We start from the raw sequence: 72,089 nt of genomic DNA on the forward strand, positions 1-72,089 counted from the left end.
TCGAGCTGTACGTGTGCTGAACGCGGAGGTGCCGTCCGTTCGGTACTAGATCGTGGGACTGATCGCGGGATTGTTCGCGGGGCGGATCGAGGGACGTGAGGACGTTCCACTACATCAACCGCGTTCTCTAACGCTTCTGCTGTACGATCTACAAGGGTACGTAGATCACTCATCCCCTCTCGTAGATGGACATCACCATGATAGGTCTTCGTGCGCGTAGGAAAATTTTTGTTTCCCATGCGACGTTCCCCAACAGTGGCATCATGAGCTAGGTTCATGCGTAGATGTCTTCTCGAGTAGAACACAAAAGGTTTTGTGGGCGGTGATGTGCGTTTTGCTGCCCTCCTTAGTCTTTTCTTGATTCCGCGGTATTGTTGGATTGAAGCGGCTTGGACCGACATTACTCGTACGCTTACGAGAGATTGGTTTCATCGTTATGAGTAACCCCCTTTGCTCAAAGATGACTGGCAAGTGACGGTTTCTCCAACTTTAGTTGAATCGGATTTGACCGAGGAGGTCCTTGGATGAGGTTAAATAGCAACTCATATATCTCCGTTGTGGTGTTTGCGTAAGTAAGATGCGATCCTACTAGATACCCTTGGTCACCACGTAAAACATGCAACAACAAAATTAGAGGACGTCTAACTTGTTTTTGCAGGGTATGATTGTGATGTGATATGGCCAACGATGTGATGTGATATATTGGATGTATGAGATGATCATGTTGTAATAGAAATATCGACTTGCACGTCGATGGTACGGCAACCGGCAGGAGCCATAGGGTTGTCTTTATACTAACGTTTGTGCTTGCAGATGCGTTTACTATTTTGCTAGGATGTAGCTTTAGTAGTAATAGCATAAGTAGCACGACAACCCCGATGGCAACACGTTGATGGATGATCATGGTGTGGCGCCGGTGACAAGAAGATCGTGCCGGTGCTTTGGTGATGGAGATCAAGAAGCACGTGATGATGGCCATATCATGTCACTTATGAATTGCATGTGATGTTAATCCTTTTTGCACCTTATTTTGCTTAGAACGACGGTAGCATTATGAGGTGATCTCTCACTAAAATTTCAAGATGAAATTGTGTTCTCCCCGACTGTGCACCGTTGCTACAGTTCGTCGTTTCGAGACACCACGTGATGATCGGGTGTGATAGACTCAACGTTCACATACAACGGGTGCAAAACAGTTGCGCACGCGGAACACTCGGGTTAAGCTTGACGAGCCTAGCATGTGCAGACATGGCCTCAGAACACATGAGACCGAAAGGTCGATCATGAATCATATAGTTGATATGATTAGCATAGGGATGCTTACCACTGAAACTACTCTCGACTCACGTGATGATCGGACTTGGGATAGTGTAAGTGGATCATGAACCACTCAAATGACTAGAGAGATGTACTTTTTGAGTGGGAGTTTAGCATATAATTTGATTAAGTTGAACTCTAATTATCTTGAACATAGTCTAAGTCCACTTTGAAAATATTTGTGTTGTAGATCATGGCTCACGCAAGTGTCATCCTGAATTTTAATACGTTCCTAGAGAAAGCTAAGTTGAAAGATGATGGAAGCAACTTTGTAGACTGGGCTCGTAATCTTAAGCTAATATTACAAGCTGGGAAGAAGGATTATGTCCTTAATGCTGCGCTAGGAGATGAACCACCCGCTACGGCTGATCAGGATGTTAAGAACGCTTGGTTAGCGCGTAAGGAGGACTACTCAATAGTTCAATGTGCAGTCTTGTATGGCTTAGAACCGGGACTTCAACGTCGCTTTGAGCGTCATGGAGCATTTGAGATGTTCCAGGAGTTGAAGTTTATCTTTCAGAAGAACGCCCGGATCGAGAGGTATGAGACCTCCGATAAATTCTATGCTTGCAAGATGGAGGAAAACTCGTCTGTCAGTGAACATGTGCTCAAAATGTCTGGGTACTCAAACCGTCTAGCTGAACTGGGGATTGAACTCCCGCAAGAAGCTATCACTGACAGAATCCTTCAATCACTGCCGCCAAGCTATAAAGGCTTTGTGTTGAACTACAACATGCAAGGGATGAACAAGTCTCCCGGCGAGTTGTTTGCGATGCTGAAAGTCGCAGAGTCTGAACTCCGTAAAGAACATCAAGTGTTGATGGTGAGCAAGACCACTAGTTTCAAGAGAAACGGCAAAGGCAAGAAGGGCAATTCGAAGAAGAGCGGCAAGCCTGTTGCCAATCCGCCGAAGAAACCCAAAGCTGGACCTAAGCCTGAAACAGAGTGCTTCTATTGCAAGGGTATGGGTCACTGGAAGCGCAATTGCCCCAAGTATCTGGCAGATAAGAAGGCGGGCAAAGAAAAATCAGGTATATTTGATATACATGTTATTGATGTGTACTTAACCGGCTCTCGTAGTAGTGCCTGGGTATTTGATACCGGTTCTGTTGCTCACATTTGCAACTCGAAGCAGGAACTGCGGAATAGACGAAGGCTGGCAAAAGACGAAGTGACGATGCGCGTAGGAAACGGTTCCAAGGTTGATGCAATCGCCGTCGGCACAGTGTCACTTCAGCTACCATCGGGATTAGTGATGAACTTAAATCATTGTTATTTAGTGCCTGCGTTGAGCATGAACATTATATCTGGATCTTGTTTATTGCGAGACGGTTACTCTTTTAAGTCTGAGAATAATGGTTGTTCGATTTCTATGAGTAACATCTTTTATGGTCATGCACCGAATGTGAGAGGATTGTTCATATTGAATCTTGATAGCGATACACATATACATAACATTGAGACCAAAAGAGTTAGAGTTAACAATGATAGCACCATATTTTTATGGCACTGCCGTTTAGGTCATATTGGTGTAAAGCGCATGAAGAAACTCCATGCTGATGGACTTTTGGAGTCACTTGACTTTGATTGACTTGACACGTGCGAACCATGCCTCATGGGCAAGATGACTAAGACTCCGTTCTCCGAAACAATGGAGCGTGCAAGTGACTTGTTGGAATCATACATACCGATGTGTGTGGCCCAATGAGCGTGGAGGCACGCGGCGGATATCGTTATTTCCTCACCTTCACTGACGATTTAAGTAGATATGGTTATGTCTACTTGATGAAGCACAAGTCTGAAACATTTGAAAAGTTCAAGCAATTTCAGAGTGAAGTGAAAAATCATCGTAACAAGAAGATCAAGTTCCTACGGTCTGATCGTGGGGGTGAATATCTGAGTTTCGAGTTTGGTGCTCACTTAAGACAATGTGGAATTGTTTCACAGTTAACACCGCCTGGAACACCACAACGTAATGGTGTGTCCGAACGTCGTAATCGTACATTGTTAGAGATGGTGCGATCTATGATGTCTCTTACTGATTTGCCGTTATCGTTTTGGGGTTGTGCATTAGAAACAGCTGCATTCACTTTAAATAGGGCACCATCAAAATCCGTTGAGACGACACCATACGAACTGTGGTATGGCAAAAGGCCAAAGTTGTCGTTTCTTAAAGTTTGGGGATGTGATGCTTATGTCAAAAAGCTTCAGCCTGAAAAGCTGGAACCCAAAGCGGAAAAATGCGTCTTCATAGGTTACCCAAAAGAGACAGTTGGGTACACCTTCTATCTCAAATCCGAGGGCAAAGTGTTTGTTGCTAAGAACGGAACTTTTCTCGAGAAGGAGTTTCTCTCGAGAGAATTGAGTGGGAGGAAGATAGAACTTGACGAGGTTGTCGAACCTCTCATCCCTCTGGATGGTGGCGCAGGGCAAGGGGAAACCTCTGTCATTGCGACGCCGGTTGAGGAGGAAGTTAATGATGATGATCATGAAACTCCAGTTCAAGTTTCTGTTGAACCACGCAGGTCGACGAGATCACGCACTGCTCCAGAGTGGTACGGTAATCCCGTCTTATCAATCATGTTGTTAGACAACAATGAACCTGCATATTATGAAGAAGCTATGGTGGGCCCAGATTCCAACAAATGGCTAGAAGCCATGAAATCCGAGATAGGATCCATGTATGAGAACAAAGTGTGGACTTTGGAGATACTACCTGAGGGCCGCAAGGCTATTCAAAACAAATGGATCTTTAAGAAGAAGACGGACGCTGACGGTAATGTGACCGTTTATAAAGCTCGACTTGTGGCAAAGGGTTTTTCACAAGTTCCAGGAGTTGACTACGATGAGACCTTCTCACCCGTAGCGATGCTTAAGTCCGTCAGAATCATGTTAGCAATAGCTGCATTTTTCGATTATGAAATCTGGCAGATGGATGTCAAAACGGCGTTCCTTAACGGTTTCCTTAAGGAAGAGTTGTATATGATGCAACCCGAAGGTTTTGTCGATCCTAAAAATGCTGACAAGGTGTGCAAGCTCCAGCGATCCATTTATGGACTGGTGCAAGCATCTCGGAGTTGGAACAAACGCTTTGATGAGGTGATCAAAGCATTTGGGTTTATACAAGTGGTTGGAGAATCTTGTATTTACAAGAAAGTGAGTGGGAGCTCTGTGGCGTTTCCAATATTATATGTGGATGACATATTACTGATTGGGAACAACGTAGAGCTTTTGGAGAGCATAAAAGGTTACTTGAATAAAAGTTTCTCTATGAAGGACCTAGGAGAAGCTGCTTACATTCTAGGCATTAAGATCTATAGGGATAGATCAAAACGCCTGATAGGACTTTCACAAAGCACTTACCTTGATAAAGTTTTGAAGAGGTTCAAAATGGAACAGTCCAAGAAAGGGTTCTTGCCAGTTTTACAAGGTACGAGATTGAGTAAGACTCAGTGCCCAACAACTGATGAAGATAGAGAGCATATGCGCTCCGTCCCCTATGCTTCAGCCATAGGTTCTATCATGTATGCGATGCTGTGCACTAGACCGGATGTTAGCCTGGCCATAAGTATGGCAGGTAGGTTCCAGAGCAATCCAGGAGTGGATCACTGGACAGCGGTCAAGAATATCCTGAAGTACCTGAAAAGGACTAAGGAGATGTTTCTCGTATATGGAGGTGACGAAGAGCTCGCCGTAAAAGGTTACGTCGATGCAAGCTTTGACACAGATCCGGACGACTCCAAGTCGCAAACCGGATACATATTTATTCTTAATGGGGGTGCAGTAAGCTGGTGCAGTTCCAAGCAAAGCGTCGTAGCAGATTCTACATGTGAAGCGGAGTACATGGCTGTCTCGGAGGCGGCTAAGGAGGGTGTCTGGATGAAGCAGTTCATGACGGATCTTGGAGTGGTGCCAAGTGCACTGGATCCAATAACCTTGTTCTGTGACAACACTGGTGCCATTGCCTTAGCAAAGGAACCAAGGTTTCACAAGAAGACCAGACACATCAAATGACGCTTCAACCTCATCCGCGACTACGTCGAGGAGGAGGACGTAAATATATGCAAGGTGCACACGGATCTGAATGTAGCAGACCCGCTGACTAAACCTCTTCCACGGCCAAAACATGATCGACACCAGAACTGTATGGGTGTTAGATTTATTACAATGTAATTCACATGGCGATGTGAGGGCTAGATTATTGACTCTAGTGCAAGTGGGAGACTGTTGGAATTATGCCCTAGAGGCAATAATAAATGTATAGTTATTATTATAATTCCTGTATCAAGATAATAGTTTATTATCCATGCTATAATTGTATTGAATGAAGACTCATTTACATGTGTGGATACATAGACAAAACACCGTCCCTAGCATGCCTCTAGTTGGCTAGCCAGTTGATCAATGATAGTCAGTGTCTTCTGATTATGAACAAGGTGTTGTTGTTTGATAACTGGATCACGTCATTGGGAGAATCACATGATGGACTAGACCCAAACTAATAGACGTAGCATGTTGATCGTGTCATTTTGTTGCTACTGTTTTCTACGTGTCAAGTATTTATTCCTCTGACCATGAGATCATATAACTCACTGACACCGGAGGAATGCTTTGTGTGTATCAAACGTCGCAACGTAACTGGGTGACTATAAAGATGCTCTACAGGTATCTCCGAAGGTGTTAGTTGAGTTAGTATGGATCAAGACTGGGATTTGTCACTCCGTGTGACGGAGAGGTATCTCGGGGCCCACTCGGTAATACAACATCACACACAAGCCTTGCAAGCAATGTAACTTAGTGTAAGTTGCGGTATCTTGTATTACGGAACGAGTAAAGAGACTTGCCGGTAAACGAGATTGAGATAGGTATGCGGATACCGACGATCGAATCTCGGGCAAGTAACATACCGAAGGACAAAGGGAATGACATACGGGATTACACGAATCCTTGGCACTGAGGTTCAAACGATAAGATCTTCGTAGAATATGTAGGATCCAATATGGGCATCCAGGTCCCGCTATTGGATATTGACCGAGGAGTCTCTCGGGTCATGTCTACATAGTTCTCGAACCCGCAGGGTCTGCACACTTAAGGTTCGACGTTGTTTTATGTGTATTTGAGTTATATGGTTGGTTACCGAATGTTGTTCGGAGTCCCGGATGAGATCACGGACGTCCCGAGGGTTTCCGAATGGTCCGGAAACGAAGATTGATATATAGGATGACCTCATTTGATTACCGGAAGGTTTTCGGAGTTACCGGAAATGTACCGAGAATGACGAATGGGTTCCGGGAGTTCACCGGGGGGGGGGGGCAACCCACCCCGAGGAAGCCCATAGGCTTTGGGGAGACACACCAGCCCTTAGTGGGCTGGTGGGACAGCCCCAAGGGGGCCTATGCGCCAAGAAAAGGAAATCAAAGGAAAAGAAAAAAAAAGAGGGAGGAAGTGGAAAGGGAGGGGGACTCCTCCCACCAAACCAAGTCCAACTCGGTTTGGGGGGGGGGGAGTCCTCCCCCCCTTGGCTCGGCCGATCCCTTGAGGGTCCCTTGGACCCCAAGGCAAGGTCCCCCTCCCTCCTCCTATATATATGGAGCTTTTAGGGCAGATTTGAGACGACTTTCTCACGGTTGCCCGACCACATATCTCCATAGTTTTTCCTCTAGATCGCGTTTCTGCGGAGCTCGGGCAGAGCCCTGCTGAGACAAGATCATCACCAACCTCCGAGAGCGCCGTCACGCTGCCGGAGAACTCTTCTACCTCTCCGTCTCTCTTGCTGGATCAAGAAGGCCGAGATCATCGTCGAGCTGTACGTGTGCTGAACGCGGAGGTGCCGTCCGTTCGGTACTAGATCGTGGGACTGATCGCGGGATTGTTCGCGGGGCGGATCGAGGGACGTGAGGACGTTCCACTACATCAACCGCGTTCTCTAACGCTTCTGCTGTACGATCTACAAGGGTACGTAGATCACTCATCCCCTCTCGTAGATGGACATCACCATGATAGGTCTTCGTGCGCGTAGGAAATTTTTTGTTTCCCATGCGACGTTCCCCAACAGACTGCCCCAGGTAAACTTTTGAAACCTAAGATACCCTATGTACTACTTTGGTCATCATGGGGGTGAGATTGAAGCTTCATTCTTTTTTTGACGTTTGTATGCATGCCTCGCTGTGAAGATCGGGGAGGAAGAAGATAAGAGGAGAGAAAATACCGCTTCGCTTAATGAGATGGGCCAACGGTTAAGTCACACACATGTGTAGTAAAAGCCCAATTGAATTTGAGCCCATGAGTGCGCCTACACTGTTGAGTCTTGACCTTCCCAATTCCACACATTTTTCATGGACGGACGATCTGAAAAATCGATCACGTGAAAAACTATGTTGATCGTCTTGCTTGAGTGGATACTGCTTGGGCATTTTGTTTTATTTGATTGACCCTGATTTTTGTTTCCATGAAAAGTCCACCCCGGGTAACTTGAAATCCTGGATCCGCCACTGACAACAATAACAACAACAACAACAACAATAACAACAACGAAGCCTTTAGTCCCAAACAAGTTGGGGTAGGCTAGAGGTGAAACCCATAAGATCTCGCGACTAACTCATGGTTCTGGCATATGGATAGGAAGCTTCCACGCACCCCTGTCCATGGCTAGTTCTCTAGTGATACTCCAATCTTTCAAATCTCTCTTTACAGACTCTTTTCATGTCAGATTCGGTCTACCACGATCTCTTCTGACATTATCAGGATGCTTTAGTCGTCCACTATGCACTAGATCTTCTCAAGTCCTGCGCTGGATATGCCTACTTTTGGTACGTGGAAATTCCGTGAGTTAACTATCTTTGCAAAAAAATATAAATCATTTTCCCTAAATTTTCGGTGTGCTCATTACATCTTTTCCTAAAGTTGCCATGTGTTTTAGAGAACAAAACCCTAAATTTGCCATGTGTCCATGGCAACTTGTTTAACATTCGCCATCTTTTCTGTTTAAAGAAGAAATTTCCTAAATTTGCCATGTTCCCAATTACAAATTTTCAAAACTTTTCATCTTTCAGAGAACAAAATTCTCAAACTTGACACGTGTCGATGGCAAGTTCCTAAATTTGCCATGTTTTTAAAGAAAGTAATCCCTATCTTTACCATGTGCCCAATTACGAGTTTTCAAAACCTTTCATCTTTTAGAGTACAAAATTTCTAAGACTTGCCATGTTGGCAAGTTCCTAAATTTTCCATCTTTTAAAAAGAACATAATTCCTATATTTGCCATGTACCCGTTACAAATTACCAAAAGTTGCCATTTGTTTTTGACACAACACTTTTTCTTAAAAAAATTCCATGTGCACATTGCAAATTCCTAATTTTTTTTATCCACATTTGCCATGATCTACAAAGGTGTTTTGTCATGATGTTTTGGACCATTGCATTTTTTTGGGACCATGGTAAATTTTCGTTATGGACCATGGCATTTTTTTGGGATCATAGCAAAATTTACCGGACAATCCATGGTATATTGTCTACCATGGAAAATAATTTTACTATGGCAAAATTTATGGACTATTGCAAAATTATATCGGACCATGAAAATAGAAGTTTTATACTATAGCAAATTTATTTGTTGGACCATGGTCGATATTTTATTAATATTATTTTACACCCTCAACAATTTATTAAGTATATCAAGGTAGTTTTTTGTAGGTAACATTGCACTTATATCATCTAAAACACGGCAATTGTTTTATTTAGATCATGAATATTTTATTTTATTAGATCATTGTAGTTTATTTGTAGGCACCATGGCAATTTCATTATGTACATTATGGCATTTTTATTTTTAAACCATGGTAGTATTATTGTATGTAGTATTGGTAATCTTTCTTGTATTAGACCAATGTCAAACTTAATGATAATTCTGTTTGTCTTAAGTCATGAAAAATAGAAAATCGTTGCAATTTTACTAGGTGCTTGCGTATACTTTTTTTTAACATAGACCATGCAAATTTTGCTAGTTGTACTCAATCATGGCATTTTTCTTTTTGTATGTATGTTTTTGTGTGGTAGTTTAACAAGTAGTATAACATTGCAATTTTATCAGCTAATATATTTTCTTACCTATTTTTAGACATATAGATTCCTAGATTTTGGTGGCAATTTTATTGTAAATATTTTTCTCAGTTTATTAAGTTGGTTTTCTGCATTTGTTTTCTTGGTTTCTACCCGGATGGTCTTTTCCTTTGTCCCTCGTGCTTACATTTTATAAGGGTCGCCTGGTGTTGCTACAAAGGCCCAAAAGGAAAAGCATCCAGGGCTGCTCTTGCCTAGCCCGATTAGGCGAGGGGCCCATTAGGTGAGAGTTCGACAGTCGACACCGCTGCAACGGCGGAACCCTTTGTCGACCCTGCCCCTCTCGCCGAACGGCTCTTCCGCCGACCGATTCTCTCGCGGAGCCCAGGTGCGCCGCCGCCCGCTCCTCCAGGAGGCGGCGCTTGGTGTCTTCCGCCGGTCGATTCTCCCGCGGAGTTCAGGTGCGCCGCCTCCCCATTCCCCTCCTCCGCCCCTTCCCCATCTCCCCCCACCCCCCACCCCGCGCCGCCTCCTCTGCAAAAAATAAATAAATCCCCAATGTCTTTTTATTCACCGGCAAAAAGAATCCCCATCGATGGCGCATTGACCTGGCCAGTCCCCAAAAGTTCTTTGTTTCAAAGGTTGGTTCCGTGTTGCCAGTAGTTCCCGACTCAATCCGTTTTGTTTTTTGTGCATAATCTCAGGTTTTTTCAAGATACGTGGGCTTGGGACGGGCCGGGAACAGCAAGAAATTCAGATTCAGGTAAATACAGCAGTCATTGCCACACCAAAGTTTTCCGGTGGTCAGCATTGGTGGTATTGTTTCATGATGAGATTTATGCGCTGCTCTATGCACATTCCCGTGGTTAAGTCGAGGGCCTTGTTGCATATGTCACATATCATTCAGCAGTATCTGTACTGTAAGGGAAATCCTGTTAAAAGAAGTCCCAATAGATGTCCTTGTTATCGTACATGAAGGGGGCGACGACAGGGGGAGGCCTGGCATCTCTTGATTATGGTGGTTTCAAAGTACATTTCACTGAAACGCGTCTGCTTATAGGATAGCACAAAATCGTGGTAAAGAAGAAGTAAACTTGATAGCCTATGACCCAATCCCATTTTGCAATTCACCTATCAAAGCTCATCTTTCACTAATTTTCCATCTCCACTGAACCTAGGCAAGCTGACAATATTTTCCTGATCAAAATTCCCTAACCCCAATTTGCTTTGGTCTCTCTTGCTAACTAAGCTTTAGGTGACTATTAGGTAAAGATGTAACTAATTGGATGGACATATCATACAATCTATAGATAATAATTAATGGAATGGAGACAAAGTGTAAAAAAAGAACCATAGTCAAAATAATCTGCCTATTTTTACATGATAGACAATTTAGGAACTTAGGATCAACTGTTTGCCCTTGCTTGTAGTATTGCAATCGTAGTAGTAGGATCATGATGCTGCAAATTCCTTTTATGGTCCTCACAGGCCACCCAACGCTTGTGTTTCAATCTTTGTTTTACCTCTGCCTACTTTTTTTGTGAGTACCCTCAATTTGCATCTATCTATATATTAAAGGTATAGAGGGGTTACAACTACAAGAAGATATTCAAAGGTGCCAGATATAGCCACACCACCACCGCAACTAAGGCTAAGGAATGATTCTTGCTTGACTACCATTGCCTACCAACTTTCTCTGTCGGCAGATCTTTGATCTAGTTAATTACATGTGTTGCTGACATGAATTTCTTCTTGAAAACAAATTTCTTTCTTTCTAGTCAAATGGATTGCATGGTGCAGTGGCCGCTTGAAACCACTCCTAATCCCAATGGTTTTTCCAGCCAAATGGATAGCATGATGCAGTGGCCACCAAGTTGAAACCACCCTTAACCTCAATGGGGAGCCAGTATCGGGCTAGGCTCCATGAGGATTGTAACATGTCATGCCTTGTAGGAGCAGACTGTGCAACATCAATCCATCACATGATACAAAACCACACCCTATGAGAGAATACACAAGCGATTAGGAGGTGGTTGATGTCCCGATGACTGCGTGCACAAAGGGTACACATCTTGATGCGGGAAGGGTGGAAGGCCGCATCAACCTGACCTGTCAGAGTCCAACATCGATCCAGCAGTACAGTCCAAGCAAAAAGCATATATTTGAGCGCATCCTAAGGTTTCCACACCAGCCCAATGTACCTAATAGGTAATACCTCAGGCCTACAAGGGAATGTTGCAAGTTCAGTCGTCATTTCTCAACATTGAACTTGATCTGCACTATCACTCTCAACCATATTCACGCGCAAGCCCGAAGCCACAGCGAACACCTCTAGAATGTGTCGAAGGTAGGTAAGATCGGGAACCCTGTCGTAGGCCACAACCCACAAACTTGCCAAATGAGTTTCGTTGGCTATCATCGATGAGGACCTGGGCTAAAGATGCACAATAACAACATAAGTTGCTCCCTCCACCTAGGACCAAAATGAGGACGCGACATCACTTCGAGGAGGAATGACCAAGCCGTCGAATCGAAAGTGCGTGAAATGTCGAGCCTGATGAAAGAGCAGGGAGTTTCTTTATGTGCATCGCCTTGACCTTGTGTTGAACCATGAAAAAGTTTCGGAATGCTATGATCCTTCACAAACGCCCTCTTTTTCGTTACGTGAAGCTCAGGCAAATGAGAAGCAAGCTGTTTCGCCATCATCTTCAATGAGTTAGAGGAGTGAACTGGGCTAACAGGCTGGAAGTCCCTTTGATTTGTCGCCAAATCTTTGGACGTGGCATCAAGGAAGCCTGGATGAGGTGTAATCAGCTCCCTTGAGATGGTACACTTGATCCATAGCCACCAAGAAATCAACTTTGACTGTTACTCAACAATATTGGAAGAACATGTGCAAAAACTTGTCCTGAGTCAGGAGTCTTGTCCTTCTGCAGAGCATGGATCGCGGTTCACACCTCCACAGAGGTAGCTCGAGCTTGGACATGTTTATCACTAGAAGATGCATCTCAGCAGATCAATGCAATTGGCACATTCCACGGGTTCGCCAAGGATGGACGAGAAAAGCGACAAAGCAAGAGCTTCCATCCCTTGCTACGTCGAAGCCACCACACCATCCAATTGAAGCTTAGAAAGGAGTTCACTTAGCAATTGCTACTTGCCAGGATGTGAGAAAACTTCGTGTTAGTGCCCCTGCTTCATCCACAATAGGCGGAATCGCTACCACACGATTGTGCCGTCATGAAAGCCGAGGCCTAGAAACTTGCGTTTGAGCTCATGATGAAGCCGTAACTTTGCGGTCGAAAGCTGATGCCGTTCCAAGTCGGCTCTAGGCGCTAGATCATTGCTTAATGGTTGTCTTTAGATCTTTTTGTGCTACCCTGCATACATTTTGATTATTTGAAACCCTAGTTCATGATAAAAGATGTGACACTTCTAATGTAAGGGTTGGCTATTTAGTTAAATTTGAATGACTGTTTGTCATGCCTATGCGTGTAGTGTCTTGTAATTTGAATCAAGGTGTGCATTGTGTTTCATTTTTGAACTTTTGTTGAAAATTTTGCATGCCAATATATTCATTTCTGTAATTAATTAGTTGATGGACAAATATGCATGTATCTCAAAATTTGAGCTTAGGTGTTGCATCTATCACGTATTGAGGTTTACTTGTTTGCTTGTACTCAAATGAGTTAGTATAGTGCTCCAAAATTTTCCTCGATGTGTACGTTTGTTGTTATACCTAATTTTTGGTATTCCTGTTTTCGTTAAGCAAGATCCAAAAGGAAACTCAATGCTTGAATGCCAAATACCATACTCCCTCCATATGTTCCATATTAGAGGGCGTACCCGTTTTTCCATAGACAAATGGCAGCACTAATTAGTTCTTCTGCTGACTCCCCACGAGCCTCAAGCCACGCGTGTTGTGCCAAAATTAACAGTAGAATATAACATGCATGGTCACCAGCAATTAGCATGCACTTTGTGCAACAATCGGCGGGAATTGCTCGCGTGCATGGCCACCAACAACCAACAGGTCGTGCAACAATTAAGGGGGATTGGTTAATGGTGAAGTTAATGAGGTGCTAATCGAGGGGTGGTGCCAGGGCGAGAACAACTCAAGCACACATGGATAGTGGGGCAGGTCAAGGAAAAGTGGATCAGTGAGATAGTGCAACCTTTTTTAATAGGAAGGGCAACAGCAAAAACAACCCTTTAATATGGGATGGAGGGTAATAATTAGTTAGGCATGTCTAACTGAAATTAAATACCCCATCCATTCCAGAATATAAGGTGCATCGGTTTTCGTTCAAGTCAACCTTACGTGTGTTTGACCAAGATTGTAGAATAGAAATTCAACATCTACTATAGAAAAGAAATAAAATATGAAAATACTTTTCATGTTGGATCTAATGATACAAGTTTGGGATTGTTGATATTGATACTTTTTTCTAATAACTTGGTCGAACATGCACTTGTTTGACTTTTGAAGAAGTTAATACATCTTGTCTTCTGGAATGGAGGGATTATATATTAGTTAGATTGCAGTCTAGGAAAGGCAAAGGCACTGATTTGTATCTAGTTTCTGTTCTAAATTGACCAAATAACACATAACACTTTTACTTGCTTGCATAGGTGTTACATATCTTACAAGATTTCTAGATCATAAATTGTACACTTTCTTCCTTGGATAATTTGGTACTACTTTTGGGAAGATAGAAAAAGAAATGAATTGATGTGTGACTGATTTTAGTTAGGCAAGAACCATGCGTTTGCTAACTGTCTAGGAGACAATGGTAACATATCTTCATCTTTAGCTTCAGGGTGATCCTTGCTTGATTGCTCTGTGAAGGGGCGAGGAGATGAAGCAAACGAGGGAGTTTAGAAAATGTCGTGCAAGATATTTCCTACCCTGGCATCCCTAAAAAACTAATCGTTAGATGTACTTCATGTGGAATTGCCTCGCCATGGTGATGTATCTTTTTTTGACTCTTGTCCCCACCTTTCTTCTGAACATTCCACAATGGAGTGATTGTTTTTCCAGACTTGTAGTAGGCCCTCTTAGTTAGACTCTTCTTGGAGTTGCTTGAGTTCTTGTGGTGTCTTGGCCAAACTTATTATCTCTTCCATCATTGTTTAACATATTGTGAATCTTTCGCTAAGATGTCAACTGGCCTTCATACCATGGGAATCCATTTACGTTTATCATCTTGTCTTAATGCTTGGTATTCGATGCGGAGTTCTTAGTGTGTGATGTTGAGGCCATAAGCTTTTCCATACCTTGCATTGTTAGCTTGTGGGCGATAATTCTCCCAAGCACCTTCATGGGAGTGAACTTGTTGAAGTTGTTGCGATCATGAATGAGCATGCCCAAGTATTGCTCATGATAGAATTATTTATTTATGTAGTTTAGTATTGATGTTGAGTATGCATTTTATTTAACTTTATTGAGTGTGTAATTCTTAATCTTAACACAACTTTTTATTGGTGTAGTTGGGTGGCTCGGAATGGACCTAATACTTCCGTTTAAAGTTGGAGATGCCGTAGAAACAAGATCCTATAATGTTGGTTATAGGGGTGCATGGTTCCGTTGCAAGGTACAATGTGCAATTTCTTAGACCATTGATTGTTCATGTATGTAAATACATCTCTATAGTACGTTTTGTCAAATTACTATGCATACATATTTGTGAAAAATTTGTGAAAAAAGTTTCATACATGACACTTTCCTAAATTATACTACCTATGTTCCATAATGTATTGCATACAAATTTGTGAAAAATTAAGTTTGGTAAACTTTGACAAGTTTATGTATAGTAAAAAGCGTCTAAATTTGTGACACCAAATATATATCATCAGATACATCATGAGACCAACTTTGATATTGTATTTATTTGGTTTTAGTAATGTTGATTTTTCTCAATAAATTTGATCCTATATAAGGTTGGACATATAAAAATAGTAAGCTATATGCTCTATATTATGGAACGGATGAAATATTATTTACTTTTTGTGGTCACTATGACACATTTCATAGTTTAATAACTTAATAATGTACCTATATCTCTGTCTTTTACCTCATCGGAAAAGTACTCCCTCGCTTTGGGTTTATTAGGCCCCTTTCCAAATCTTGTTTTGAGATTACAAGGCCCTTCATCTACCCTCCTCTCTTTGGGTTTATTAGGCCCTTCATCTATCCTCCTCGTAACTGCAGTGGTATTTACTCAGTGTCTCTCAGTTTCCAAATTGACATTAACTCCCTTGCACTCATGCAAGCCATTTTTGCCTCGCTATCAGTGTTTTTGGCATCAAATCACACTAGTCCTCTATCTTCTTGCTTTGCCTTGGTACTAGTGTTCTTTCAAGAAGGGCCTTGTAAACTCGAACGTGAGGAGTATGGTCAAGACTATTGATTCAACTTTGGCATTCTCATATTTTGTTGTGTTTGTTAATTTGCACTATATCTTCAGTATTTTTTTCATGCCACATTTGAGTTTAAAGCTGCAACTCCAAAATCTTTTGTTTGCCACCATCCATTTGTTGATATCTCTTGCTATGCGTGTAATATCTCAAATTCAAACGCCGCTTTTGCCTTTAGCTTATCTTGAAATCATTATTTTCTCTCTTGCTTATGTATTGTAGCTTGTCCACGTGGCAATGGTAGGAGTTCCAAGTAGTAAACCATCATTAATAAGATTAGATAGGAGTAAATAGCATAAAACCACCACAATCAGTGTTAGGGTTCTGGAAAATCACCACATCTCAAATTCGTTTCCAATACCATTGATATTGTGCTATTTTTTTGCAAAAAACACTGATGACACAGTTGGTTAATTACCACGTTTTTGACGGGTTGAGCGTAGTCATTAGGCAACCAATGCATGGGATAACTATTGTTGGGCGATGGACATTACATAGACGTTAGAGGCATTCTCTCAAATACTTGCATGTGTTGACACCGCCAGAGATGGTCGTAGTGTGCGTTGGTCATGGCACTTTCCCCATGGTCAGTTGGGGTCGAGCACCATCCAGGAAATGCTCGACATTTTCGCCACCAGCCAGAAGCGTTGTGTCTTGGCTGAACGACACCAACTCCAAGTGTGCGTTGTGGAAGTCCACTTTTTCTTGTGGTTGCAGCCAATAACCACCCTGAGCCAAACCACCATGTCCATTAGCTTCACCTTGCGTTGTAGAGCCTCCCTCCAAATTAATTGGTTGTATCGGTGTGGTTCGACGGCATGGTCTTCATCTTGTCCGTCACTTGGGACCTCTAGAACCTCCTCCAGTTCACCTGGGCTCTGGTTGTAAGGTTCGCGACCTCCTCCATTCGCGACCTCCTCCAGCCTGTGACAGCCACCTCGTCACACAATCGTGCTTGGAGTTGCGTGCACATGCTAGCCGCTAGCATGTCGCGCCAACTGATGCGGCGACCCCGATGTTCATGAGTGTTTCGCCGAGTTGTCCTACTTTAGATCAACCAGGTATCCGGTGGCTACTAGTTTTCTACATGTGTGAAGCTACCTAGCCTAAAGGATGCATCAACGTTAACTTTACGTGCATGTGTCTTCTAGGTTGTTTGGTCTGTGTGCGCGTGGTGCTGTGGCTGTACCCGACAATATCATGGCGTGCGGCTACGACACATCCTACCTTCGGGGACCGAGGCCAGTGTGTGCGGTCAGCAACACGTCGCAGTCGCCAGGGTTTTGTGAGGGGGAGGTCAAAGACAAGAGGCTGCGACGACGATTTGTGGAGGAAGAGGGAGGCTTTGAAGGATGGGAGCCCTGCCTCACCAAACATCTTGTTGGTGACTTGCTCGGCGGCGACGCCCTTAGCTGTCGTGAGCTCATTGGGGACATTCTTGATGGCATATGCGACGGGATGATCGACATGGTGTGGTCCACCTCGATGGCATAGGAGACGATGATGAGGGACATGCCATCGGCATGTTGGTGGTAGGGAGGAGTAGCTCATGCTCCAGTAGCAATTACATCGACATGCACACAAGCTATTCGAGGAAATGTTGTAGAGAGCAAATGGTTTGAGAGGAGGGTTGATTTTGATGAGTGGGCCCCACACCCAACTTAACGGTCAATACAAACGGAGTTGACATTTTGTGCCATGTTCGTGCTGACATGTGGGCCTGACTTATCATATGCGCAGTCAGAACTAAGCAACTGTGTCATCACTGTATTTTTGTGAAAAATTAGTACAATATCGGCGGTATACGGAACAAAGTCGAAAAACGCTAACCCAAATGTGGTGGTTTTATGCTATTTATTCGATTAGATAGACACGCCTAAAGCTGAGGATTCATATTTTCATGCCATATCTTGGCCATATGTATAACAACATGTTCAACACTTGGTACTTGTAGTGCTTGACAAAGCGTAGTCCATAGTGGCTGCCTTATCAAGATCAGACTAGATCTCAGTAAATAAATATCTCACGAGTTTGGTTGGTACCTTGATGATTGACAATGGACTACCAAACATGAGGATGACACCCTATAGAGCAGAATTCATAAGGTACCATGACTTTCCGTTGGCATAATCTCCACCCTAGAGGACCAAGGCACAACTCATGGTAGCTTTGACGTGGACATCTAGCAGCTGCATTGAGATGCGTTCTTCCGTATGTCATTGACGTGAGCCATCTCTTAGTGGTGTGGTTTAGTTGGGGTGTGTGTGTCTCTACCCGATAGTTAGAACCATGGTGCTCGGGGCTACTTTACAGTCTTCTGTACAACAACAACAACAACAACAACAACAACAATAAATCCTTTAGTCCCAAACAAGTTGGGGTAGGCTAGAGGTGAAACCCATAAGGTCTCGCGACCAACTCATGGTTCTGGCACATGGATAGCAAGCTTCCACGCACCCTTATCCATGGCTAGTTCTCTGGTGATGCTTCAATCCTTTAGATCTCTCTTTACGGACTCTTTCCATGTCAAGTTCGGTCTATCCCGATCTCTCTTGACATTATCAGCATGCTTTAGCCGTCCGCTATGCGCTGGGGCTTCTGGAGGCCTGCGCTGAATATGCCCAAACCACCTCGACGATGTTGGACAAGCTTCTCTTCAATTGGCGCACCCAACTCTATCTCGTATATAATCATTTCGGATTCGATCCTTTCTTATGTGGCCACACATCCATCTCCACATACGCATCTCCGCCACACCTAGCTGTTGCACATGTCGCCTTTTAATCGACCAACACTCAACAACATACAACATTGCGGGTCGAACCACCGTCCTATAGAACTTGCCTTTTAGCTTTTGTGACACCCTCTTGTCACAGAGAATGCCAGAAACTTGGCGCCACTTCATCAATCTGGCTTTAATTCGATGGTTCACATCTTCAACGATATCCCCATCCTTCTGCAACATTGACCCCAAATAACGGAAGTTGTCCTTCTGAGGTACCACCTTCCCATCAAGGCTACAATCCCCTTCCTCCTCGTGTTTAGTAGTACTGAAAGCGCACCTCATGTACTCGGTCTTCGTCCTACTAAGTCTAAAACCTTTGGATTCCAAGGTTTGCCTCCATAACTCCAACTTCCTGTTGACCCCCGTCCGACTATCATCGACTAGCACCACATCGTCCGCAAAGAGCATATACCATGGGATATCTCCTTGTATATCCCTTGTGACCTCATCCATCACTAAGGCAAAAAGATAAGGGCTCAAAGCTGACCCCTGATTCAGTCCTATCTTAATCGGGAAGTGGTCAGTGTCGCCATCACTTGTTCGAACACTTGTCACAACATTATCGTACATGTCCTTGATGAGGGTAATGTACTTTGCTGGGACTTTGTGTTTCTACAAGGCCCACCACATAACATTTCGCAATATCTTATCATAGGCCTTCTCCAAGTCAATGAACACCATATGTAAGTCCTTCTTTTGCTCCCTTTATCTCTCCATAAGTTGTCGTACCAAGAAAATGGCTTCCATGGTCGACCTCCCAGGCATGAAACCAAACTGATTTTTGGTCACGCTTGTCATTCTTCTTAAGCGGTGCTCAATGACTCTCTCCCATAGCTTCATTGTATGGCTCATCAATTTAATTCCACGGTAATTAGTACAACTCTGAACATCCCCTGTTCTTGAAGATTGGTACTAATACACTACACTCTTCTGTAAAAGAATGTAAAAAATGTGCATTTGAAAGAAATGTACCTTAACTGATAGTTTGCTTATGGCTTGTCTCATTTTGTGATTATCCATTTCATACGTTCTACCTCACATATTTCAACTTTTTGGTTTGGACAAAGGCCTATTTTGTTTTGTATTATGAGACTAGATGTTGCTAAATCATCTCAATTTTACTTTCAGATCACGGATATGTGTATTAGGAGCGGTCACATGGAGTGTCAGGTGGAGTATATAGACTATCCAGATGAAAGTAAGGGATGTTTTTTTTTGCCGAGAAACCAAGAATTCAATAATATTGCTCCCTCCGATCCATATTACTTGTCGACCAGGTGAATGTATTTAGACGTATTTCAGTGCTAAATATATTCGTCTGAGAGACAAATAGTATGGATCGGAGAGAGTGGTTTGCTTTTTGAAATTTGTTTATTGTGCTCTAGTTCTGTTCGAGTTTTGTCTATTCAGATAATTCTTTTAACTCTTTGGCCTAATGTTTTGTGGGGAAATTATGCTGACTATTGTAGTCAAGGCTATCTTGAGCTGACGGTGAACTTCACAATTTTTTTTTGTAGCTTAGCTCATTTTCCACTACCTACATTTCTTGTAGCTTACTCCCAAATTTGTAGCTTAGCTCGCTTTCCACTACCTACATTTCTTGTAGCTTACTGAGGCAACCCGAGGTTGTGGAGGAGCTCCACCTTGCTGCTACAAATTGTACAACACAAGTGTTGAAGGCAATAGGTGTTTAATCCAAAACTCATAGGGCATAAGATCTAGTCCAAGATCTTAGATAAGAAAACCAAGTTTTATTATAGGTGGTGTACACAGTCTGCTTACAAACTAGAGGTGAGGGCCTCTATTTATAGGCTTTTAGAACCTTTATATCTCAACTTCTATATATAGCTAGAACACTCTAGAAAACATTAGTTAATATGCAATATTCCACTCATAGCTAGAAGGTTCTAAAAAATAGTAGATAAAGCTAAGAAACAAAAAATAAATAGTAGGTTGCAGTAGAAGTATCTAGAAGTAGTCAAATGGATTTGACTTCTGATTTTATTTTTATTTTCCTTCTCTATTGTTCCTCATCATTCTCCCCTGGTTGTTTGGAACTCGACCTTGAGTTATCTTCATAGAGCGCTTTTTCTGGGTGGTAGAGAGTTAAGTCAACAACATTGGAAGTGTTGGATATATCCATCTCGATTAGAAGATCTATCACATAAGTATTATCATTTATCTTCCTTATAATAAAGAAGGGCCCATACCTTCACTTCCTAAGCTTCCTTTAACACCTCCATGTGGATCTATGCTGGGAGTTGTTGTAGGAGAACTCTATAAGAGATAAAGCCAAAATCTCATTGTCTTTTTTTTCTCCACAAGTGCAACTGATTAGATTACCCAAAATTTGTTCACCTCTTTCGTTTGTCCATCTCTTTGTGGATGGGCAGTGCTACAAAATTTTAATTCAGTGTTGAATCGGTTCCACAAAGTGAGCCAAAATGTAGCAAGAAACTTGCTATCATGGCCTCAGAAGATGTACCTTTGAACGCCATGAAGTCTGATCACTTCTCAAAAGAATTGGCTTGCCACATGATGAGCATTCATTGTCTTATGACATGGAATGAGATGAGCCATTTTAGAGAATATGTCCACGACCACAAATACAACATCACTCCCTCGTCTTGTTCTTGGCAAACCTAAGATGAATCCATAGAGATCTCCCTCCATGGAGCAACATGAACAAGCAAAAGCATGTATAATATTGTGTTATGGACTTAGCCTTTGTAGGTTTGACCTATGGGGCACCGCTGAACAAACTTATCCAACATTTCTCTTTAGCTATGGCCAAAAGTAACGAGCTTCCAGGTTAGCGACATTCTTGTCCCGTCCAACCTGGCCACTAAGATTACCTGAATGGAGCTCTCTAATATGCTTGTCACTTAGAGAACCTCGTGGGATGCACAAACAATCTTTCTTGAAGAGTGAGCCATCTTGCACCAAATAGTGTGTTGGGTATATGCAACTTGTATTACCCGAGGGCCATATACAGGTGGAAATATGCAGGAAACTCCTCATACAACGGGGAAAACATATAGACTAGAATATAACTCTTAACACCCCCTTCAAACTCATGGTGGATAAACAACACTGACTTTGGAGAGATAGAGGCCATGCAGCGCACACATACTGAAACCTGATCTTGCATAGACGACAGACTTTGAAGGCACATACTAAAGAAGAATCACCTGATCTTGCACAACAGCGCACACATAGAAATCATCAATACCAATATGCTTGGTGAGCTCATGCTTCATAAGGTCGCGTGCAATGCTATGTCACCTGTACTGTCAGACAATAGCAAAGTAGGTGTAGCGACAGAAACCCCAAAGTCCTGAAGTAACCATCGTAACCAAGTCACCTCCTCTGTCAAAAGAGCCATAGCTCGCAACTTAGCCTCTGCACTCGAGCGGAAAACTGCAGTCTGCTTCTTCGTCTTCCAGGCAATGAGAGAACCACCAAGAAAAACACCGTAAGCAGAAAGTGAACAACGATCCAAGGGATCACTAACCCATGTAGCATTCAAATAGGCCTGAAGCTGTAAGAAACCAGAGCGAGGAAAGAACAGGCGGTGAGAGATCGTGCTCCGAAGATATCGAAGAACACGAAGGAGGTGACTGTAGTGAACCGAATTGGGAGTAGAGACAAAATGACTCAGAATATGTACCGGATAGGAGATATTCGGACGAGTGACAACTTGATAGACAAGACTCCCAACAAGATGACGATAACGTGTTGGATTAGGCAAGGAGTCACCATCAATATCATAGAGGTGAACCATGGGAGTCTCAACAATGCACTCATCAGTAAGAGCAGCACGAGCAAGAAGATCCCGGATATACTTTTCCTGGGAAATAAAGAAGCCATCAAAGGTAGAAGAAACTTAGATCCAAGAAAGTAGCAAGAGGTCCAAGATCGAACATAAGAAATTGCTCACTAAGACGGGCCTTCACAAAGGTAATATACTTGGGGTCGTCTCCAGTGATGATCATCTCATCAACATAGAGAAGAAGAAGAGTCCGACCACGAGCTGAAAGGTGGACAAACAACGCTGGATCATGAGCATTCGCTGAAAAACTAGCGACAATCACCAGAAAGGCAAAACGCTATAATCAGGCGCGAAGGGCTTGCTTAAGGCTATAAGAGAGCGACGAAGACGACAGACGACAAACCATGCAATCAAGAACAGAATACCCATGTGGTGGTTGCATGTATACCTCACGCAGCTCACTATTGAGGAAGGCATTATTAACATCAAGTTGAGATACAGACCTGTGGCATACAGAGGCTACGACTAAAGTTTACGAATAGTGGTCATATGTGCCACAGGAGCAAAAGTCTCATCATAATCACGACCATACTTCTGCTGAAAGCCGCGAGCCACAAGACGAGCTTTGTAACACTCAAGAGAACCGTTCGAGCAAGTCTTAACCTTATAGACCCACTTACAATTGATGGGATAGACATGGGGAGGAAGAGAAACAAGATCCCATGTACCGTTGCGCTAAAGAGCAGCAAGCTCCTCCGTCATCGCAAACTGCCATTCGGGATGAATAACAACTTCACGATAAGAAGTCGGCTAACGAACAACAGCGTCGACGGTTGGAAAACCAAGGTGATCAACAGGCGGAAGCGGACATGGACGCTAGCCATAAGTAGGCTGAGACGAGAAGGACGACACATAACACATCCACATTATGCGGACGACAAGTATAATACTTGGGAAAAGATGGAAGAATACGAGTAGGAATCGCTGATGTAGACGAAGAAGTCACCGTGGATGAAGGTGCAGAATCAGGTGAGGAAACCATGGGAGATGGTGACGACGAATCGACAACAAGTGGAGAAGCAGGGGTAACAGGACGGATAGACAAGGGCTCAACAGGATTGATAGGTGTGCAAGAAAAGTAAGGAAAGAAATATCATCCACTGAAAAGGTCGAGGAAGATGGACGCGGGTAAAAGGGTCGAGACTCATCAAAAGTCGCATCCTGAGAAATACGCATCCGACGATCGATAGGATCCCAACAACGATAGCCCTTATGCTCATCACTATAGCCTAGGAAGACACACTCAACGGACTGGGCAGTCAGTTTGGTGCATTCACGAGGGGCAAGAAGAACAATAGCAAACACAACCAAGCAAACGAAGCGCCGAATAATCGGGAGAATGATCAAAGAGACGCTCGAAAGGAAGACCACCCTGTAGGGCAGCGGATGGCAGAAGGTTGATGGGATAGGTGGAGGTGGAGACAACCTCAGCCCAAAATTGAGGCGGAAGAGAGGCAACAATCATCAACGCACGGGCTGTCTCAAGAAGGTGACGATGCTTTCGCTCAGCCACACCATTCTGAGCATTGGCACCAGGACAAGATAACCGAGGAAGAGTCCCCTGCTCAGCAAGAACACCACGCAACACCTTGGAAATGTACTCGTCAGCGGAGTCAGCACGAAACACACGAATAGGCGAAGAGAACTAAGTGTGAATCATGGCAGCAAAACGCTTATATATTGACAGAACCTCACTACGAGAAGTCATAAAATAAAGCCAAGTGTGACAAGAGAAATCATCTATGAAAATAATATGGTTGTAAATGAGAGTCAATGTCTCACCCATTAATCTGAGAGTCACGTTGTGCGATAATCCTGAACAGAACAAGAGTCAACGCCAAGGATGACGCGACAACCATAATTAGTTAGTTGACCAGCAGAAAACAAATTCTTAGTAAGTCGAGGAACATGAGCAACATCAGGAACGAAATAAGGAGTGTTAAGATTGCCTCGACTAGCAACAGGAAGAGGAGTATCATTAGTAGTGAGTACATGAACAGGAAAATCCAGCGATCTAAGAGAGGACAAAGTGGAAGAATGAGAAGACATATGAAAAGAAACTCCGGAGTTCAGAACCCATGGGGATGTACCTGACTGTGCAGAGGGTGGTTGCTCAGTGTGGGAAGCATAAGTCACAGAACCTGAAGTACCCGTTGAAGAATCTGAAGCAGCAAGCAGACTCTTAAGTCTCAGAATATCCTGCTCAGTCAAGACAGTAGCTGAAGATGTCAAAGTAGAAGTATAAGTCCCGGAAGATGATGTCCGCACCTTATGCATGTGACACTTCTTTTGGAAACACTGAGGCTCAACATGACCATCTTGGTTGCAGTAATCGCAATGAGGACGAGAGCGGCCTTGGCCGCCAGTAGGAGTGGGCAAGAGCGGCGGAGCACTAGAGCGGGAATGAGTCGGTGTAGCAGATGGCATAGCGGGAGCTCAAGCAGCGAGCACAGAGGGAACCTCAAGTAAACAAGCACCACATAAGCGAGTGTCCTCGGTACGAATTCTCAGAAAGTGCCTCCATGAGAGAAATACGGCCACAAGCAAACAATTGAGCGCGCCGGGGCTCAAACTCCTTATGGAGCCGAGACAAGAACTCGTACGACCTGGCAACATTGGCAAGTACTACAACCAGCAGCGCGAAGAGAATCAAGCTGACGCCTAATAGCAGAACTCTATGCGTAGAAATCATCAACGGTGGAGTCACCCTGTTGAAGAGCATGCTCCTGGCGGACAACAGACAAGTATAAGCCATCATCAGAGGGCTGATAGAGCTGACGAAGACGAGTCCACATCTCTTGGCGGACAACAGACAAGTATAAGGCATCATCAAAATAAACCACAACAAAGTGGGATTAGAAGGGTCGAAGGACATGATTCATCAAGTGCATAAAGTTACTTGGTGCATTTGATAGTCCAAATGGCATGACTAGTCATTCAAACAAGCCTTTCCTTTGTGTTTAAGGTTGTTTTCCATTCATCCTTGGGTCTGATACGAATTTGATAATGCCTGCTTCTTAAATCTTGCTTTGTGAACATGGAATAGGTAATCTGTAGCTCACACTGATTTTGTTGGTGGCTCAACTGTCCGCACATGCGCTAAGATCCATCTCTCCTTGGCATGAGCAGGGCTGGTACACCACATGGGCTAATACTTCCTCGAATGTGCCCCATCTGCAACAATTCCTCTGCTTTCTCTTTCAATATATCATGCTCTTTTGGGCCAGTTCGGTAGTGTGGAAGATTAGGAAGACTTACTCCTAGAATTAAGTCAATTCTATGTTGAATTCCTCTCATCAGTGGCAGGCTTTGTCGGAGTTGCAACTATCAGGTGCTCTTCTCCTTTTTATAGTAAGTGTAGCAAACAAATTTGCCGTCTTTGAATTCTTTTATAAACTCATTAGAGGTGTGGGAGATAGTTAACATATTTCTCCCCTCCTCCTTAGAGGTATTATCATCAATTTTGTTTGGTAGAGTAATGATATTCTCTTGTTCCGAATAAAAGAATAAGAATTTTTTCTTCCCTTTATCTGTAGTATCCACATCAAATTGCCAAGGTCTCCCAAGAAAAAAATGGCCGGCCTCCATATCAATCACATCACACAACACGTTTGAGCGATAATTCTTGTACAAAGAAAGCGACATGTTGCACCGTATGGTGATCCTCATATTCACTCATTTCTTGATCTACCAAATAGTGTAGGGATTTGGATGATCATGAGTTTCAAGCCTTAAATGTTCACCAAAACCAAATTATGAGAGATAAGATTCTCGTAGCTGCAACTATCGGTGGCTAATGTGCGTACCTTTTCATCACCATGTGTTTGCTCTCAAATATTTCTTTCGTTGTGTGTCGCACGTTGTGGTGTGGAGCATAGGAGACACTGAATCACACATACCACCTCTTCACCTTTTTTTTGACAAACCTCTTTTCCCTCTACATCTTCATATTCATATTCTTCCTCATCGTCTTCACCATCATGGAGAGTTGTTTTAGCAAATTTCCTCAATGTGCACCCGCTGTATATGTGTCAATGTTCACAACATTTATAGCATTTTGGGCCTTGTAAGTGCCTTACCGTTACCTCTAGTTTGCTTCGAGATGCGTCGGTCGCTTTGCCTTTGATGGGACGCTCTTTTCTTCCACTCTAATAGTGTAACTCTTCCACGAGCCTTCATTACGAGGATATGGGGCCTTACTTGTCTTGTCCTCACAGACCTCTCGGCTTTTAAGGCTATAGCTTGTGCTTATCAACGGACAAGATTTGCTGCATTTCGATCTTGAATAGCATCATTGAGATCATTGATGTACCTTGCAACTTGTTGATCTTTGGTCTTGACAAGGTTGCACCTTACTTGTAGCATTAGAAACTCTTCCGTGTAATCTGAAACAATTTGATTTCCTTGAGCATTATTCTGAAATTAGATAAATAGGATCTGGTCATAATCAGCACGCAAACCCCCCCTTTTCAAAACTCTTCATTTGCCACCAAGTTCTCACACGAGGTTCTCCTGTAAGCCTGCATTCTTCTTGAAGGCGATGCCACCATGCATCGGCTCTTGATTTCAGCTTGTATGCGACCGAAGGAACTCTATGATCTTTCTGAATATCGATGACCTCAAAGAAAATATCCACTTCATATAACCAATGAAGGCACCCTTCAATATCAACCTTCCATTAAAAGTTGGGATCTCAGCTTTCGCCTTGTATGAATACCTTGCATATGTAGGGTTGGGTATTCTTTGATATGCATAGAGATCGGGTTCTTCAAGGACATCATCATCTTCTTCACCTTCAAAAGCTTCAACACAAGTTGGCCTTCTTAAAGTACGTTGAATTGCACATTCTTGTGGTAGTCTTGCACCAAGAATACCTCTCCTTCATCATTGAACATGTTCTTCCTGTTTCGATAAATCTTCTTCATTGGTAGCAGGGGAACACCTTTTCTTATCATCTCGACCAGCTGATCGAATCTCCGGTTAGGAACTTCATGCGATGCATTGATTTGTTGTTCTACAACATCTATTCTATTCTTCAATTACTTCATTCCTTGCTGTACCACCCGAAGCAGCACAAGGTTGTGGAGTAAGAACTCCACCTTGTTGGTACGAAGTGTACAACCTAAGTGTTGAAAGCACTACTTCAACGTGATATCGCTCTAGAGGCGGAAATAGGCCAATCTACCCTCCATTGGACCATTCAACTTAGCAAGTTTTTTTTGCCGTTTTTAAATTCCAACAACTGTTGTACACTGACAGTGTGAAGTTGAAAATATATCAGATTTTTTTTGTGACTTTGAGTATTGGACTTTAGGTTAGAAGAGTGAAGTATTGCAGCTGTGCCAAAAGACCTAGAATAACACATAATTTATCTGAGATCATCAACTCTAGTTTCCCATATGTCTAAATTATTGATTTTATGTATTGACAGGAAGGAAATGGAACAGACTCTACAAAGTTCCTCCAAAATGTCCTAATCAGAAAGCAAGTCCGAATAGGGAGATCATGCTACGACCTCCTTTTCCTCAATGGTGTTGGGAGAATGATATTTCTAAGCTTGGGCTGCAAATGGATGTTGTAGCAGTTGTAAGCAATCCTTGGAAAGTAGGTGACTTGATTGACTGGTGGTACACTGATTGTTTCTGGACTGGGAAAATTATTGAGTTGTTGGACGATGACAAAGTTAAGGTATAAATTTATTATGGTGAACGCAAATGGCACTTGCTTGCCCCTTCCGTGAAATCAAATAGCTATCCACCGTTATTTGAACTCATCTTAATTGTTTGTTTAAAAAGTTAGCAAAATTTTCATGTTCAGAAAATCACATTAGGGTTGGAGTATTAATGTATATTCTTGTGTATTTGCATATAATGATTTATTAATTTATTATGCTTTTTCGAGCAGATGCAATTTATTATTCTTTTTTGATGAGATACAATTTATTTTGCTTTTTTGACTGGACTCAGGTTTTTGTGCTTGCTATATCTGCATATAGTTATTTAGTGAACATGTTGCATGCATGCTGATTTTAAGTTGTGCTTGCTATATTTGCACAAAAATTATACTAAATCTTAATGTGTTGAACCCATGCTTGCTATATTTGGACAATTTTTTTATTAAATGTGAATGTGTTGAACTGGTGATGGCGGTAATATGAAACGAAGGACTACAATACAACTTGTAACTTATCGAACATGTAATGATCCTTCATGGTAAGTCATCAAAATTTCTTTAAAAAATACATTCATAACACTAGGAGAAGAACCACAAATGTATATATCTGCCTGCCATGTTGTGTGCTATAGATGAAAAATTGGGACTCATCTCAGCCAAAGTACGAGGGGTATGGCATCCAAAAGAAGGCAATGCTTTCTATTCTAGCAAAAGGATTTGAACATCTCTGCACACATGGTTTTGTTGTTGTGTGTAATGTTTTCTTGTTTGGCTTTTATTTGTAAGGATAACAAACTTATTTCGCTTTTCGTTGCGCTTGTGCATATTTTACAATGCTTGCATTTATTGCTTCATTTGGTGTTTACATTTAATGTAAGTTGTATTGTACGTTTTCTACTTGCTCTACAGATAATTTGTCCTGAAATACCATTAGGTGAAGGTGGATGCTGGGTTGCCGATCCCAACGACCTGAGGCCAGCACTAGATTGGTCCCTCGAAAAAGGTTGGAGCACCCCTCTTTCACAGGTAACTGCGCCATCATCCTTCTTAATAGTGCTATAAACCGTTATTCGAATACCAACGAACACATTTTTCAATGATGGTAAAGATCATGTGCAATATGCAACTAACATAAATCTACATCATATGTTAAAGTTCATATGCAACAGACATAAATCTAGATCATAGTTTCAATATCAAATACCACAGTGAGCTGAATGAGGCATTGATTGATAATTAGTTGACATGCCCTTTTCGTTTTGGCATAAAGAAGAATGATGCCATTTTCCAGGGTGGGAGTATTTTTATGTTTAATTGTTCTGTTTTCTCAGTCTTCTGTTTTGAAAAGATGATTTAATACCTTCTTGTTTATCATTTGATGAGAAATTTACATTTAATAACTATAATCTGTCGTCAGGCTTTCAAAGTGGGAATTCCTAACAGGTATTCTCGTTTGTTGAAGTTGAATATGTGGGGGATACTTGGTGTTTGGGATATTTATTTCAATTTTCGCAAGTCACAAAACGCAAAAATATGGGATATTGTTGTTCTGTTAATGATAATGGATTCGAGTGTGACTCCGGTTCGGGAAAAGAGTGATCAGGCTTTCAATCCCTTCTCATAGATGTGTCTTAACATTCCATTGACATGCTTGATCATTTTAATCCTAATAGCTAGGATCTACAAGTCCATGTCATGTAAGATGATTCTCTGTTATGGAAATGTGGAGAAGAGCACTACTCGAAATTATTATTAGCAAGAGTAAAATTACCGTTTTACTCCACAGTTGGTGGCTCTTCTTGAGTGCCGACTTGATTATTGTTTTCCCTTTTTTTTTACCTCCCCCTTATTCCATAGTTACGACATCCAACAAATATAGTCTCTTAAGTGGGTTTGTGTCATGTGGACTAAAGGCTTTGTTGTTGTTGTAAGTGGGTCAGTGTCATGTGGCATATGACATGATATGGAATAAAACACAAATGTGGAGAAAAGACAACAAAACTAATAATTCAGAGCATTTTTTATACTTTAAAGACAAGGGTGTAAAGCATTGAAAATCACTCTAATATAAAAATTCTGCATGCCCCCCTCAGGTTTTTGGTGTTTGAGCATCGTAGCCCCTTGAGGTTTAGATCATGATCAACCCCTTGAAGTGTTTTTGTTGTGTGGCATTGCACACGTGGACTGTTGACGTGTATCAGTTGCCAGTATGGCCTATCATATCACGTTGGACCTTGGTATCATTCAACTAAATATGTTCACTACTCTCTTTACCCTTATCATTCAAGTAAATATGTTCACTACTCTCTTTACCCTGAAGCCCCAAGGAAGGAAGAAAATGTCACATCCTTGGCGGCTTACCCTGTCATGGTGGCAAAATAACCCTCAACCATTCAATGGGGTTATTTGATGATGGTGGACCTTAGTAGGACAAGAGTCACAACAATAAGTCACAAAGGTACAACTTTTGATGATAGTTTGAACATGAGGCCCACATCTTCAGGACTATGAGTGCTCCTCCCATTCATATTACTATGATATTGCATGTTGGTCGACCGTGCGCCGACACATGCCACCCACTCCCTTGTCGTACATGTGCTATTATGTTTGGCATTGGTTACATTCCCCACAATATATACGAGGTTCTTGGTGAGTAGTGTTGAATTGTTGGAGGTACATACCCTGTGGGCGTGGACACGCCAAGTCGACAAAAGAGTGCCTTGTGTCCCCGAGGCCTAGAGACGACCATACAAAGGTGGGTACTTGGAGGAAAAGGGATGGAAACGCTAACTCTAGGATTCTATTGTAGAGGATTAGATGGAGAAAAAGGTGGGTAACTAGAAGATATGTTCCTAATTTTGTAGAGGATTAAATTGTTGAGCTTCATGCACTAGCCAACGCAACAAAAAGTCTGAATTGATGAAAAAGGCTCTACAATCCAAATATACACTCAACACCCCTCTCATGTGTAACACGGGAAGTGAACACGTGAATAGAGTCAGAGGTATTGGTCAAGAAGCCTAGACATGATCATAGTGGGGGGCAACAACAATTTTTAGATAAATTATAGAAGTCAGGACTTGAACTTAAGACCTTGGGCTCTGATACCATGTTAAGCTTCATGCACTAGCCAACGCAAGCAAAACTCTAAACCAATGAAAAGGTTAGGCAATCCACATATGCACTTCAACATCCCCTCTCACATGTGACCCAGAAAGTCAACATGTGAATAGACTTAGATGCATGACTCAAGAGGTCTATACGTGGACACAAAGGGGGCAGGAACAAGTTTTAAATAAATTGAGGAAGACAACACTGAACTCAAGACCTTTGGTCTGATACCATGTTAAGCTTTATGCACTAGCCAACGCAACCAGAAGTCTGAATTAATGGAAAGGCCTAAGCAAGGGAAGTCGGCAAAATGGATCTGTAACTTCGGAAAAAGGATTGGCTTTGAGGATTGGGCCAGAGGATCTCGAACCTATCTGCTGTCGGTGGACTGCTCGAGCTGCTCACGCAGCGACAGTGGGTCGCCGCGTGCAGGCCAGGGGACGGATCGGGAATCGACTTAGAACTGGTACTGACAACGGTGAATCGGACTGTTTAATTAAAACAAAGCATTGTGATGGTCCTCACGGATGCTGATGCAATCCACATACGATTCAACATTTTCTCTCACATGACGTGGGAAGTCAACACGTGAATAGCCTTAGAAGTATGGCTAAAGAGGCCTATACGTGGATATAAAGGGGGTAGCAACAATTTTAGATAAATTGCGAAAGCCAGGACTTGAACTCAAGACCTTAGGCTCTGATTCCATGTTAAGCTTCATGTACTAACCAATGCAACCAGAACTGAAATAATATGTTAAGCTTCATGCATTAGCCAACGCAACCAAAAGTTCAAACTTATGGAAAGGGCTAGGCAATCCACATATACACTTGACTATAAAAGGGCTTGACCTCTGCCAAAGACATTTAGATCACGATTCTCGCAAAACTCGTAGCAGGACATAGGGCCATTATACATCTCAGGGGCTCCTACCCACTTTACTATATTTCATGACTCTGACTCAGTCCTAAGACTTAATAGTGAACTAATCTTTGATAAGGACTTAGGGTACAAGTGTGCGACTTCAACGTGGCTCTGCACCCTTATGCACAGAGTGTATGACTCCAAGTAATACAACTCGTGCAAAATACGTGACACATACCCAACAAACTCCACCTTGTTGAACATTTTTTTTAGAAAAACAGAGAGGCTCTCGCTAGCTTCATATAAATGAAGAACATGAACGAGATCCAGGCTACAACTGAAATATTCCAACAATACAAAAACTACATCTAAAAGGAAGAACAAGTCTAAAGAGAGCTTCACAAATGCTTACATCTTATGAAATTCCGTTGAAGCCGTCGGTGACCCGATGACCTCCAGAGGTGATGTAGGGCTTGATGCAACATTCTGCTAGCAGAGGCCATTCTTCACGCGCGGGAGAGCATTATCTTCAGCTTATTCATTGGACCCATTAGCACCCGAGGAGGTGATACCAGCTGAGACACAGTAAGTCACTCAGAATCAGCCGAGGTTTCCTTAAGTTGGTTGAAAGGGAGTTGCATAATGCCTCCAAAGTCACCTTTGTTTGATCCTTTGCTAGGTCCATCATTTGAAGCCCGACAACTTTCAAGACATTCCACCCAACCTGCTTGATAGAAGACCACATGGTGTTATTGAAAATTTCTTAAACTTCTAAATACACTACATGGTAGTAGCACAAACAGCAATAAGATCAGAATTCGTCTTATTAGAAATCCAAAACCTAGCTATAGATTCATAGTCTCTCCCTCGAGGAACGCAAAGTGTTCAGTGTTCACTAATTACTGGCCATATAGCTTTAGCCATTGTGCAGTCAAAGAAGAGATGATGAATATTTTCATCTTCTGCATAGGTAAGGCAGTCCAGGGGTTTGATTATGTGTCTCTTTCTAAGATTGTCTCTAGTCATAAGTTCATTATGAGAGAGCAACCAAAGGAAGATGTGGATTTTTGGAGGTACTACCAGTTTCCAAATAGCAAGGAGATACACACGTTGCACTCCTCTAAAGTTGGTAGCATGGTATAGACAACTAATATTTTAATGATCTTCGTTCTCCAGTTGGTAGACTAAAGAATCGGTATCATCATGAAATGAAATGCTGCTAGCAATACCTATTGGCTGGAACCATTGCTCTATCATCCAGACAATAAAATTTCTCTTAAAGGTAAACTTAAGCTGATTACTATCTCAGGCCTCTACAATAGTTTTAGAAGGCTCATTGCAGACAAAATAAAGTGGCCAAAATTGAACAGCTAGAGGTGAAGTACCAAACCAAGTGTCTTCCTAAAACCTAATTTTAGCACCCTTGCCTATCTGGCATCTATACCCAAGATTTTATGACAAACATGATACCCTTCCAAAATCTGTAGACATTAAGAGGAACCAGTAAAAATATTTGGGTTGTCAGTTTTGTAGTTATGGTCAATAATCATCTTCCAAGGCTTATCCTTCCCCAAGTTATATCTATTAATCCATGATCCTAACAAGCAAATATTAACCTCTTGCAAATTTGGCACACCTAAACCACCAAATTCTTTTAAATGCAAAATAGTCTGCAATTAGCTAAGTGCAACTTTCTGTGGACCTCAAAAATCATTCCAGAGTGAGTTAGCCATCTAAGAGTTAATGAGTTCTATGGCCCATTTGGGGAATTCGAAGAAGCTTCAAGCAAGTAAATAGGAATGCTAGACAGGCAAGCCTGGGTAAGGAATAATCTTCCTTTATAAGAGAGGAGTTTCCCTCTCCACCCTGCCATTCTCTTAATAATCTTATCAATCAAAGGTTGGATATTCTCTCTTCTAAGCTTATCATATTGAAGGGGTATCCCTAGGTACTTAATAGGGAATTGGCCTTTACTAAATCCAAGAACATCTTTGAATGATGTAACTCCTCATCGTCCATGTTAATGGGAATGAGCTCATTTTTGTTGTAGTTAATTTTTATACCAGAGACTTGCTCAAAGCAGTTCAGGACCCATTTTAGGTTTTGTGCTCTTTCCAAGTCATTGTCAACAAAGCGGATGGTGCCACTAGTATGGATGCAGATGATGCCTCCAGCCCATATAAAGGTACATAGCCCTTGTACCAAGCTGTTAGCGACAACTTTTTGAAGCATTCCAATTAGAACATCTACAATCAAATTAAAAAAAGGGGAAAGAGGATCTCCTTGTCTCAAGCTTTTGCTCGTAGCAATGAATCCCCTTCTACTTCGTTGAGCTTGAGTCCCACAGAGCCACCACGAGTAATCTGATTGATCCATTTCAGCCACTTATCCCCCAAACCCCTAATTCTATTCTAGGTTGGAATTGTCAAAAGCTTAGCATGATCTATCTTTAAAACTAACCCCTTGCTATTAGAGTGAATAGAGTGGAGCACTACATGGGCACTGACCACACTCTCTAAAATGTACCCCCTCTAAGGTAAATTGATTACTGTCAAGCAGTCTTTGCAAAATGATAGCTAATCTGTTAGTTATGTTTTTGTAAAGATCTTATAACTACAATTGAGAAGGTTGATAGGCCTAACGTTGTTCATAGTAGTGGCATCACTGTCCTTCGAAATGAGGGTGAGCATGCCAAAGTTCAGCCTCGACGGATATTCTACACCACCTTTACGTCTTGTACATTGGACCTGAGATTTCACCATAAGTTCCTGTGAACACATCCCCACCTGCTATTCTCGTGCCTTCATTTCTTCATGACAATCATTGCTCTAGCGAAATAAGTTTCTCTCCACTCTTATCTGAAGCTCCCTTCTGGAGTATTTGTTTGCCATTACACTTTGGTCATAAGTCACCATATCTCCATATCTGACAACACCTCTTCCTTGATCTAAGTATATATACTGGTATCATGAATTCGACATCCTCAATTTTGTCTAATTCTATCTGAAACTTGTATTCATCGTTAGTCAGTTGAGCTCAAGTCAAATTTGCTGTGTCCCGAACCTTTTCGGGATGGTGCTTTCACATACCTCATAGCTATAACATTTCATCTACTTCTGCCTTTGCCATAAACTTTGACATGTGTGCTGAAAACCAAACAATATATGGCCATGTTTTGTTCATGCCTCTTATATTCCTCCCCAACACTTCCTTAGATTCACCATGCTCGACTCAGACACGCCAATCTTGTTAGACCTACACACTTGTCCAGCCACATGTCTGACTGCTCGTGCTTTGGCATATCACAGTGTCCAGTGCTTACTTCATGCCTTGCCACTATTAGAACGTCAAGCTCTGCTATACTGGCTGAAGATCCCCTAATTAGTTTGCTACACCTCCCTGCTCCCACTACTGACAACCACTGATCACGTCCAACTGACGTTGAGTTCCATGCCTTTGGAGACCATTGAGCTTCAACCCGGATTCTAATTCTCTGTTAGCTTGCCACACCTCCCTACATCACATGTTATCGCATTCACTGTTGGACACCATCAGGATCATTCTCTTATGTCACTGTTGCTGATCTCACCACCATCTTTTGTCCAAACCGACCTTGTTGATGTATTAGACAGTCCAGTAAGACCCATTCAAACTTGTCCGACTACGACTATACTCCTCATCGCGCCATGCCAGCACCATACATCACCGTGCATAGCTCGACGCCCCTCAAATGTATGATCCTTTATGAGGCTCTTCAAGCTTCTCCAAGCCTTATATGCATGTTGATCCTCGCTGCATGAGCTCCAAGCCCTATCAGTAAACTTAATATGAAAGATCTCCCATGTGTGGACATGGCCTGATGGATTCCTTGCACAATTCTTTCTTGTCAGTATTGGCCGGTACTTCTACACCTAGCATCAAAGATAAGAAGTATCTCCCATCTGCTCTTGGACACCAAGCATGCTCATACGTATGTGACCCGTAGGCACTCGTGCCTTTTTTTCTAAGAAATCGTGTTGTGCCTTCGCCTTGAATGTCTTGCATCTAAGCCTTGCGGTCCAGCTCTAGTCGCCTGCACACGCTCCTCCATCCGACCTATTGGGCGGCACCACGCCTGATTCAACTAGAGCTTGCTGCTCTATGGACTTTTTTTTTGCGTCGATTGACTGATCTGATCAGTGTGCCTCGCTCTGCGCCATGGCTTGTCGATTGCATCTCTTGCTTCTTCCCAACGCCTTGATTGAACTCGGTGAAGCCAATGTGATCTATCGCCTTGAAGTAGTTGTTGCTTTCGTTGTTTTGGCTCCGCCATTTTTGATCCCCCACTATGCTCTTGATTGTTGCTTCCTAACAAACAATACCAGGACACTAGCTTAGCTTCCTCTAGATCTACGATTTGCGACCTCCAAATCTTAGTACGATATTGCTTGTTAGAAATCTGAGGCGGAGATTATCATACAAGGGCATCAAGAACAACGGTCAGACATGAAGGACGACATTTTTTATGACAACGTTTGACAGTGGGTCCTACATCTCCACGACGTAACTACGAGTGCCCCTCCTGATAATATTGCTACAACACTGCACGTTGGTCCTCTGCACATGCCGTCGACTCCCTCCACGTGCCTGTGCATGTTTGGCATAGGTTACATTATATAAGAGACCTATGATAGTGCTGGAGTCGAAAACGACTTCGTATCCTATTCACAAACTTTTGAACTCAATGTCTAGCTATAACACAACTCTTACAAAATATTTGAGACATATCCAACCATACATGTGGGAGTTGGTTACCTAGTTCCAAACTTCAGAGGTCGAATAGGCATTTCCCTTTGTACGAGATTGATTATCTTCCTAACAATTGTGTGTCTGAAACACAAAGCAGAACTAAAAGCAGAGACAAATCTTGAAAATTTGTTGATAATGATCTTATCACTACCGTTGTGGTGTTGATATCCTATGCGTCCATGAAACCAAATGGAAAGGATAGAAGGCGACAGTGGAGGATACCCACTTCAAGCTGTGGCAACGGGGACAACTACAAACAAAAATGGAGTAGGCATATTGATCAACAAGAGACTCAAGTATGGAGTCGTAGATGTCAAGAGACAAGGGACAAGATTATCCTGGTCAAGGTAGTCCTTGGGGACTTAATTATCAACGCATATGCCTCGCAAGTACGCCACAATGAGAGCACCAAGGGGGATTTCTGGGAAGGCCTAGAGGACACAGTTAGGAGTGTATCTATTGGCGAGAAGCTCTTCATTGGAGAAGACCTCAATAACCACGTGGGTACATCTAACATAGAATTGAAGGTAAAGATAACTGGTGGTGGAATGGTGATGTCCAGAAGGCTATTGAGGAGAAAAATCGTTTCAGACGCCTACATGTGGATAGGATTGCAGACAACATAGAGAAGTATAAGGTGGCAAAGAAGGGCGCAAAGCGAGTTGTGAGTGAAGCAAGGGGTCAGACGTATGAGGACCTCTACCAGTGTTTAAACACAAGGAAGGCGAAGGGGACATCTATAAGATGGCCAAGATCCGAGAGAGGAAGGCGAGGGATGTCAACCAAGTCAAATTCATCAAGGACGGAGAAGACCGGCTTCTGGTGAAGGCGGTGGTCAAGCATAGATGGCGAGGGTACATCGACAAGCTGGTCGATGAAGAGAATGATAGCTCTACCATTGAGTTGAACGGCTCCTTTGATTTTGTGCAACAAATCCAGGAGTCTGAGATCGGGGGGCTGCAAGGCAATGGCCCCGAATTGTATCCGCATTGAGATGTGGACAGGCCTTGGAGACATAGCGATAGTATGGCTAACGAAGCTTTTAGACCTTGTTTTTGGGCAAGGATGCCAGAAGAATGGAGGCAGGGTATATTAGTACCAATCTTTAAGAACATGAGGGGAGTGTTCAAATTTATACTAATTACCATGGAATTAAGTTCATGGGCCATACAATGAATCTATTGGAGAGAGTTATTGAGCACAACTTAAGAAAGCCAACCATGACCAAAAAACAATCTGGTTTCATGCCTAGGAGGTGGTCGACCAGGGAAGCCATTTTCCTGGTACAACTTATGGTGAGATATACAAAGCAAAAGGACTTGCATATGGTGTTCATTGACTTGGAGAAAGCCTGCAATAAGCTACCGCGGAGTGTCATTTGGTGGGCCTGGGAGAAACACAAAGTCCTAAAAAAGTACATTACCCTCGTCAAGTGTACAATAATGTTTTGACAAGTGTTTGAACAAGCGATGGCGACACTAATACTTTCCCATTAAAATAGGACTGCACCAAGGTGGCTTTGAGCCATTATCTTTTTTGCTTTGGTGATGGATGAGGTCACAAGGGATATCCCGTGGTGTATGCTCTTTGCGGATGATGTGGTGCTAGCGATGATACTCGGGCAGTGGTTAATCGAAAGTTAGAGTCGTGGAGACAGACTTGGAATCACAAGGGATATCCCATGGTGTTATGCTTTTTGTATACCATGTTAAACTTCATGCACTAGCCAACGCAACAAGAAGTCCGAACTGATGGAAATGGTTAGACAATCTACATATATACTTTCAACACTAGGCATGAGGAGTACGCGGTTAGCCTTGATGGGCAGGTATATTTGGGGTCAATGCTACGGAAGGATGGTGATATCGATGATGTGAGCCATCAAATCAAAGCCGGATGGATGAAGTGGCGCCAAGCTTATGCGTCCTTTGTGACAAGAGAGTGTCACAAAAGCTAAAAGGCGAGTTCTATAGGGCGGCAATTCGACCTGAGATGTTGTGTGATGTTGAATATTGGCCAACGAAAAGGCAATTGTCCAACAGTTATGTGTAGCAGAGATGCGCATGTTGAGATGGATATGTGGCCACACAAGAAAGGATTGGCTCCGACATAATGATATAAGTTGGGGTAACATTGATCACAGAGAAGCTTGTCTAACATCGTCTGAGATGGTTTGGGCATATACAATGTAGTCCTCCAGAAGTCCAGTGCATAGTGGACGGTTAAAATATGTTGATAATGTAAGAGAGGTTGGAGTAGACTGAACTTTGACATGGGAGGAGTTCGTAAAGAGAGAATAGAAGGACTAAAATATCATCAAATAACTAGCCATGGACAGGGATGCGTACGTGCCAAATTCATGACTTGGTTTTGAGACCTTGTGGGTTTCAACTCTAACCTACACCAACTTTAGATGCAGCCTACCGGTTAGTAAATTCTCTAAGATGGAAATAGTATAAACAAAGAAATATGCTTTTCATATTAGCAAAATTTAGTACTCCCTCCATTCCTAAATATAAGGTGTATTATTTTTTCAAAAAGTCAAACTTCTCTAACTTTGACCAAGTTTATTGATAAAAATATCAATGTTTAGAATACCAAATCATCATCGCTAGATTAACCATGAAATATATTTTTATGTTTTGTATTTTTAGTATTTTAAATGTTTATATATTTTGCTATAAACTTGGTCAAACATAGACATCCTTTGACTTTTTGAAAAACTAATACACCTTATATTAAGGAACGGAGGGAGTATCAATTAATGATGTAACTAATATTTATTTATTTATTCAATTAGTTAGATATTCATTCCCATATAGTGGAATTAATATTATATTTTATTGTACCAGGAAAATGGTAAATGCTGGCATACTGCTCGTTTGATTGCAGGGGACCAAGGTATTACTATTCACTGATTTCCTGTAAATTAAGTGGTTTTGATACAGCTCTTCTTCAGTTGTAATGGCTTGTTTACCTCTAAGGAGCTAATTAGTCTGTCACATTTTAACATGTGCCACCTCATCACCAGAAAGTAATCAGAATCAGCTGGATAGTGCTCCAGGTTGCTCCTAATCTTATTCGAAAAAAAAAGTTGCTCCTTATCTTAACCAGGGGTAGAGATTAGCTGTCTCTTGTCCTTGTGAATAGGCATCTTCGTGAACGAAGCATTATGTGCATATCCTCTGGAGTTGATAACTCTAGCTTCCTTGTCTTCATCAACAGTAGTTAGGAACTGTGAGCTGAGTATTACCTCCTTGCTTCCGGTTGTTAGGAAAGCAACTTATCTTTATTAAAGGCCCAAGGGGCATATATATATTACACATGACTTGAGGTGCAAGGAAAGTAAACATAGACTAATAAGGACTCCTAGACTAATACTAATACTTCCTAACACCTCCCCTCAAATGCAAAGCGTATGCAATAGCATTGCATTTGAAGAAGTGTAATACTAAAAAAAATGATAATCCAAATCCGCGTCTTGAGAGTGTCGTCGTAGCATGAAGAGTCTTCAAAACTTGTCGAGTCGTCGAAGGAGATAACGAAGAGATGGCACATCAGAGGTAGACACCGCATCACTTGAAGATACAAGATAAGTATCAAGAGAAGATGGGTTGTCAAAAGAAGATGGCACATCAAGGGAAAGACACCGCATCACTTGAAGATACAAGATAAGTATCGAGAGAAGATGGGTTGTCAAAAGAAGGTGGCACATCAAGAGAATAAAACATTGTGCGGAAAATCATAGTCCACGACAACCGTCGGCGAAAGAAGCTCGGCGGATAAGACACGATGGACGTAGATCGACAATGCAAAAGAAGTCCAGGAAATCCTATAGAAAACAACAAGGGCAAATAGGCCACAAAAGTTGCATAGAAAGGATCAGGACCAAAGAAAGGTTGACGGACTAAGGTATGGTGGACTCGCATGGCATGAGAAAACACAAAATATCAACGGATTTGGTGGACGCAGCGGAATTATAGAAACTAAAAGAACTAGGAACAACAGGGACATGAGCACCACGTAGTAGCAGGGAACATCACCACGTATGAGCACCACGTAATAGCAGGGAACGTCACCACTTAGTATAGGAGGAAGCAGCTAGCAGCAGCACGTAGTAGCAGGGAACATCACCACATAGTATAGGAGGAAGCAGCTAGCAGCAACACGTAGTCAGGTCAGCTTGCGACAGTAGACGGAGCAGCATGCCTGCAGCAGCAAAACGCAACCAGCCACTAGCAGTAGTTGAAGGAAGAGCCGCACGCGGGCCATCCCGATCTGGCGCAAGGGGAGTGAACGCGGCGCAGTAGCCAACCAGGTCGAGCCAATCAGCCAGAGATTTGACCCATTGGGCGGATCGAATCGGCAGCCTGCCATGCGGGCGATCATGGCTGGGCAGGCGCACGTCACGGGCGGATGGTCATCACGACCGCAAGTTACGGCCATCACCAGCTTGGATCTGGCGAGCGGAGTTTCGGATCCAATCGGGATCGAGACAATCCTGGTCCAGCGGTAGGAGATAGGGAGTCCAGGAGCAGGGCCACCGTCCAGCGGCATGACTTGGAGCGGCGGGAGATGAGGCGGCGCGACCTGGAGCGGCTGGATCCAGGAGCTGCAGCGGGATCCGGCGGGAGCAGGAAGAAGCCTCTCGCCTCCCTCCGCAAGATCTGGAGCCAGCCTTGACTGCGGCGGCCCAATCTCCTGACCTGGAGAGAGCGTTGACCAGGAAGGACCTGGGCAGGGCACGTGAAGGGGGGGGGGGCGCGAGACGGCCAGAGGACGATGGCGGCATCGCCAGGGGAGGGCGTCCGGCCGATAGGAGGTTGGTGACAACGCGAAATTGGATCTGCACGAGTTGCGCGTGCGAAAAAATAACCTAAGGCTCTGATACCATGTTAGGAAAGCAACTTATCTTTATTGAAGGCCCAAGGGACATATATATATTACACATGACTTGAGGTGCAAGGAAAGTAAACATAGACTAATAATGACTCCTAGACTAATACTAATACTTCCTAACACCGGTGACTGCCAATATGTCCTCATTTCCTAAACCCAGTTCTCTCATCTCTTTAAAAATTGAGTGCCTCCTCCTTGTCAGTGTTATTATCAGAGTTCTTATCTACAGCAGCTCCTCAGTCTGTCATATCTATCGCGACCCCTCCATCAGTAATGTAATCTGACATATACTGGGAAGGCTTATCCTATATACCTAAGAGTACTACTTCTAGTTATCTCAACATGGGTGCTTCCATATCATCAATTTTATTTGTAGCTGTTAGATTTACTAGCTCGATCCACTAGCATCCGTCTGATCTACGCATGAGAATGCTCTACCATGCAACATGCAATATATCATTCTAAGTGGGTTTTAAATCATATTACATTTAATTGTGACATCCACAATTTTCATGTTAAGACTATGTTCTGCTTATGCAGATATTTCTCACATAGTTAAAATCATAAGGACTTAATTTGTATTGTACACAATTTTTAGAAACTATATAGGCAATGCGTGGGGTATCATCTAGTTAATAAAAACCCTTAACCCATTGAGGCATCGACCAATCCTTTTCCAGGAAATAACCAATGCAGCAGCATGCCTTGAAGTTTGCAATGATCACACAAGGCTCCTATAATCTCAAGCAAAAATATTTCAGAACCACCACTGTAATGCACCCTCTTGCCAGTGCTGCAAAACCCCTGTCCAAAGTGAAATCTTAATGATTACATTATCCAAAACCTTTATGACTATCGTTCAAATTATTTTTCTGGAGTTACCTTGTACTAGAGCAATTACCTTTTTTGCACAATAATATTTGTTTGCTATTGGTATACAGATACAGGAAGTAGCAGCTCAGATGACGATGTTGAGCAATCTTGTGATGGTAACGAGGTACTACAAAGATGCTTGAATGGATCATCTGATTCATTGGAGCAAGAAATAGGAAAATGCCAGGAGTTGGCGTATCCAGGTGTAAAACATCCAGCCAATACAAATGGCAGGTGCTGCATGAAAAGTCAAATAGACGGTGAAGAGGAACCACAAAAGTTCATGAATGAAGAGCCTGACGCGTCTCTGGAGGCGATCGATTCAAAAGTGCAACTCGCACCCAATGAAACCGTTGAATGTTGCACGAACAGCCAAGCAGACTGTCCAACGTCTCCTGTGGTCAATTCAGGACAGTCTCCTCAGTTCCTAACCGATGGGCAATCAAGTCCCGTCAGTTTCGAGAAACTCACGACGTCAAGTGAGCCTGACGATTCTCTGGAGGTCACCGATTCAAAAGTGCAACTCGCACCCAATGAAACTGGTGAATGTTGCATGAACAGCCAAGCAGACTGTCCGACGTCTCCTATGGCCAATTCAGGACAGTCTCCTCAGTTCTTTACCAATGAGCAATCAAGTCCCCCCAGTTGTAAGAAACTCAAGACCTCAAGTGAGCATGCATCACTTAAGCCTACTGGCACCGTTAGCGAGACCACAATGAAACTGCAGGAACTAGTAAACAAAATCAGACGGGCACAAAATCTCCTGCAGTCTGTTGACTATGCTCCATCAAGCATAGCGCTGGCACCTTGGAAATTTGAGGAAAATAACCCATGGCCGAAGCGTAACTGAAGTTATGTTTATTCTGGTAATTAATCGTCTTGTTCAGAATTTCCAGTTGCTAGAAGGTAGCTTCTCTATACCATCTGATATTGCTAGTCTCAAATGAATCTTTATTTTGTTTTTGTTTTAATTAGTGCACCAAATTTCTTTTGATGTGCAGTGCCTTTGAAGATATATAGTGGTAGCACAGACCGACTGATCCTGGCTCAGTGGTCCTGTTCGGACAGGTAGTGATACCCGACAATCTATAGATAGGGCTTCAAAAAAGCAACTGGTCATGCCCAGTATTGTAGTTAGCTCCAAGAAAGATCATCTTTCCTTGCATGATCAGGTTAAGACATTAGGAACACTCTAGTTTCTGTTACTGCTCTCTGCAATTAAATTTACCATCAATAGCCAAGAGTTCTGTTATCGGTGGTCTGTTTGAGAATGGACGTGCTCTAACCTTGCATCATCGTTGATGAAGTTGTGTTTTCCTTTTAATGTTTCAATGAGCTTGTCTTGACGAGCACGCGTGTTCAGACTGATTAGGGGCGCCTGTTTTGGATACGCTGACGTACAAGTTGCTAACATACCTATGCCGATGGCTGCCGTTGACATAGGCCTATCCCAATGGTTTTCGTCCTGTGCCGACGGCATAGACAGTTATTTCGGTAGTGCCCGAGACTACGCCGGATTTTTTTTGTTTTGCTGATGAAACCCTGCCAACTAGGACATATTTCAGTGTTTTCTTTCGAGACCACCTATAGGAGAGCCTTGCATATATATTACCTCATGGAAAGAATTTTCCTTCCAAAATTATATAGGTGCATTTCCCCCCTGCACTTGCAGGGCTTGGTATGCAAAATCAATCAATTTACTAAATTATTCTGTTCGAGGTAAAATTTGATATGTCTCATACTCCCTCCGTTCTTAAATACAAGTCATTTTAAAGGTTTTACTAGGGGATTATGTACGGATGTATGTAGGTACATTTAAGAGTGAGATTCACTCATTTTGCTTCGTATGTATTCATTACTGAAATCTCTAAAAAGACTTATATTTAGGAACGGAGGGAGTATAATGTTATCAATTTTGGGATTATATAATGTTGTCTGGTACATGCTATTCTAGCCATTTCAGAGCCAATGATCAGTGAAGGAGACCATATTTGCCCTTGGCTACTACAGAGGATTTGGAAATATTTTGGGCACCACTGAATTTGGTAAGTTAAGTTTATTTTTCCTTTTTACACATGATACACATGTCATATTATTGCACGAAAACGTACATGTGCAAGCTTTTAGCTCGTTTTTTCACTCGCTTTTGCTACTGCTGCTCTTCTGGCTCGGGAAAGAAACTGGCTAACGGATATTTTAATTTTGAAAAATTGCTGAATTAAAAAAAAGTTTAGGGAGTTTATTTTTATTTTACCTTTTTCTGGTTTTGAAAAAAACATGAATTAAAAAATCTACGTGGATTTGACAAATACTCATTAAAAAAAATATTCACAAATTTGGAAATAAATGTTTACAAATTTGATAAATTTTTCATGAATTTAAAAAACTCACCAATTCGAACATGTGCATGGGTTTGGTTTTGAAATTATTTTAAAAATATTAGGAAATTTTTAAATGGGAAAATGACAAGAAAAAAATCCGATTTGTTTTATAAAACACAGAAAAGAGATGAAAAAAGACGGCGTGGAACATTCTGAACCTTGCCGAAATAAGGAGGAAGGTTTGAGGACGAGTACATGGCTGGCCCATTACCGGAATGCATGAAGTTCTGGGCTGAAATGGATTAATGTCTGGCTGGACTAACTAAGAGGGAAGCGCCGGACATTGCTCCCACAAGGAATCGAACTAGGACCATTTAGCTCGAATGAATCTCGCATAACAATTGTAGCGCGCTATTCATTGCACATACATATTAGAAAAATGTAAACTTTTTTCAAAAACATGTGAACAAAACTTGAAAGCACACAGATTTGAAACAAATCATGAATTAGGGAAGTTCATGCACTCAAGAAAATTCATCAATTTTGGAAAAAAGTTCATTGATGTGGAAAAACAATTCATTAATGTTGAAAAACAGTTCATCAATTTTGAAAAAAATTCACGAGTTTTAAAAAGTTCATTGATTTTGAAAAAAGGTTCATAGATTCTTCCAAAATTTAAAAAATTCGAAAAGATATTCATCAATTTTTAAAAATAAAGTTCACCAGTCCAGAAAAAGTTCATCAATTTTGAAAAACTTCATCGATGTTTCCAAAAAAGTTCATCATATTTGAAAAAAGTTCATCGAATTTGAAAAACGTTCATCGAATTTGAAAGCAAGTTAATGGATTTCCAAAAAAAGTATATCAAATCTGAACAAAATTCATCGTATTTGAAAAAAGTTGATCAAATTTGAAAAACATTCACTAAATTTGAAAAAAGTTCATCAAAAATTGAAAAACAATTTATCAACTTTTAGAAAAAGGTTCACAACTTCATAAAAAAAGTTTAGCAAACCAGAACAGGAAAAAATAAAAAAGAAAGAAAAAGTGGAAGTAATTAAAGAACTAGAAAGATAAAAATAGTCACAAAAGGTTGTGTGGCGTAGTGGTTACTGGTTAGGGCATTGCGCTTAGAAACTGGAGGTCAGCGGTTTGACTCACCACTCCATGCCCACTTCTTTTGCTAACATTTTTGGACACCGAAGAAAAAAAAAATACACAATAAACAAAGAAACAGGCCAGCCCATCTAACGCCGGTTAGGGAAATTTTCCTTTAACCAGCGCCAAATTGGGTTTGCGCATTTTTGGACACCGAAGAAAAAAACATACAAAATAAATAGAGAAACGGGCCAGCCCATCTAACGCGCCTGCAGGCGTTCGTTAGGAAAATTTGCCTTTAACCAACGCCTGCAACGGTCATCTGCTTAAAAAAAGAAAAAAAGAAACAAAGAGTTCGGTCAACAACTAGGACCCGTGCTTGCCTCCGCCGTCACTACCACACACAATCTCCCACCAGCCGCCGCCACTCCACGCTCCTAACCAGCGACCATGGCGGAGGCTTCCAATCGCGACCTCCCGGATGAGATCTTCATCTAGGAGATCCTCGTCTGTGTGCCCCCTAAACCCCTCCTCCGTTGTCGCGTCGTTTGCCGCACGTGGCGTAGTGCTACTTCTGCCCGTGGCTTCCTCCTCGCCCACCACGCCCACCAGCTAACCCTCCCCCTCCTCTACTGCTACAAGCTCAGCGACGACGAGGACGAGGTGGAGTGCCTAGACATCATCCCCTTCGATCACCGGACAGGGCTCGCCGCTGCCGAGCAGATCCAGTCCGCCGTGCGACTTGATCAAGCCTTCGACTTCTTTCTGGAGGCCTCCCGTGACGGCCTCGATCCTCGTCATCTCTCGAGGCAGCATACCATTTTTTTGAAAAGAGAGGGGTTTCCCCCCGCTCCATTTTTTTATTAACGTAGCAGCAAAGCAAACCGAGCTACAAGATCAACGTTTACCACCAACTAAAAGAAAACATCCATTCCACGCAAAACACACAGGTAATGTCTGATGGAGCAACTAAAAACGACAGTCAAACCGACAGTACTAAAAGAATACAAACTGCCTAGGCAAACAGAGAGCATAGTCTTTTATAGCAGTACCCGAATTAGAGAATAAGCGATTAGATGTTCAGATCCATGCTATCCGCATCATCTCTCCTCGGTGTTTGTCAAGAAGGAGGACGAATCGCCGCAGAGTGTTCGCCTGCGCAGCGTCGCAGAGAACCACCCATTGCTGCAAGATCCCTTTTAACTTGGCAAGACCGCAGTCCAGTCCTCTCCATGTGCGTCCGTGGGAACAAAATTCATTCCTCAGTCACCATATGCTCCACAAGGAGGCAACAATTACCAGGTTAAGCACATGTCTTTTTTTGTTAAATTTTCACGAGGAGATATCAGCAAAGCAGTTAATTCTACAGAGATGAAAACAAATCCAGATATTGACGATCAGATACTACTAGCATTGATACAGTCAAAGAACAAATGTTGAATAGACCCATCTTCATTACAAAACAAACGGGATAGATCATCAACTATCTTTCTTTTAGAGCTCTTTTATGGTACCCTAGGAGAAATATGGCACATCCATTTGTGAAATCCAATGGTGGGGAGCGATCTGTACTGCTCCAGTTTTGCTAGTGGAATTGCACGCGGTATAGCTTGCATCGGATCGCTCTGTCCTCTAGTATACGAGTGTTGAGTGCATTTTGGGAAGTAAAAAACTGAGCTGCTGAACCCACAAGGTTCTGGCAGCCGCGACGTGCGCCTGACCACCTATGGCGGATCAGTTGGCTGCCGAGTTAGGCCCTTTTCCTCGTCATCAACGCCCCGCTTCTCTCCCATGTCCCTTCCTCCTCTTCCTCCTTTCGGGAACCGGTCGAGGACTCGCCGCCCGACGTCGCTGCTCTTCTGAGACACCGTCACGCCGGTGCTCACCCGCGACTGCTACCTCCTTGTCTTCGTCTACGTGAAGGTCCATGTCGACGGCGTTGGAGTTGTGCACCCGTCTACTTCGCCGACCTCCCCTCCAGTAGCACACCGCGACCTCACGCCAGTTTGGCCGCCTCGCCCACTTCAGCCCCGCTGTCTCGTCCTCCGTGGGACTGGACCGCTGCTCGGTGCAGGACCTCCGAACCTACGTCTGCTCCTTCCGTTCATCCAATTGCTCCAGTCGCACGCTGCTCCTCCGTGACGGCGGCTGGCCGTCCCGGTCAGATGACAACATGGCGGTTGACATATCCTGCCCGCCATGTTGGATTCTTGCCGCTAATAGCAAGAGCGCGTCTTGATTTCTAGTCGCCTCGCTACAACATGTTCCTTCGCCACCCCGGCTACCTTTTTCCGCCTTGTTTTTGGACCGGGTGGTCGGCAGCGTGGTGCAGGTCTCCCTCGACCGGCCGTGAGGCATCAACATACGCCTCTCCCATGGCTGAGCGCCCCAACATCGCATTGGTTGAGGCCACTACTAGCGACGGGCGACCACAGGAAGAAGGAGGCAAAACAGATCAATAGGCCAAGTCAAGTGTTGCGTAGAAAACAAAAAATGTCTATCCTGCCCTTAGAAAATCGACAGTCAGATTTGAATATACCGCTCCCTCTCTCGTCAGCAGTATAGGGTACTGTAAAATTGGTCTTCTTTTAGTAACATTATCTCTAGTTAAGATTTTATTGTATAAACACAACTACAGGAAGATATGAATATTTGTGGACGCAATGTTTTCCAAAGAGTATCTTCAAAAGGAGAAACCACACCACCAAAGTTAATGCAGCTGTAAAAAGATTTAACCTAATATACTTTTCATTAGGTTCTAGCAGCCAGACAGGCAAGTCTTGGAAGTTCGACAAAAGGAAACCATTTATATGTTTGATAAGTTGCACCCAGCTTTCCATACCCCTTTGCTCAACACACCGCCTAAAGAGCAGCACACCATTCGCTGTCTGCAACCCGTCAACCCGTCAGTATGCTCCCCTTTCGATGATTTCTAATAATCCGTTCTTGGCAATGTACCCTCACCGCCCTACCGGAGAGTACAGACTACTCACCTATCCGCGCCGGAGGTCAACTCTGACCAGTCAAGTTGACTGCTACGTCTTTGCATTGGGGTACGATCGACCATCCGCCTAGGAGCATCGGGTGGGTGGGCGTGGAGGGACTGAGATTCAACACCACATCTCTGCTTCTTCATGGTAGTCTATATTGGTACCGATGGCAGCATGGAAGCGAAAGAAACATGATAATTGAGTTCGACACCGCAACTGAGTCATTCCGTTATTGCGCGCTCTTGTTTTTCCTCGCTGCCATGACCCGTTTGAGATGGATGGCATGCTCGGCATGTCCATCTTTAACATGGGAGCGACGGTCGTTCATATTTGGGTGTTGCGGGACTATGAAAGAGAGGTTTGGACCTTCAAGTGCTAGATTGAAATGCCCGTTATGGAGATCAAGGCGCGGTGTGGGAGTCATGAAGATTTTTGGAATGTGGTGGTTGTTCCTAGGGATGACGAGTTGTTTGTGCTGCTCAGATTTGCCGAGTGGCTTTTGCAGGTTGACATGGACGGCAAGTTAGTTGCCAGTTTCCATCGCAAAGGCGTTGGTCCTACTAACCTTCAGCTCAAACAAACTCTTGTTCAAGATGCCTTCTTTCCAACACTAGAAGGCTATGTTGTGAATGATTTTCCTCTCATCTGAAGGCTATTGGTAGAGCTGATGCTTTTTCATGTCCTAGATGTTTGTATCCTCATAAGCTGTGATATGTTTGAATTGGATCCACTATGAGCCTACTAGCTTCTTGTGTCGACGCATGTAAAATTCTAATCAAGTATCTCTGGCTGTTGCATAGTTTTATGAAATGCTTGTGTTGATACTCTTTTTGGAATTAATGGATTATTGTGATGTGTTGATGCTAAAATTACCAAGTTATTTTGGTGTGTTTGAAATATGTTCTAACTAATCTGCCCCATATCTCTATTTCCTTGAACTGGATAATTAACTTAGTTTTCTTCATGTACGCCTCTATGAGTCTTCTTAGTACTTGCTAATAGCTAGCAATTTACGTGCTTCGTGTCTCTGTTTTTATGTAGGTCTTTCTTTTGTGAGAGACTATTTGGTGACCTCCTTAATAATCAATAATTAGTAGTGTGTGTGTGTTTCCTGTTTCTTTGTTGTTTCTGTTAATGGCGAAAGGCGTCCAATAGTTGTCTACGTTAACCTGCTAGCTGCACCTTCTTTTCAGAAAAGCGTGAGCACTCCTCAAATTTGTTAATATGACCCTTCCCGGACCCTGCACAAGCGAGAGCTAAGTGCACCGAGCTGCCCTTTTTTAATACTTTGAGGAGTAGTGCTCCATTAAAACCAGCCTCAGGTAACTTGTCTCACTCCTGCCTGCAAACCATTTTAATGAACACTTCATGTAACTTGTTCATGGTCATAGCCAGGCTCAGGTTTCACATTATGTTCCTCTTGAGGCGCTCCACAGTTGCCATCCATGAGCCATGTGTAAGTTTGTGATAAGATTCTTACCTCGTTAGAGGCACGCGATGCGTGTTATATAACAGGGGCGTGATACGTCTCCATCGTATCTACTTTTCCAAACTCTTTTGCCCTTATTTTGGACTCTAATTTGCATGATTTGAATGTAACTAACCTGGACTGACGCTGTTTTCAGCAAAATTGCCTTCGTGTTATTTTTGTGCAGAAACCAAAGTTCTTCAAACGTCCTGAAAATTTACAGGGAGCAGTTTTGGAAAATAAGAAAAATATTTGCGTCAAGTTCCACCTCAGGGGGTGGGCCAGTGGGCCACAAGCCCTGGCTCCGGCACCACCCCCTGATGGCGGTGGGCAGGCTTGTGGGGCCCACACAGCTCTGTCGCCCCCAATTCCAGCTCTATAAGATTCCTTTCGTCCCAGAAAAAATAAAAAAGAGAAGTTTTCGTCGCGTTTTCGATACGGAGGCGCCGTCACCACCCGTTCTTCATCTGGAGGGCAGATCTGGAGTCCGTCTTGGGCTCCGGAGAGGGGAAATCGTCGCCATCGTCATCATCAACCTTCTTCCCTCTCCAATTCCATGAAGCTCTTCGTCGTTCGTGAGTAATCTATTCGTAGGCTCGCTGGGCGGTGATGAGTAGGATGAGATCTATCATGTAATTGAGTTAGTTTTGATAGGGATTGATCCCTAGTATCCACTATGTTCTGAGATTGATGTTGCTACTACTTTGCCATGCTTAATGCTTGTCACTAGGGCCCGAGTGTCATGATTTCAGATCTGAAATTATTATGTTGTCATCAATATATGTGTGTTTTACATCCGATCTTGCAAGTTGTAGTTACCTACTATGTGTTATGATTCGGCAACCCCGGAGTGACAATAACCGGAACCACTCCCGGTGATGACCATAGTTTGAGGAGTTCATGTGTTCACCAAGTGCTAATGCGTTGGTCCGGTTCTTTATTAAAAGGAGAACCTTAATATCCCGTAGTTTCCTTTTGGACCCCGCTGCCACGGTAGGGATGGACAATAGATGTCATGCAAGTTCTTTTCCCTAAGCATGTATGACGACACATGGAATGCATGCCTACAACACATTAACGAATGGGAGCTAGCCACATATCTCTCCGTGTTATAGCTGTTGCATGATGAATATCATTCAAACAAATCACCGGCCCATTGCCTACGAGTTTGTCCTACTGCTGTTACTTGTCTTGCTCTGCTGCTGCTGCTACTAGTGTTGCTACTGCTGTTACTTGTTTTGCTCTGCTGCTGCTGCTACTGTTGCTACTACTGTCGCTTGCTACTGTTGCTACTTGCTACTGCTGTCACTACTGTTGTTCCTTGCCACTGCTATTGCTCGTTACACTGCTGCTACCTGCTACAATCTTGATTCGCTGATCGTTGACGGGAACTGACAATTTTCGTCAACGAGGCAACTTGGCGCCATTGATACAATCGTTAGGAATAGTCTGCCGTCAACAGATCGTTTCTGACACCGTTGTTATCATACTACTTTGCTACTGATACTTTGTTTGCAGATACTAATCTTTCAGGTGTGGTTGAATCTGACAAATTCAGCTGCTAATACTCGAGAGTATTCGCTCACCTCCTGCCTGGCGTACCAACAAATTTGGGTCGAATACTCTACCCTCGAAAACTGCTGCGAACCCACGGGCTGGTGGGCCATCAACAACATTCTTCTAGTTCCGTTGCCGGGGAGTGCTAGCAGCATTGTTCTGGTGCCGTTGCAGGGGAAGATTTGTTGTCATCAGCATTCGTCTAGCCATCGCCAGAGATTGCAATCAGGGCGCACGTCCCTGGATAGCGCATACATGCAGTTCGGATTACAACTCGAGGATCAAGAAAGAGAGGAGGAGATAGAGTCGGCTACAGTGGAGAGAAGATAAACCTCCCTAACCGTAACGGCTGATCTAGGATCTATCCCTATCTCCTAACTTACATCTCGTTTAACATCCTTCCTAAATCACAACTTCATCAAGTTGAGATTATGTTTGAACTCCTCAAAGTTTCTTGTAGGTAAAGCCTTTGTGAAACCATCTGTAATCCGGTCCTTGGAATGCACAAATCGAATTTCAAGTTGTTTCCTCGCAACCCTTTCCCCGACAAAATGAAAGTCAATCTCAATGTGCTTGGTTCTGGCATGAAACACTGGATTAGCTGATAGTAAGTTGCACCCAGATTATCACACCATAGACACGGAGGCTTGATATTTTGAACACCAAGTTCCTTTAGCATAGATTGAACCCATATTACTTCAGCCGTGGCATTTGCCAAAGCTTTGTACTCTGCCTCTGTGCTTGACCTGGAGACAGTTGCCTGTTTTCTTGCACACCACAATATGAAATTGGGACCAAAGAACACAACAAAACCACCAGTGGATCGCCTATCATCCACAGATCCAGCCCAATCAGAATCTGAAAAGGCACTGACAAGTGTGGATGGTGACTTGCTGAAATTTAGGTCAATATTGAGAGTATTTTGACATGTGTGACTATACGTTTTGCTGCAGTCCAATGAACAGTAGTGGGTGCATGTATGAACTGGCAAACCTTGTTAACATCAAAGAAATATCAGGTCTTGTAAGTGTCAAATACTGAAGTGCACCTACTAGACTCCTGTATTTTGTGCTGTCATCTTGACTCAAGGCTTGTCCCTCTGTAAGAGATATTTTTTCTGAACTAGACAAGGGGATGAGTGAGGGTTTACAACCTTGAAGCCCAGCCTTTTTGACCAGATCTATTGCATATTTTTTTGAGAGAGATGAAGTTCATCTCCATGCTTCTTAACTTCTATCCCAAGAAAATAATGCAAATTTCCAAGGTCTTTAAGAGCAAATTCTGCACTGAGATCCTTCAAGAGTCCTGCTATAGCTTCATCAGATGAACTTGTAACAATAATGTCATCAACATATATGAGAACAAATATGTGTGTGTTACATTTATTGTAAATGAACAAGGAATTGTCAGACTTTGAAGGAGTAAAACCAAGTGTTTGCATTTTGTGACTGAGACGTGAGTACCATGCCCTTGGAGATTGCTTTAACCCATATAGCGCCTTGTCAAGCTTGCACACATATGAAGGTGCATGTTTACTTTCAAACCCAGGAGGTTGTTTCATGTAGACTTCCTCTTCTAGAATGCCATGAAGAAACACATTTTGAACATCTAGCTGTCTAAGACTCCAACCTTTAGAAATAACAATAGACAAAACAAGACGAATGGTGACAGCTTTTACAACAGGACTAAAAGTATTCTCATAGTCTATACCATACCGTTGTTTGAATCCTTTTGCCACAAGTCTTGCCTTATAACAATCAATAGTTCCATCAAATTTTTGTTTAATTCTGAATACCCACTTGCAGTCAATAAGATTTTTACCTTGTTGTGGTGGAACTAAATGCCATGTGTTATTTCTCTTTAGGGCCATGTATTCCTCTTGCATGGCCTTCTTCCAGTGTTCATCACAGTGAGCTTCCTCAAGTGTATGAGGTTCGCCTGGTTCACCTGTGGAACACATCATTCCATATTTTGTGATATGTTTATAGTCAACAGGTTTAGTTACCCCTTTTTGTAGCCGTGTGCGACGAGGGGGTGATGCAACCAGCTTATGTGTCGAAGAAGATGCAGGAGCAGCATCGGTTGCAGCACCAGCAGCGTCGGCTGCAACACCAGTATCTTTTGTGATCACCTGTGTCATGCTGTGGCGTGATGAGGCCGGCGCAGAGGATCCCGCTCCCACCGCCTGACCAGGGTCATTATGAGAAGCGCCTGCCTGTCTCGCAGGCGTAGTTGTGGCGCTGGTTGGCCGACAAGTGTAGTGCACCGGTTCGGCCGAATAGCGAGCACGAGCGACATGCGGAGTCATGGCGCGCCATGACTCGAGGACATGGATGGAGGCTGCAGGCGCACCTGGCGCAGCACCTGGCACGTCTCCCGAAGTGGATCCGATGGGGATGTATGGCGTAGCCGTAGTTACGGATCCCGAGGGAGATTTGCTCCCTGGATTGGGGCACATGGAATAATGCCCATTTGGGGCACTTGCCGAAGGATTTTGGCAGGGTTTCTCCATGGTGTTCCCTGTAACAGTACAAGGCTCATGCAATTCGGTGAGAGGATCAGTCATTAAGTGATCATCAGAGTTATTGTCCCCCGACACAAGCATGGCAAGATGAGGAGGTAGGAGGAGAATTTCCTCTCGAAGGAGAGCACCAGTATTGGGATGCAAGTCAGAAAAGGGAAATTTAGTCTCATAAAAAACGACATCACGAGAGATGTAGACTCGTCTTGTAGAGACATGGAGACACCTGGCCCCTTTATGCTGAACACTATAGCCAAGAAACACACATTGTGTGGAACGTAACATAAGTTTTCGCTTGTTGTAGGGACGAAGATTTGGCCAACAGGCACAACCAAACACACGTAAATAAGTGTAGTCTGGTTTGATATGTAGGAGCCGTTCCATAGGAGTTTCATCATTGATAACACGGCTAGGAAGCATGTTAATGATGTGGACGGCTGTAATAAAAGCTTCATCCCAAAATTTGAGGGGCATGAAGGCTCCTGCCAGAAGAGCCAACCCAACTTCGACTATATGTCTATGTTTGCGTTCAGCTGACCCGTTTTGTTGATGAGCACGAGGGCAAGGCACAGGATGAGAAATGCCGAGTGTTTGGAAGAAGGAGTTGAGTTTTTCATATTCCCCTCCCCAATCATATTGAACAGTGATAATTTTACTGTCAAACTTCCGTTCAACAAGTGACTCCCCAATCATATTGAACAGTGATAATTTTACTGTCAAACTTCCGTTCAACAAGTGATTGGAAATTTTTGAAGACTTGAAAAACGCCGGATCTCTTCTTAAGAAGATAGATTCAAGAGAATTTGGTGTAGTCATCAATAAAACACACATAATATGTGTGTCTACCAACTCAGCTAGGGGGCGGACCCCATACATGAGAAAATATTAACTGTAAAGGATGAGTAGAAACACTGGTATATATAGGATATTGATGACTTTTTGCTCTGTGGCAAGAATCACAAATAGACTCAATATTGCGCTCACCAACAAGCGGGAGCCTATTCTTTCCAAGCAAACTTTCTACTAAGGAAAAAGAAGCAGGTCCTAAACGATCATGCCATTGGGTGGATGAAAGCTTGATATCACCACAAGCTTGTTTATTGTATCTTCTAAGCTCCGGAATCAACGGGTAAAGACCCCGAACACATCTACCTCGATAGAGTACTTTCTTCGTGGCCTGATCCTTTATCAAAAAGAAGAAATGATGAAACTCAATGAAAACATGGTTATCAATGGTGATGCGATGAACGGGGAGAATATTTTTGCGGGCACTAGGTACATGCAGAATTTTCCTAAGATGAATTTTACGGGAAGGGGTACGAATAACTGAATGACCAATATGACAAATCCGCATACCTGCACCGTTGGCTGTGTGAATCTGATCCTTCCCTTGGTATTTCTCTCGGAGAGTCACCTTTTCAAGCTCACCGAAGAGATGGTTTGTGGCACCACTGTCAAGGTACCAGTTGGTGTCGACGCCATAGGAGCTATCAGCAGTAGCAACCTTCGTATCATCATCGGAAGTTGCTCCATCCTCGTCAAAGCGGTACCAGCAATCCTTGGTGATGTGGCCAGGCTTGCCACAGATTTGGCAATGCATAGGGTCCTGGCGGGAGTTGCGGGAGCCACCATGGCGCCCCCTATTGTTGGTGTTGGGGGGGGCATTGCGGGAGTTGGTGTTGCCTGGCTTGCCCTTGGAGCGAGGAGAGCCGCGGGAACTGGAGGAAAAACCACCACGTCCACGAGTCGCCGCTTTAGCGGAAGACTTGAAGCCGCCGCCCGAGCTTTGAAACTGGGCGACGCGTTGATCGAAGTTGCTGAGCATGGCGTAGAGCTCGTCGAGGGTGATCGGTGTCACCCTGGCATCGAGGGGGGAGATGAGTGGCTGGTAGTCCATGTCCATCCCATGAAGAAGGTAGGAGATCAGGTCATCATCCTTGATTGGCTTGCCGACGGTGGCAAGCTCGTCGGCAAGGCCGCGCATGAAGGCGAAGTAGGTGGCCACCGATTGGTTGCCCTTCTGCGCGTTGATGAGGGCAGTGCGTATGTTGTTGATGCGGCTCAAGGACTGCGACGAGAACATGCGTGCCAGTGCCACCCAGAGTGCGTGCGCGGAGGTGACCGCGGTCACCATGATGAGAACCTCTTTTGTGAGTTTGTTCAACAGGTACCCAAGCACCTGCTGATCCTCTCGGACCCAGATTGGGTGGAGAGGGTCGGGCTCAGCGGTTTCCTTGCCGTCCTTATCTTTGGCGGCGAGAAACTTGGCCGGCTCCGGCGAGGTGCTATCGGCATAGCCGAAGACACCGGCACCCCTTAGCTGCGACGTGATTTGAGCACGCCACAACACGTAGTTCGTGCGAGAAAGCTTCTCCGTGACCTGCCCATTGAGGCTCGGATGGGAAGCACCGGAGGAAGACATGGCTGGCGCTAGGTTTGGAGGTTTGGAGCTAGAGATTGGAAAATGAGGCTTTGATACCATGTAAGACTGCGGTAAGCGTCTTACCTCGTTAGAGGCACGCGATGCGTGTTATATAATAGGGGTGCACTTCCCTGGATAGCGCATACATGCAGTTGAGATTACAACTTGAGGATCAAGAAAGAGAGGAGGAGATAGAGTCGGCTACGGTGGAGAGAAGATAAACCTTCCTATCTAGGATCTATCCCTATCTCCTAAGTTACATCTCGTTTAACACCATGTTCATCTTTATATGTAAGTGGCGCTAGACCAATTCAATCGCCAATAATTGAAAGTGCCGTGTCTCAATCAGTGGACAGCACCAGGAATTAAGTGGGCAATGCTGTTGTAGATCTCTCCCCTGCTTGAAGGTAATCCAGTTACCATAATGTGACCTCCAAAGATAATTATATGCTTGCATATTCTGTTCTGCCATGATGTTTCTTCCACATCACGGCACGTGGGCGCGTATAGAATTTTTTTAGAAGAACCTGGAGCAGTTCCCCTTAACTAATATGTGCACCATAGTTATTTTTTCTTCATGAATCCTTGTCATCTGGTCAGGCACGGAGAGTAAGCTCACCATTATAGCGAAACTCCACACATAAGGACATGCTTATATATATCTCCTTGTACTTGCAGGCATTTATATTTTCCTAGGAAGGAAAATTGTTGGTACTGTACTAGGTAGTTGATATCTATGTTGTTGCAGACACTGGTTAAGTCGGAAATCTGCACTCATGGATAAATTAGTAGCTGGGATTTGACAGCAAAATATTGTGCATGTTGATGTTATTCTTCCTGAAGACCACCCTCTCTGCCTTTAATTTGGAACAGGGATAATATACACTCATCCTTGAGCAGATGTCCAGCAGTAATAGTGCTTTAGGGGCTGCCTGCATTGCGGTCTCTGGCTGCACCTTTGTACCTCCATCATCTACCCTATACCTCTCATTTCTCATCTGAGCTGCAAACAGAAATTTGTACTTTCCCATACAGTTTCTGTTAAAAAAATTGCAGTCATCCACTTCATGCATTATTCCTACAGCTACTGATATAGTTTCGCCTGCTGTATGTTATTGTTGATGCACTCCAGTACAGGTTAAACTCCTCGTCTTTTGTTGTTTGTTTGCGGAATATCAACCATTGTGGGTTTGCTTTTGGATCAATTTTTTGCTCGGCTGTTTTTAGAGATAGGTCTTTTTTCACTTGAATTTGTTATCACCAGACTTTGCACTGTAAATGTACTTATGTAGCTGCCTCAATTGTGAACAAATTAGTGTCACTTTCGGTCTCCATACAAAGGCTGCTGATCAATCCTATTTTGTTGTTGCAAAACCTGAGTAGTAGTAGTTACCACCGAAAGTGCTTATCTGAGCTCCAGCTCATGTGAACTCGAGTGAATAGTAAAATTGTTTTTTTTTAAATGCTGATATATTTTTTGTAGCAAACATTGGCAAATGTTTTGGTTGCTTGCAAAGCTTCACCATGAAATGACATGCATGGAAGACATGACAAAAAAAAAATCGGTGCTCCAAAATGTTTTTGTAAATAATAATACTTTTAGAGCATCATTTTTTGTGTTTTTTTCTTTTGCCACAAATGTCATCCGATGTTGAAACCTTGCAAGCAATCAGAACATTTGTCAATGTTTGTTACAACAAAAATGAGAATTCTCAATGCTGCATAACCAATAGTCGCAGTAACAGTATTCCATTTTCTTAGGATTTTTGTTCTACTTCCTTATGGTCTCTTGGAAAAAAAATTTATACTATCTTTTTTTTAGGATAACTTGTGTACATATCTTATAATTTGGGACGAGGAAGATTTTTTTTTTAGAATAACCTTTTTAGGGGTTTTTGAGAATTTTTATGGCTTTTTGAGAATCACCTTTGTACTACTCCCTCTGTATCAAAATATAAGACATTTTTTAAGGTCAGTTCAGCCTACCAAAATTGCAATCTCATTCTGGGCTAAACCCAGCCGGCAAATAAAAGGGCCAAGCCAAGCCCATTTTAAACTAAAAAAAACCTATGCTAAGCCCATTCCATGTCCGCTCACCGCTCTTGCTGCATCCATGCCCCTCCCCTCCGCCGCCGGCACAACCGCAGCTCCACCTGTGGACGGGAGCAGCAGCAGCCAGGATGAGCTCCCCGCCGGCGACGACCATGGAGGAGGCTGAGGCGGAGGCCGCAGCAGCAGGAGCCGCGCCTCTCATCCGCGGCCTCCCAGACGAGGTCGTCATCTGGGAGATCCTCGTCCGCCTCGACCCCAAATCCCTCCTCCGCTGCCGCGCCGTCCGCCGGGCCTGGCGCCGCGCCACCTCCACCCGCGACCTCCTCCTCGCCCACCACGCCCGCCAGCCCTCCCTCCCCGTCCTCTACGGTTACAGCTGCGTCGGGAACGACGTCTTGTCCATATCCATCACCCCCTTCGACCACCGCTCAGACCTCGCCGCCGGCGGCCAGCTCCAGTCCGTCGCGCGCCTTGGCCCCTCCCTCGTCCGTCCGGAGGCCTCCTGCGACGGCCTCCTCGTCCTCTCCATCGTCAGCACCTACTTCGCCATCTGCAACCCCGCAACTCGTCAGTACGCTCCCCTCCGTATGATTTCTGGCTTCAGGATCTTGGGAATGTACCCTCACCCGCCTACCGGCGAGTACAGACTGCTCCTGCACTCTTTGGAATCCACGAAATCCACGGAGCAGGTCCATGTGCTTTCGCGTACCCGCGCCAGGCAGGCACCTCGGAATCAAGTTGGCTGCTACGTCCTATCACTGGGCTCTGGCCAGCCGCCGAGGTACATTGAGTGTGCAGACTCCAAGGAACTGAAATTGAGCAACAATCATGTGCTATTTCGTGGTTGCTTGCATTGCTACCCAGTGCGACATGGAAGCGGTAGCATCATGATAGTGGTGTTCGACACCACAGCCGAGTCGTTCCGGCTGATGCGCGCTCCGGTTTTTCCTGGCGGCTGCGGTGACCTGTTTCAGATGGATGGCATGCTCGGCATGTCCAGCTCTAATTTTGCAAAGACAATCATGGGCATCTGGGTGCTGCGGGACTATGAGAGCGAGGACTGGATCTTAAAGTGCAAGATTGAATTGCCGGTTATGGAGATCAGGGTGTTGTCGGATAATCATGACCATGACAATTTTTGGGATGTGGTGGTCGTGCCTGGTGATGGTGAGTTTCTTGTGCTGGTCAAATTTGCGGGGCTGCTACTTCAGGTTGACATGGATGGCAAGCTGGTCACCACTTTCCATCGCAAAGGCATCCATCCTGCTCAATTACAGCTCAAACAAAGTCTTGTTCCACATGCCTTCTTTTCATCACTAGAGGGTTATGTTGTGAACGATTGGCCTTTCATCTGAAGGCTGTTCAGTGAGCTGGTGCATCTTAATGTCCTAAATGTTTCTATTCTCATTCTGGTGTGCGTTTGTAATACTTCCTCCATTGCTACATATAAGTCTTTTTAGAGATTCCACTACGAACTACACATGGATGTATACAAACATACTTTAGAGTACATATTCATTCATTTTGCTCTGTATGTAGTCCATAGTGAAATCTCTAAAAAAAATTCTATTTAGGAACAGAGGTAGTATGGGATAACTAGTCTGCCCCATGTATCTATTTTCTTGAACCGGAGAACTGACTTTGGTTCTTTACCTCGGCCTCTAGGGGTCTTCTTGCTACTTATTACTTGCAATCTACCTCCTTGGTGTCTCGGTTTCGTGAACTCAAGAATTGTCTTTCCCTTTTTATCCAGGACTTCTGTAAGGAGAGATTATCTGGTGGTTTCTTGAAAATCAATATTTGGCATGCAAGTTGCACCTCAGTTTTAGAAGTGCTTGGATCCCTACTACATGAGTTTCCTCTTATTTTTGTTCTACGTAGTGATGAGATGTGGCAAATTATCCTCTATGTTGACTTGCAAGTTGCACCTCAGTTTTAGAAGAGCTTGGACCCCTACTCCTTTATTAAATGATTGCACCATAGATAATTTTCTTTATGAATCCACTGCATATGGTTAGCTATGAGGATTGAGCTCACCAGTAAAGCAAGAGTTAATTATAGCAGACATGGTTAAGCAGTTGCTGTAGTTTTTCTTTCTAAGAAAAAAAAAAGTTCTACAACAATGTCCTTGTTGCAACATTAGTTGATCCGTTGAAAAATCGAATTGGAAGGTTAATTTTGTGTTTCCATGCCTTGTTCAGAATTATCTTACATCATTTCACTTCAGGTGCAAACCGTCCTAAGTAATACTTCATGCAATTGGTTCATGGTCATAGCCAGGCTTATGTCCCTCATTTTGTTCCTCTTGAGACACTGCGTAATTACCTTATTTTCACCATGTTTATTTTCATCTGTATTTGCCATTAGACTATTTTGATTACCAAATATTGGAATCAGAATCGGCCTGTCTCGAGCAAAGACAGCACCAGGAATTATGTGAGAAATGCTTTTGTAGAAGTTGAAGCAAGTTACAGTGTATTTTTGCTGCCGCAAGACAACTGATCATTCCTTACTGCGGATGCTTTATGTACCGTAGCAGAGAGTTGCTCAGCTAATCAAATTTAGTCTACTCAACAGTGAAGAATCTACTGTATGACCCTTTTTGGAGTACCTGGTTACATTTTATACCATCGAATGCAGCACATGAGTTCAACGTTCAGATCCTCTCCAGGCCCTCGTAGCAAGTGTCGTACCCTGTTGGCACACGTGTGGGGAGAGCAAGGAGGGAAAATGTGGCGGGAGATGGCTGGGTGGATCAGGCTCGACGTTTAGGTCCTCTCCGCAATAAAGGTTTGGTGGCGCAACCATCACCGCCTTTCAATATGTTTTCACTTCTCTGAATATACCTTGGGGGTTGTTACTAGTTTGTTAGTAGGAAGCATGGCTGAAAACATTGTATATATCATCTAATTGCCAGCATTAATTCTCAGTCTCTAAGTAAAAAAATTCCTATTTGTTATTTTCTGTGTTTGGAGCTACAGCTTCAGTTTTCACTTTGGTAACATGTGGTGCTTTAGTTCACTCGCCTCAATGTATGTTTTCAAAAAAGTAGAGAAGCTAATATAGACAGTTTCCGTAGGTAGCAGCAGTCCATATGCAATGGTTCGAGTATAAGCTTTAATTCAGGAAAGGTGAAAGCAACATGTTAATCTTAGTGTCATCTCAGCTGCTTGGCTCTTTTACAAGTTCACTTATACACAACGGTGTTTTGATTTATGGAAAACTTGCTTTAGAAACGGCAAGTAATAATGGGGTCTCTAAAGCTCTCCACTGTTTTTCAGAGCACCAGACATTCAGAATTCAGATGAACAGTCTTAGCCATGATTGTTTAGGGTTGTTCAGCTACGATTGTATTGCTATTATCTAGACTGTTTATTCGCACCGTCAGTAATATCTACATTCTATTATTGCCATTATTCCTATGTTTTGGTCATTAAGCTGAGCTGCTTTATAGTTTTTTCAGGGTTTGGAAAATTTTCTGGATCGTCACATTGTCAAACTCTGGACTGATTTGTATTGTTTGATAGATAAATGTACCAACGGTTGGCTTTCTTCAGGTATCACGATTCACATTAGTCTTCCCTTCTACATTTGGGGGAAAGAAACCTTTTCTGCCAATTACTTTTGGTAGAATATCAAGACATGATGCTTCTAGTAGTATGCTTGTGGTTGGTGGAAAGAATGTTGTGGCCATTCAGTTTTCAGCCAACAGTCTACTAAAACGTTAATGTCAAAACATTATGCTTCTTATTCTTCTACTTCCTGTCAGTGAAAGCAAGAATATCTAGTGCTTTCATTTTTGGGGGTCTACTAAGCACTATAAGAGCTTACAACCAAGCGGACCTAGGCGAGCTTAAAATTACGCGATACTAGCTAATCCCATCTGCTTCACATTATGTGCCAAATTGAGTGGAGGTTATTGCCTCACAACCTGTGCCCATTGTTAAAATCAAGACGAGTTCTATTTTCCATGTGCACCCATGCTTTCTTGGGAGAGAGGTTAATGACATTCTTGTTTGACTTTGGCTGCATTTTTTCCCCCACCAACCAAATGGGTGAACATTGAACTAGATGCTTAACTTTAAGGCCCTGCTTGTTATGGGTGTAAATTTATACATCCGGATTTAATTTACAGGTGTATATTACCGTCTGCCTTTAATTTTTGCCTGGAAACTGAAACGACGCCAAGAGGTCTGTAATCTTTACGGGTGTATTCAGAAGCCAACCAACGATCCAAGCGGGACCTAAAGCTTTACAACTTATCTTGTTTCGGAGGCTTGCCAGAATCTGTGGACTGGCATGTCGTGGGAAAACAACTAGAGACGTCCACCGAGGGAAAGAAATGATTAAGTTTGAGTGAACTTTTGCCATAGGTCTCGTTTGACTGAGTACGAAATTCCGCTTCCCTATTACGCGTGCAGCTCATAAGTTGCTGTAAAAAGTAGTGGATAAATCAATAGCTGGGCCTGCTGCCAAACATTGAAGGAACAGTTGTATAGTCTTACACCTCATGGCCCCTGGTTTGACGTATTGGCAAATGTTTGGTATGTGCATGAGTGCATCTTATGGACCATGCATGATGTGGTCTCATCCGACAGCATTAAGCCTCCAATGTCTCATTGGAGTTGAGTCTAAACACTTAGGCCCCGTTCACTAAAATTATAAGTCAAAGTTTGACACGAACGAATAAAAATGGAGGGAGTAATCTACATGTGTTTTACAGGAGCATTGAAGCTACATATGTACGTATTACAACAAGTCCACTAACTATTACTAGTTACAAGCGGTAAATAAGTGGGCTTGGATTTGACCTTTGGCTGGCATATTTGCAGTGAATCATCGAATGCTGTGTGTTTGTTGGATCCCTGCGATTGTGTCGCCGTTCCTACCTGGATGTACTGAGTCAGAAAGCTGTGCTGCCAAATGCTTGGTGTATTCATCTCTAAACTGAAGGATGCTAAGTTAAGGTTGGTACCTGGATGCAGGAGTCCCACTGGAGGAAGAGCGCCTCTGGTCTCGCTGTTTCTGACGACAATTGTGGGATGTGGTGGTCATGCATGCGGATGGTAATTTGCTCGTGCTGGTCAAGTGTACCGAGTGGCTACTTCAGGTTGACATGGATGGCAAGTTGGTCGCCACTTTCCATCACAAAGGTGTCCGTCCTACTCAATTGCAATACAAACAAAGTCTTGTTCAACATGCCTTCGATCCATCACTGAAGGGTTATGCTGTGAACAATTCGACATTCATCTGAGGGCGATGTTGGGTGAGCTGGTAGATTTTAATGTTCAAAATGTTTATATCGTCATGAGCTTACATATGAATTGGATCCACTAGGAACCTACTATTTTTCTTTGTTGATGCATAAAAATGTAATCAATAAGCTCTATCTTTGATTGTTACATTGTTGCATGAAATATATGCTTCTGCCTATACCCTTTTGGAACGAAGGGAATATTGCTTGTGTCCATTACCAAGTCATGTTCACTACAGGATGTCATAAAAATTACCAAGTCATGTTCACTATAGGATGTCACGTATATGCCGACAGAAAAAAAACCCATTGGCAAAGCCCTGCAAACATTGGGCATAGCCTATGTGGCCATCCCCATATACTCGCCCACTACTGCGAAAATGTTAGTAGTGGCCGGTGCAAAATATCCATCAGTGGTGGTCTAGGGACCCAAGCATGCCCGCCATTGACCTCCTGCCACTGCTAATAGGTCACCGAGCGGTTTTCCATCACGGTTAATTTATGTTTTGTGGCGGGCATGCTGCAGGACTGGCCACTACTAGCGGGGTCCATGAGAGCAAGGTTGCATCGTAGCAGATGCTCTACTAGTGAGCACCGGCTGCTGCCCGCCATTGCCAATAATATTAGTATTAAAAAATATATGCATGTACTGTTCTATGTATACAACACAATACAATTCATGTATATATATTGTTCACATGTACATACATATAGCATATAAGCTTGCATCCATTTTACATACATCATCATCATCCAATTTACATACATCAGCATTGAATTACAATTTTAGATAGGCTTGCACAAAGATCATCAATGTTTGTAATCGATAAGAACGAAAGTAGGAAGAATGAAATGGCAGAATATGGTAGATATTGCTTCTTCTACTTAACCATTCTTTTCCGATTGGATATCACCTGCAAACGAGATAATAGTAAGCCATAAAGCCACAAATACATGAATCAAAGAAAAAATGAATAACTTCACAAGAGATGCATGTATGGAAGGCCCGTCGCCCATGTTATCACTCTTCCCTCGCTTCTGAAGTATGGGACGAGAGAAAAATGGGCATAAGTTGTTTTATCTAACAAAGAGTGAATGTAACATAAATTGTTTCTTTTGTTCATTCTGGAGTCATTCGAGAGTAACCCTACAAGAGATGTATGCATCGCTGCCAGAATTGATTCAAGAACCTTTATGTACTATAGGAGAAATCATTTATTACCATGTAATTATCCTTCATATGGAATAAGTGCATAAATTACTGTATAATTATCACCGTTCATTTGTTGTGTTCATAAAGGAGATTCCTATGGCCTATGTGTAGAAATTAAACCTGCTTATTTACCACAGAAAGGCATATAGATAACATAAGTTCACACTGATCATATAAATAACATAAGAAGCATGAAATTACATAGAATCCAACAAAACAAATAGACAAGCTTATAGTCACCTTCCTGACAACTATTGTCGCTACACCTACAATTCTGATGTTGTGTTGTGCATATGAGCTTTCATAAGGAAAGAAACAGGCATATCGAGACATAAAACAAAGGGTATGTACACGACGACCTCATAGCTTCTCTAGCAGACCCCGTAAAACACCGACCCGCAAAACTCGTTTACAGTTTCCGAAGAGTCGGCTACGCGGGGTCTGCTCGGCCGCAGCCCGCTTCGGTCTGCAAAAAGAAAAACCCAGATTAGCCAATTTGACAAGAATTCTGACAATTGAGTTCAATTTCGAAGAATAAAACATAGTTCGCGTGCAAATAAGAGCATATTTTTTTATGACAAACGCCAAAGGACTTCATGCAAAAGCAACGACCACCTCCATCATCATCTTGGTCGCTTTTCACCCGTCATCATGATCTTCACTGTGCACCACCGCCATCGATGCCATCTCCGCCCTGAGTTCATCACCGGTACTTGTTTAACTCCGGCAACGAAAGCATAGCCGGACACACTAAAAGCATCATCAGCACTGGTTCCAACTCCTGATGGGGAAACATCTCCGGCATGCAAACATCCACCGGCCACCGTTACCATCCTCCTCTTTAAAATGTCTCTCCTTGCCATATCATATGCCATTCTTTGGTGACGTCGTTCATGTCATCGCGGTTCTATGACATAATCTTGATCTCCTCGACAAGAAGCTTGGCCATGGCTTTGGTCTCATCGGCAAAGACTCTTCTCTCCTTAATGGCCGCCTTGCACGGTCCTTGAGAAATTGCCACTTTTCTTTCTTCTCTCATGCCTTCTTCTCTGCCAACTCTTTCTTGCTTCTATCTTGTCCCGCAAGCTCGATGCCTCGTGTTCCCTCTTGATCTTCTCCCTCACTTGCGGTGGAAGTAGCGCTATTGAAGGGCATCGTCGGGATACCTGTTGCCGGGGCGGAGGGAGAGGATGAAGTCGCCGACCTTTCCGTAGGAACCTTTTTGCGCTTTACCCTCTAAACCTTGCCCTTCTTTTTCGGCGGCAGCCTGGTAGATCGTGCAGCGGCCGCGTCGCTGGCACGCGTGCCTTCCCGGCGAGCGGATTCCCGCCCTGCACGACGACATTGCCCTGTCTCTTGCGGACAGGCGCAATGGTGCCTTGAGCGACGACGGGGAAAACATGGCCGATGACGAGATCTGTTAGAGGGGATAGCGCATGCGCGACAACTACGGTAACGGGGGATGGCTGGGAGGCTTCCAAGGCAGCAAAGAATGGTCGGGGAAGATGGACTGGAGCGGGCGGAGGAGGGGCAATGTCGGCGAAGGGGGTGGGAAGCCAGAACCGTTGCGTGCAAATTTTGCTCGCACCAAATCTCGCCGCGGATAGGGGACGAGCTCGGGTAGGTCTCCCACCCCGTGAATCTAAAGGTTGAGGACGAATTTTCGCCATTCCCTGCAAGAAAAATTACAGGTCAAGGCCCGACACGGGTCTAAACAGGCAGCTTTTTTCGAACGGACCCGTATTTTGACGATTATTTTATGGGTCGGAGTATTATACATGTTCTTCTAGAGACGCTCTCACATAGGTATTTTTCTGCTGTTTGCCTTACTTGGATTATGAAATTGGTGAATTTTGTTATCAAATTATATTATGAAAAATAGAAGATGAAGATGGGCTAGCTAGGTGGCTACTACAAGTTTGCATGCAACGACTAGCGCATGTGTTTGCGGCAGCTAACGGCCAGTTAGCAATTTACGTTGCTGGGCATAGCATGCAACAACAAACATTACCTTTGTGTTACTGGTACTTGAAAATGCTTTGATATATAAAAATCACATGTTAAAATCCACGGTATATTGTACCCATAGTCAAAATCCAAACACAACATTAATGTCTGATTAGGGTGTGATCTATTATTAATTTTGAGGCGTTTGACCCCATATCTATTATTAATTTCCGGAAGTTAAGAATATGAGAGAAGAGGACTACCCCACAATGATTTTTTTTAAAAGAATGTCGGCAATAGAATTGTCAAATTCATTGATCAGAAAAAGGTGTTACAAGAGCCCTCCGAAAAGAAAAGCACTGCAAAAGGCAACGCAAAAAAGAAAAGAAAGAAAAATGATCCGCCAGCAGTACCACAAACCCACAGTCTACCTTCAAACGAGAACACCATCAGAACCCATCGTCAGGATCTCCAAGGTGACGCCTTCAAGAAGAAAAATGATGTTAAAGACACCGTCGTTACCCGATCTCGCACTGCCTGATTTTAGGTTTTCACCCGGAGATCACACGCTATATGGTAGGAAGGACAAACGACTCCACAACGATACCTCTAAGAAGAAAGATGACACCCTAGGGCGCCATTACCGCCGGCAACGATCGAGTCGATGCATGATTTTCATCCGTAGTCGGGCCTTCCACCAACAATGCCGTGATCCAAGGCCATCAAAGCCAAGTAGCAGCACAAGCCCAAACAAACACTATAGAAACGACATACTCAAAGCCGCACACAAAAAACTCGTCGAGCATGCGCCAACCTGACTGATTCGGACCTCGGACCGCCGCTCGCAAGCCTTGGGCGAGCTAAGCTGGATCTGGCCAACTTCGACCTCCGTGCGTAGAACTTGACGATCCTCCGCACCGCAGCACACCGGAAAGGTCGAAGGAGAGCCGAACATAGCCGATCCGCACAGCCGCACGTAGGAATAAACGGGATCCAAGCTAAACTACGCAGCTCGCGCCGCCGCAATCAAGAAAAGGACCATTCGTGCTAGATCTGGTCTGTCCGAGACTCTTGTAGCACCCGACAAACTAGACGGTGGCACACCTCGAGGAGCCAGGCGTGGACACGCTTGAAGGAGAGACACCCCCACCGCTACAGCCACCACATGCCAAAGGCAGCCGAACCAGGCGCCCAACGCAGCCATGATTCAATGGCGCCTGAAGCCATCCCTTGCGAGGCACTCCAGCCACAAGCTGGCAGAGACTAGATCAGGCCCGGCTAGCAGCAGTGCCTAGTATCCCCACAACATGCGAATGCGCAGCCGTCATGCGGGCAACACGCCCATGTGCCCGCTGCACCCTGCCAAGCGCCATGGCACTAGCAGGCCACGACGCCGCGCCCGACGTGTCCATCGGTAGCCCGCCGCCGCAACCGAACCAGATTGGCCTTGCCCCGTGCACTCCTCGTCAGATCCACGCGTGCCAGACCCGCGCCTGCAAAGCACACCGTGCCGTTGCGCTCCCCGCGGCCACCGCATCCTCCGGCGCCAGCACGACGCGGCCGCCGCGCCCTAGCACCTCTCCTTGTCGAGCGGCCCTGCGGCCCTGGCCTCGCGAGAGGGTAAAGGAAGAAGCGCCGCCGCCGCCGACGCCGCACGGGCTTTGGCCGGCGGCGCTTGCCGACGGCGGCGAGGGGAGGAGGAGATCTGGAAGGGTGGTTTGTGTGACGGCTAGGGTTTCGCCCAGGCAGCCCGCGGGGAGGGCGGCACGAGCAACAATGCCATGCTTAAAATCTAAACCTCCTCCACAATGATTTTTGAGGGGAACAAGTCGACACCAAAGACAATTACTTTATCGTCACTCTGCACCTGATCACCCGTACACTATGGACAAGATGCAATTTGGGACTCAGATTGCAGATTGATGTATCATGCAAATATCAGCAAGGGCCTTCATATTGAAAGCATCATCGGCAGTGGTTTCAACTCCTGATGGGAAAACATCACGGCCATCAAAACACCCACCGGACACCGCTACCATCCTCCTCTTCAAAATGTCTCTCCTGGCCATATCATGCCATTCTTTGGTGACTCTTTAATGTCATAATCTTGATCTCCTCGGCAAGAAGCTTGGCCATGGATTTGGTATCATCGATAAAGACTCTTCTCTCCTCAATGGCCTCTTTGCGCAACCCCTCGTCCTTGAGAAATTGCCACTTTTCTTTCTTCTCCCGTGCCTTCTTCTCTGCCAACTCTTTCTTGCTTCTATCTTGTCTCGCAAGCTTGATGCCTCATGTTCCCTCTTGATCTTCTCCCTCGCTTGCGGTGGAAGTAGCGCCGTTGAAGGGCATCGTCGGGATACCTGTTGCCAGGGAAGAGGGAGATGATGAAGCCGCTGGCCTTTCCGTAGGAACCATCTTGCGCTTCACCCCCGAAATCTTGCCCTTCTTCTCGGGGGATAGCCGGGCAGATCACGGAGCGGCCGTGCCGCAGGGCACGCGTTCCTTCCCGGCGAGGCCAGCCGGATTCCCGCCCTGCACGATGACGTTGCCTTATCGCTTGCGGACAGGTGCTTTGGTGCCTTGTGCGACGGCGTCGGAGACATGGCCGGCGACGAGATCTGTCGGAGGGGATAGCGCGTGCGCGACAACCACGGTAACGGTGGATGGCTGGGAGGCTTCCATTGTGGCGAAGAATGGCCGGGGAAGATGGACGGGAGCGGGCGGAGGCGGGGCAATGGCGGCGAAGGGGGTGGGAAATGGGAACGGTCGCGCGCAAATTTTCCTCGCACCAAATCTTGCTGCGGTTAGGGGGCGAGCTCGGGTAGTCCTCCAACCCCGTGTATCTAAAGGTTGAGGGCGAACTTTTGTCATGCCCCACAAAAAAATTACAGATCGTGGCCCGATACGGGGTCTGAATGGGCAGCTTTTTTTTTCCGCACGGACCCATATTTTGACGGTTATTTTACGGGTCGGGGCATTATACGGGTTTTTAGAGAGATCTCACATAGGTATAATTTTCTGCTGTTTGCGTTACTCTGGATTATGAAATTGTTGAATTTTGTTAGCAAATTATATTACTCCCTCTGTTTCAGTTTATAAGTCCGGCACGTGTATCTAGGTGGTCAATTTAACCAACTTAATAAGAGGCATATATTACAAAAAATATATCATTAGAAATTTTAGATGTTCTATTTTGTAATGATATAATTTTTATGTTAAACACCATATTTTATATAAGTCAAATTGATGAACTAGATACACGTGCATGCCTTATAAACTGTGATGGAGGGAGTATGAAAAATAGACGATGGAGATGGGCTAGCTAGCTGGCTACTACAAGTTTGCATGCAAAGACTAGCGCACGTGTTTGCGGCAGCTAACGGCCAGTTGGCAATTTATTGTCGCTGGTCATAGCATGCACTAGCACACATAACCTTTGTGTTACTGATACCTTTAAATGTTTTGATTTATAAAAATCACATGTTAAAATCCACAGTATATTGTACCCATAGCTAAAACATTGTAATGATTTCAATACCGGGGTTTCGATAATACTTTCACCATGCACAAGATGCAACTCTTTTTTGGGGCCAGGCCTGTTGATGGTTGACGATGACGAGGCCACCAATGATGGAAACACCATGGCTCAAGATATCATGACATGAGTGACCAGGAAGCGTGAGTGTGGACAGAATGGATTACCTAGGCCTAACATGCATGTTCGATTTCTTGTACCCGAACGAGTAGGGGATGAAAGAAGGCAGCAAGCGATTGCATTGATTTTTATGTACACGAGCAATTCGGGTTGCTGGTTGAGCAACTTGGGCGGTAAGGCCATAAAGTATTTTCATACCCAAACAAACATATTCATCAATATAACCCCAGCTCATTCGTTTATTAATATAAGATATGGTCGACGTACATCTGATTCTGCCAAAACAAACAAAGCTAAACATCGATCAACAGAGAACATGACTAAGACCTTAACCAAAACCTAAGACGAGATGAGAGACTCTTGTATCTTTATTATCACTTTTGGCTACCGCTGGGGGCGGGCTGGGGGTAGGGTAGTTTTACGAAACATCCTCGAATTTTACAGTGGTGCCTTCAACGATGTCGTAGTAATCCATGGTGTTGCGGTTCTGAAGCTCCTTGCTCCTGATGAAGAGCCGCAGCCAAGAACTCGACTCGATGCCGAATTTCTCCCGGATGAGGTCCTTCAGCTCCCTCACGGTGGTCGAACGACCAACCTCTGCGGTGAACCTGCGACTTCCGGACCCAGTCTCGACGATGTACACCTCCATCGCAATTCGCACGGCTGGCTTTTCCTACCGGGTGTGTGTATTGGATCTCGATTGGTACGGTCATATTTATACACACACAATTCCTAGATGCATGCATGCGTCGTCTACCAGCTGGGAAACAAAACAGACGTTATCATACGGTAATTAATTTGTGAGATTTTGTGACGATAAGATTCCGATTTATGAGGATATGATGCCGTTCGTTGATGGAAATTTTAACAGATGGAGGGAAACTGATTGATTTAGTACCTATAATATACCAAGCGATCAGCCAAAAAATTGCAATCACTCATAAATGAAGCCCGGGATTTAGTACTAGTACCTA

At 43.7% G+C, this 72,089-nt stretch overlaps 2 protein-coding genes across 5 annotated transcripts; both read left to right on the plus strand.

The window, feature by feature from the left end:
* Nucleotides 1-9,696: 9,696 nt before the first annotated feature.
* On the plus strand, nt 9,697-43,869 carry LOC123445391. Of its 4 annotated transcripts, none has more exons than XM_045122369.1 (9): nt 9,697-9,836; nt 10,080-10,138; nt 14,866-14,969; nt 19,706-19,775; nt 27,841-28,097; nt 28,992-29,108; nt 39,698-39,746; nt 42,686-43,483; nt 43,619-43,869. In XM_045122369.1, the coding sequence occupies exons 3-8, from the start codon at nt 14,880-14,882 to the stop codon at nt 43,465-43,467; spliced, it is 1,365 nt and encodes a 454-aa protein (XP_044978304.1). In that variant the 5' UTR covers nt 9,697-9,836; nt 10,080-10,138; nt 14,866-14,879; the 3' UTR covers nt 43,468-43,483; nt 43,619-43,869. The 4 variants fall into 4 exon arrangements, with proteins under 4 accessions (XP_044978304.1, XP_044978301.1, XP_044978302.1 ...); XM_045122366.1 differs by having other exon boundaries at nt 9,698-9,836; nt 42,686-43,523; XM_045122367.1 differs by having other exon boundaries at nt 9,698-9,830; nt 42,686-43,523.
* A 15,194-nt stretch (nt 43,870-59,063) lies between these two features.
* On the plus strand, nt 59,064-60,415 carry LOC123442126. Its single transcript, XM_045118219.1, has one exon. The coding sequence runs from the start codon at nt 59,064-59,066 to the stop codon at nt 60,399-60,401; it is 1,338 nt and encodes a 445-aa protein (XP_044974154.1). The 3' UTR covers nt 60,402-60,415.
* The last annotated feature ends 11,674 nt before the right edge of the window (nt 60,416-72,089 follow it).

This window comes from Hordeum vulgare, chromosome 3H (assembly GCF_904849725.1).
Source record: "Hordeum vulgare subsp. vulgare chromosome 3H, MorexV3_pseudomolecules_assembly, whole genome shotgun sequence".
Classification (NCBI taxonomy): domain Eukaryota; kingdom Viridiplantae; phylum Streptophyta; class Magnoliopsida; order Poales; family Poaceae; genus Hordeum; species Hordeum vulgare.

Excerpts from the sequence above, each read along its gene's own strand:
- LOC123445391 (XM_045122369.1), top strand. The coding sequence starts at position 14,880 with ATGGACCTAATACTTCCGTTTAAAGTTGGAGATGCCGTAGAAACAAGA. Across the intron at positions 19,776-27,840 it reads TATAGACTATCCAGATGAAA|GAAGGAAATGGAACAGACTC; the intron begins GTAAGGGATGTT and ends ATGTATTGACAG. Across the intron at positions 39,747-42,685 it reads TTTGATTGCAGGGGACCAAG|ATACAGGAAGTAGCAGCTCA; the intron begins GTATTACTATTC and ends ATTGGTATACAG.
- LOC123442126 (XM_045118219.1), top strand. The coding sequence starts at position 59,064 with ATGCTAAGCCCATTCCATGTCCGCTCACCGCTCTTGCTGCATCCATGC.